General features: G+C 51.8%; 1 protein-coding gene across 1 annotated transcript; it reads right to left on the reverse strand.

Moving 5' to 3' along the window:
* Window positions 1-1,737: 1,737 nt before the first annotated feature.
* On the reverse strand, window positions 1,738-51,316 carry REEP1 (receptor accessory protein 1). Its single transcript, XM_054391546.1, is given in 10 exon segments — window positions 1,738-1,957; window positions 4,965-5,104; window positions 15,411-15,446; window positions 21,949-22,123; window positions 31,078-31,128; window positions 36,932-37,045; window positions 39,198-39,318; window positions 41,584-41,660; window positions 46,275-46,347; window positions 51,285-51,316. Coding segments are annotated over 10 exon segments (891 nt in total). The 3' UTR covers window positions 1,738-1,885.
* Between the last annotated feature and the right edge of the window lie 19,889 nt (window positions 51,317-71,205).

A 71,205-nucleotide genomic window follows, 5' to 3' on the forward strand; every position in this document is an offset into this window, starting at 1 on the left:
GTAAGGCAGCTCCCTTGTCAGCAGCTCCAGCTCAGATGCTGAGAGTCAAGGCTGCAGCAGAGCAGCCCCAGTTAAAGGCTGCAGTGAGCCCCCGCTGTTGGCACAGTGTGGCTGAGAAGAGGCTAGCAGCAGGCACAGCTGTGTGCTGCTGGGGGGGTTGCTTCACTGAGTGCAAAATTGTCAGGTTTTTCGTTTGGGGCAGACACTGCAAAGCAGGGCAGCACAGCTTGCAGCAGGGTTTGCTGCTAACACTGCAGGTAGGGTTTTTATCTCTTGTTAATGTTTACCAAAAGAAATCTGATGAACTAAAGCTGCTTAAAACCAAACCTCACATGCTCAGCTCCTCAGAGCCCCTGCTGAGTGTGTCCTGAGGACTGACTCTTTGCTCAGCTACAACTGCTCAGCTTTGTTGCTTTGCCCAAGTTACTTTTTCCTTTCTCCCCTTTGCCAAACATGACTGAATGAGCACATGGAAAGGAAAGAAAATCCCCAGGTAAGGAGGCAGTCCCTGTGGCAGACGCTTGCTTTGCCCCTCCCTAGCCAGGTCAGACAAACACCACACTGGTTTCTCTTCTCCCCACACACATAGGAAGCTGAGGGGGACAGCTCAGAGATCCCCCCCTTGGGAACAGACATGATGTGGATGCACACCTGGCAGAAGAAAGGTTTCCAAGGCCACTTCAGCACTCTCAGCCTGGGCTGCTGCAGCTATGCCAGGTGCCCAGCTGGGCACTGCCCTGCTGGTGGTGCCACATCCTACCTAACGCTTAGTGGCTTCTAGTCTATGTGACAGCTCCAAGAGCAAACACAAAGGGCACATCGTTAACTGGTGTGAATTTCACATGCTCAACACATACAAGAGACAGGGAGGTGAAGCACAAATACACAAACCCTACCACATCTCCTTCTTCTGGTACACTTCTCAAGCACAAGGGACACGAACACAGCACTCCATGTGGGTCTGGCTCTAACCAAACTCCTGCTACAGCTGAAACTCCAGTCTGCAAAGGGCAGCTGGGGCCCAGGGCCCTGCTCCCCCTGCAAACAAAGCAGTGGAAGCCCAGCAGGAACGCAGCAGGGTGCTGGGGCTGGCAGGGCTGCAGGCAGGGGAGCAAGGTGCAAGTTCCCCTGCAGCATGGCAGTAAAGCAGGGCTGACTTCTGTCACTGCAGCTGCTGCAGCCTAGCTGGATCACACCCTGCAGCTGCTGGCAGGACACTTGCCAGGAGCATTCCCCACACAGCACTGTCCTGTCCCAGGCTGATCAAAATGCAGACTCCCCTTTCACGGCACTGTTAAATCCATTTATTCCCTCACGTGCCTCCTCCTCGTCCTCTGTGAGTGGGGCTGGGTCTACGGTTTAGCACAAGGAGCTGATGACTTGCAGAAAGAGGAGCAGCTGCAGCTCAGCTTCACTAATGACTGGTGGACACTTTGCACACTCAAGGTATATGACATTTTTTAGATCATTCCCAGTCTGGAGAGCAGGGAGGGCAGAGCAATCCGTGGCAAATCCACCACAGTGAGGACAAAGCCATCAATAAATACACTGCCAGCATCTCATCAGCAGGAACTGCCCCTGGCGGCTGCTGCTGCCCTGCATTCACAGAGCCAGAGCTATACAGACACGAATGGCAGCAGTAAATGCACAGCCTGGTAGGCTGAGGGGATGGGGGGGGGGGGGGGTGTGTGCCAGGCTGCCCTGCCCACCTCAGCCCCAAAGGCAGCAGGCAGGAGACTGAAGGTAGAGAGAGAGAGAAGAGGCCATGTCTGCAGTGCTGTACATTAAAGCACATCACCCACGGCTGCTTCCTACATGGTTAAAAAGTTGCTCTTTAAGGCAGAGGAGACATTCTGTGGCTCTGGGTGCTGCTGGCTGGTGGCACTCACATGGTTTCAGTGGCAGAGGACGAGGTACATTTCTTCCTGAAGCGAGGTCTAAGGGTCCTAGGCGGTGCCTGCAGAAAAGCAAGACACAACCTCAGTGGCATCATAGGGAATGTTTTTTTCTTGCCTTAAACCTCACCTGTCCTTGTGGCACCTCTGTGGCAATGACCCATTCCAGGCATGAAGTAATGGAGAAGCAGATCTATGCCCTGAGGGTCATTAATGAATGACCAGCTGAGGACTGACCGTTTTAAGAAACCCGGTGCTAGTCCTTCACCCAGGTTACTACACCACCACCTTCCCCCCAGCACTTGGTCAGAGGCGTGGCTGGAGACCAGCAGCAGCAAAGGAGCCAGGGCACACTGGTGCTGTTTACAGCAGCTGATGGATCAAGAGAGCACACTGGTGGCAGAGGACTAGCTCTGCTGAGTCTCCTAACCCAACCACAACCTACCTGAGGGTGCAGCTCAGTGGGGTCTTCAGCATGGAACACACCAGGTCTGTAATTCTATTTTAAAGCTGAAGCTCAGGCTCTTTCCTGGCAGACAGGCAGCCAATCTTTACATCATTTTAGAAGCCAACTATTGCAGTTCCCCCTTGCACATGGAAAGAGCTTTAGAAAGGAGCCCTGAACACCCAGGAGCAGCCAGATCAGCTCCATGAAGCTGCTTTCCTGTGATTAACCTTTCTTCAGACCAGTGCAGGAATTAGGACTAGCAAACAACCACCACCCTGCTCTGCAGCGCACACCTCAGAAGAGCTCTGGCATGGTGCTGTGTCCTGAGAGCAAGGGTTAGCAGATGTGCAAGAGCACAAACACTGTGTGGAGCTTGCTGAGCTCTTCTGCTCCACTTACCCAAGCAGCTAAAGCCTTGCTCTGTAACAGCAGCAAGCTCTTCCCCTGCCGGGCTCTGGCAGGACCCCACAATTCCCAGGTGAGGACTCTGTCATTTCTGTCTCACAGGACTTTCAAACCCATGCTGTGTTTCCATTTTCCCATGGTGTAACTGTTGACAAAGCCAAGGAACTGCAGCACGGTGAGGCTTTGTTTAGGCTCCATCTAAATCTCTATCCCTTCCAGCTTGCCCATAAACCAAGGCAGTTTCTCACAAAGTTGGGATTAATCCACCACCACACCCCTGAAATCTTCCCCACTGCTGGATCTTCAAAAGCAGAACAGCCCTGGATGGGATAGCTGCAGCCAGAAAGACACAGCTGGAGAAGAGCTAAGGGAGAAAGCTGCTGTGCATGGCAGTCTGGGATCCCACACCACACCAGACTCCATAGCTGCTGGCTCTAAGAGCCCTGGGACACAGCTGAGTGGAGCCAGTACCTCCTGCAGCTTGGGAGCAGGCTGCTCTCTGGGAAGCCAGATGGCTCTGAAAGCAAAGCAGCCACTAACTTCATGGTAGAGACCTCTGAATCAGTAGTTCATAGCTCTGCCTCCTTTGGCAGGCCGCTAGGCAGCCCCCAGAGTAGCTGTAGAGGCTGCACCTTTCCATGGTAAGAACAGAGCAGCCTGGCCTTTGGTGGGAAGCCCCAGAGGTAGGACAACCCACCAGGACATGCAGCTGCTAACCAAGCCACACTGCTCCCACTCAGCCAAAGGTAGCATGGACAAACCCCAGCTCCTCAAGCAGAGCTTGCGCAGCTCAGACCTGATTGCTGCTGGCTGTGGCTTCATCCCCTCTGCCCAGATCTGGAAGGAGTCTTTGCCTATAGCATCTCTTATGGAGGTTCTATTTGCTCCACAACAAAAGGCTGCTAAGATTGCTTCTGACAAACCCCAGGGGGAGATCTGCACCTCCTTCAGTACTTTTGTGGCCATGAAGCAACTAAAAGCAAGCCCGACCCAAAAACCTGCTGAAGCCATAGAACCCCAGAGTGCTGGGGCTGGAAGGGACCTCTGGGCATCACCTAGATCAGTTTGCCCAGGATCCAAGTGTCCAGGTGGGTTTGGAATCTCTCCAGAGGAGACTCCACAACCTCTCTGGGCAGCCTGCTACAGGCCTCCAGGCCTCCAGCACCCTCACACCAAAGTTTCTCCTCATGTCCAGGTGGAACCTCCTGGGTTGCAGTTTGTGCCCCTTGCCCCTTGTCCTGTCCCTGAGCACCACTGAGCAGAGTCTGGCCCCAGCCTCTTGTCCTCTTCCCTTTAGCTCTTGCTGAGCATTGATCAGATCACCTCTGGGGCTGCTCTTCTCTTCTCCAGGCTCTCAGTCCCAGGGCTCTCAGCCTTTCAGAGCTGCTCCAGGCCCCTCAGCAGCTTTGTGACCTCTGCTAGACTCTCTCCAGTAGTTCCCTGACCCTCTTGAACTGGGGAGCCCAGAACTGGACCCAGTACTCCTCTTTCCCAGGGCAGAGTAGAGAGGGGAGAAAATCTCCCTCAACCTGCTGCTGGCCACACTCTTCTTAACACACCCCAGGCCTCCTTGGCCACAGCTGCTGGCTCCTGGTGAACCTGCTGTGCACCAGCACTACCAGACTCTTCTTCACGGAGCTGCTTCCCAGCAGGTCAGACACTCACCTGTACTGCTCAGGGGCTTACCCCTCCCAGGAGCAGCACTCTACACTTATCCTGTTCCTCTCCATCAGACTCTGCAGCCTCAGCCAGGGAGGAGGAACCTGGGCTGGTTTCAGTGAGCTTTGGCTAGGCATGAGCTCAAGTGAGGAACAGCTCTCAGCTGGAAGCTGGGGCTGCCAGCTGCTCTCACAACAGCCCTGCCCTGGGGGTGGGGATGCTTTCCTCTACAGGTATGAAAAATCAGCTAGTGGTTGATACCCAGATTTGCTCACTCAAACATCTCCACCTTAGCACAGGGTTTAGAGCTCCATCCCATCTTTGCAGATCAGCCCCAACTCTGAAGCACCAGAGCTCCATGCTCCCAAGCTCCAGGAGGTACTGCTCCAGAGGCATCAATGCAGACTTCTCTCAGGCAAGCCCCACCTGCAGAGAGGTGAGAGAAGCCACAGCCACACCACCCCTGAAGGAGCAGACAGGGAGGGCCTGGACTCAGTGCTGCAGACCCAAAAGGTCTGAAGGTCCCTGAGGCAGGAGCCTTGGCAAGCTGGAAGTACCTCAAGGGGGGGATCCCTCCTTTTTGGCCTTTTGTTCAGGGAAGCAGGATCCAATGAATTGTTCTCTTCATCATCTGAGAACACAGAGCCTTCCACCTCACAGCTGGCCTCAGCTGGCTGTTGATACTTACTGTCCACACCTATGCATTTGTGCAGCCTGAATGTGAAGGCAGAGGATGAGGCCGTCAGTGCTGATGCACACCAAGCACCACCTCAGGGCAAAGCCATGCAGCTCCCAGGCATTAATGAGCTCACACAACACTGCAGGACAGCAGCTGGGGGTTAGAAATCAAAAGGCTCTTGTTTGGGAAGCCACCAGAAGCCCAGTTTGGGTTATTTTACATAGAATTGAGACTAAAATCCACAGCCTCTGATGCTCTGCAGGTTGACTCTACAAAAGGAGGGGTGGTGGTTATTTGACTCAGGGATAAATCAAATAGCTGATTTCCAGAAGGAAGCTCCTCTAGAGACTCCCAATGAGTGCTGAAGCCCTCTGCACAGTATGGAGAGAGCTGCCTGGGATGCAGATACATGGAGCACAGCAGCACCAATGGACTTGAGCCTGAGAGTACTCAAGCTCAGCACCCACTCTGAGATCCACTGAACTTCACCAAAAGCTTCCCCAGGCACTGAAAGGAGGAGCCCCAGCAGGTGGCTGTGCTGCTGCTAACCAAGGTGGGGAGAAGGCTCTCCTGGCACCGGAGTGAAGCTGATGGAGCACTCAGCTCTCCTGATGGGTCTGGAGGCAGAGTGTGGTCTCCTGACTACAGAGCAGCCTTGGTGGCTCTTATCCTTGCAGCTGATGGCACAGTCCTTGTGGCACTGCTCACAGGGCACAGTCTTTGTGGCATTACTCAGGTGGCACAGTGCTTGCAGCAGTGCTCTGGTGGCACAGCACAATCCACTTGCTGCCTTCAAGCCAGACATGAGATGGGACTTTTAGTGGACAGTGCAAAGCAAGAGGTAGAGCAGAGCCCACCCGGAGGCACCACCCAGAAGATCCTCCAAGCAAGATGTAGAGCAGAGGCACCTCCACAAGAGGTTTCTGCTCATCAAGGCTGGAGCTGTCTCTGTTTAGCTGAGCTCAGCTCTTTTCATTCTGAATGGTGCCAGCAGTGCAGTGTTTACTGCTCATGGGGCACAGCTCTGCACTGCCTGCTGCTCCTCAGCCCCACTGCCAGGCTCTGCTGGACCACAGCCTGCAGCCAGAGGCAGGCTGCACCCCTAGTGTTCACTGATGCATCAGGATGCTCACAGTGCACAACAGAATGAACTTGCAGTGGCTCTCAGCTGGGTAACAAAGAGCAAGTGACTTGGCTACAGCAATGCCACAAGTCACAGGCAGGTCCCCAGGGCTCTCCCCAGTGCCAAATTCAAGTCCCTGGGTCCAGCCCATAGGATGCAGCACACTGGCACCGACCCCATGTGTTCACCCCTCTGCCACCACCCCCACAGGCAGGCTGCAGGCACCAGTACCAGTCTCCAGGAGGAGATAGAGGGGAACTTTTTCCCAGCTAAACTGAAAATGCTGAGTGCCACTGCAGACTGGCCCAGGAGAGCTGAGCTGGGCCGGCTCTCTGTGCCAGCAGCTGAGGCTGTGGGCAGGATGAAATCTTCTCTGGGCCACATGGCAAAGCACCACAGCAACAGCTCACTGGCATCACTGATCTACTCTTCCACTCATGAAGTGAAGCTGCCCAGGAGCAGCCTATCTCAGGCCAGCCTGGGTTTGGCAGCTGGCTCTTGGTGCCTCACTAAAGCCAGCAACAAATGGAGCCAAGTCTATTTTCAGTGCTGTTTGTCCAGCAAAGCCTGAACTGAGCATGGCTAAATCTGCAACCTGGAGACCAAGCACTGCCCCCAGCACCTACTCCTATGACTGTTCCCAGCTCCCCTCTTCCCCAGATGTCCCTCAGCTGTGGGCTGCAGGATGGAGCTCAGGCAGTTTGTTTCCAGAGAGCAGGAACAGGCCACAACTCTTGCAAGTATCTGACTGAGAGCTGCAGTGGTCCAACAATACAGCAGCAGCCACGTGCCACTGCCAGGGCACAAGGACACCCCAGGGAGAAGAAGGCTTCAGCTGGGGCAGGTTGGAAGGGTGCTGGAGAAGCAGCATCAGAGTGGTCAGTGAGCAGCTGCTGCAGCTGAGAGCACAGAGAATCAGACATGTGTCCTGCTGCCCTGCAGTCAGCACTGCAAAGGGAACCATAGGAACTGGCAGACTCCAGCCACTCCTTGCATCCCAGGGGTTTCCAGCACACACTGCTTTCTCCATTCTTCTTCTCTTGAACTGGGTGGTGACAAAGAGATCCAGGCAGTTCTGCCACCTGGCTCCATGGCAGGCACAGCAGAGACACAGCCTCCTTCAGGCTCCCCTCTGCTCTCCCCATCTGCCTTGAGCATCACATCCGTGTCCTGGAGCTGCTTCCAAGAAGAGCAAGAGGAGAGCTCAGTTCCAAGGTGGCACAAGCTGCTTTGACTCCCACAGCAGAGAGGGCTCCAAAGGCCTCTAGAAGCTGGAGGACTCCTCTTGCCCCCTGCTCCTTCCCACTCTGAAGGAGGCACAGAAAGCAGCCAAATGGGAACCAGCTCTGCTTCAGCCTCACAGAACAGGAAAAGGGAAGAAGTGTCCCAGGCCTTGCTGCCACATTTCTGACCATGGGTGAGAGCAGATCTTGAACCCTGTGCACACAGGTCCTTTTCTTTAGGACCTGCAGGAAGAAGATTCTCTGCCCACCTTCCCGAGGAGAGGACATCTGCACTATGGGCAATGCCAACCTCCTACTGCTCAGAGGTGCCAGACTCTGTGCCATGGCTGTGGGAGCCTTATGCTGTTGTGGGGCTAGAGGCAGCTCCTCTCCAGAGAGTGCCAGCTCTGGACTGGGGGTCTGTGAGCAGGGTGATGAAGGGATAAAAACCCAACCTTCCAACACCAAGAGAAAAGGTAAGGCAGGGGATTGACCAGAACAATAAACACCTGTGAGCAAGGAGACAGAGGCTGGGGTCTGGGACACCAAGGTTTGCTTCTGGAGAAGGTACAGACCGAGGAGCAAAGCATTTTTCAGGGCTGAGAGATGCTTCTTCAAGACAGCACTTGGCCTTGAATGACCTCCTGAGTGTTTCTAAGAGCAATCTTTAGGATATGAGGCCACTATCAGATGTGCCCAGAGCAGCAGAGCCAGCAGTCTGTGCTGCTCCAAGGAGGCAGTTGACATGCCCAAGGACTGCACAGAAGCAGAGGCCATCCACCAGCCCTCTGCTCTGTGTTTGAGAGGCACTCAGTCTCCATCTCAGCACAGGCTGTGTTTCAGATGTCCCTCCTCCTTGTGTGGAGGGACAAAACTGCTGCAGAAATGGGGAAGTCCCTGCTGCGGCAGGGTGGGAGCTGTGCCACCTCCTGCCCGTGTCTCTGGAGTATCCCGAGTAGATAACACTGCTCCCTTCACTGAGGAGAAGCAGAAGCTAGCTGCAAACACTCTAAGGAAACTCCTCAGAAAGTCTAAATCCAGCCCCTATCATCCTGTGCTCATTCCTTCATAGGGAGATGAGCAGTGTCCAGAATCACAGACCCAGAGATTCACTGGGCTGGAAGGGACCCTCTAAGGGCATCTTGTCCAACCCCCTGCACTCAGCAGGGACACCTCCAGCTACAGCAGGCTGCCCAGGGACACATCCAAGCTGAGCTTGAATGTCTGCAGGAACAGAGCTTCAACCACCTCCCTGGGCAGCCTGTTCCAGTGTTTCACCAACCTCACTATGCACAGCTTCTTCCTGATGTCCAAACTAACTCAGCCCTGCTCCACTTTCACACCACTGCCCCTTGTCCTATCCCCACAGCCCCTTCTGAACAGTCACTCCCCAGCCTGCCTGAAGCTGCCCTGCAGATATTGAAATACAGCCCTGAGGTCATAGAATAGAATCATAGAATCAGTCAGGGTTGGAAGGGACCACAAAGATCATCTAGTTCCAACCCCCCTGCCATGGGCAGGGACACCTCACACTAGAGCAGGCTGGACAGAGCCTCATCCAGCCTGGCTGCAAACACCTCCAGGGATGGGGCCGAAACCACCTCCCTGGACAACCCATTCCAGGCTCTCACCACTCTCATGTTGAAGAACTTCTTCCCCACTTCCAGCTTTATTCCATTCCCCCCAGTCCTGTCACTCCCCTGACAGCCTAAAAAGTCCCTCCCCAGCTTTCTTGTAGCCCCCTTCAGATACTGGAAGGCCACAAGAAGGCCACCTTGGAGCCTTCTTTTCTCCAGACTGAGCAGCCCCAACAGTTTCAGTCTCTCCTCATAGGAGAGGTGCTCCAGCCCTCTGATCATCCTGGTGGCCTGTGATGGTTTGAAACTTTTTAATTTTTCTTCTCAAAGTTCAAGCAGAGAAAACGAAATAATGTAAGTAAGTCACTATTGGGTGTAAGAAAGCAAAACAATGATTGTTCTAAACACTTCCATTGGATAGATAGAAATGTTTAAGAACCACTACTCAAAACAAAGTGGGCAGTCTGCAGTGGGAGTGGGGAGTTCGCTTGCTTGCTGGGCTGTCTGGCTGCTGTTTCTTCTCTTCTGGCTGAAGATAACACACTGACCTTGCCGAGCTAAGTTAACAGCATTTTTGCTTTTAACTAACTCTGCTTTCTGCCAGGAGGGTCTGGGGGAGGAGGCCCCTTGGGAGGTCCCCTTTGGGGGGAAGCAAAGGGAGCTTGGTTGTGCTTTTCTGTCGATTGTATATATTTGTAAATGTTGTGAATTGTGTATATTTGTACATATTCATTGCAATTCATCATAGATTGTAGATTTGCTTGTAAATACAGCTTGCATTCACTTTCAGACTGAGCTAGCCTGGTTATTGTTACAGTTATACAATATAACTGTATTGGTTATTGTGGGGGGAATTTCAGCTCACACTGACACTTGGCCCTTCTCTGGACACCTTCCAGCATGTCCAGATCCCTCTTGTAATAGAGGCTCCAGAACTGGACGCAGTACTCCAGGTGGGGTCTCAGCAGAGCTGAGCAGAGGGGGAGAATCACCTCCCTTGACCTGCTGGCCACACTTCTCCTGATGCAGCCCAGGCTCTGGTTGGCTTTCTGGGCTGCAAGTGCACACTGACAGCTCCTGTTGAGCTTATACACCAGCACCCCCAAGTCCCTCTCCTCAAGGCTGCTTTCTAGCCAGTCCCTGCCCAGCCTGGATTTGTTCTTGGAATTTCCTCGACCCAGCTGCAGGACCTTGCACTTGGTCTTGTTGAACCTCATGAGGTTGGCTTGTGCTCAGCTCTGCAGCCTGTCCAGGTCCCTCTGGATGGATCCCTTCCCTCCAGCTGTCTGCTGCACCACAGAGCCTGGTGTCATCAGCAAACTTGCTGAGGGTGCACTCAATGCTCTAGGTCTCCCTAGAGTCTTCTCTCCTCCAGGCTGAACAGCCCCAGCTCTCTCAGCCTGTCCTCATAGCAGAGGTTTTCCACCCCTCTGATCATCTTGGTGGCCTCCTCTGGACCCACTCCAACAGTTTCATCTCTCTCTTGTGTTGGGGTCCCAGAGCTGGACACAGCACTGCAGGTGAGGTCTCAGCAGAGCAGGGCAGAGGGGCAGGATCCCCTCTCTCCACCTCTGGCCATGCTACTTTGGATGCAGCCCTGAACTCCCTCCCAGGGGAAGTGTTCCCAGGGGATAATTCCCAGCAAGAGGTTTGCACAGCACTCAGTAAGAGCAAGGGAACAGGCATTTATCACTTGATGGCCATCAGCTTCTGCTCCCTGCAACAGAGACACATTTGCCATCACCTCCAACAGGCACTTATCCAGCCATATGCTTCCCCCCACAGCTTTCATTGCCAAACCAAGTTAGGAGCAGCGGACTCCACCAGCACACTACCCGAGAGCCACAAAACAGAGGCAGCCCCCCCTTCCAAAGCTGGAGCCCAGTGCAACCAAAGCAAGTCAGTGTAACCACACCACCAGTCATCTGTTAATGAAAACACAGCCCAGAAAGGATGCTGCTGGTAAGTGCTATGGATTCCAAACACCTCACGACACTCTCATGCAGTCTGTAACACTTACATCAGAGGCCCACAGTATTCACATGGAGAAAAGGAAAGAACAAACTGTTAGGACAAAGGGGTGTGGAGGGGGAAGAAACATTTTGTCAGAGCACAGACATCTTCCTCTCTGCTTTCAGCGTTTCTGCGCTTCACCTGCAGGTCACTAAACAATGAATGCAGTCACTTGCTGCTGCTACAGTGCAATGGGTTTCTATCAACACTTTGCCTTCCTTGAAATAACCAAAACCAACATCAAAGTATTTTGTAACACCCAGAGGAGCTCCTGCATTGCCATCCAGAGGTGCCAGTACAGAATGATGCAGATCATCCCTGTGCAAACTCGAGTCAGTGTTTAGCAAAGAGGAGGTGTAAGGAACAAAATGTCCTGGAACAGTGGGAAGCTCTTGGTTGCTCTTTAAATAACTGAGAGAAAGGTTAAAAAAAAAATCCCCAAAAGAGCTGGAAGCAAAACTGGTTAAAAATAAAGATGGAAACACCTACACCATGTGATTGAATTAATTCAGAGACAGCTGAGCAGCTGTGCAAAGACAATTATTATGTTTTTAAGAGTACTTCCCAAGGTAATGCTCTCACCTGCAGCAGAGCACAGAGTAGGGAATGGCTACTCCTGACCCAGCAGGGAGGTGATGTGTTTAACCCACAGTCAAGTGAACATCCCTTCAGAGTCCTGTACTGCTGATTGTGTGGGATCTGTCCCCTTGTCTCCAGGGTGACAATCCCAGGCAGGGAGAGTGCCAATATTGTGATTGGATTATTCTGCTGGAACAGCTCCAAGGGTTCGGTCTGCAGCACCTCATGCACGGCTGACTGAAGGTGTGGGGTGGGCACTGCTGAGCTGTAGGTTTTCAGGTGATTGTATTGCCCTCAGATACATGCAGCCACCACAGTTCTCCTGATGCACAGCTACTAGATACATTTATTCTCTGGAAAGGTTAAAACTGTTGCTCCTTCTCAGCCATGCCACAGGTCTTTGCCACAGCACCTAATGGATGTTAAGGGAACAGCACCAAAAATAGCATTTGTTACCTCTCCAGCATCAGTGCCAAGCAAGCTTGTTTAACACTGACCAGCTTGTAAAGCACTGCCAGAGGACAGTCACTGCTGGAGATTGTCATCCAGTCCTTCCTGAGGGGAAAGCACCTCCTATGTAAGTGTCCCGGTGCTCCTTAATGGGGCAGCCTGACTTTGCACAGGCTGTGAACACAGACAAGGTGAATCGGCAGCTGATATGAAGAGCAGGAAGGAGTTTGGCCAGCAAAGGCCTGCAGCAGGAGCTGCTGGCACCGAGGGTGCACACACTGGAGTAGATGCAGGGGAACAGCACTTCCAGATGCAGCCCAGAGCAGAGGATGAATGTCCTGCATGGGTTCTGTCACATGCAGACCATCAGGCCAGCTGGGCCAAGCTCACCAGGCTGGGAAGAGCTCTTCTATAAAGCAAACACCTTCAGTGGCAGGACAAGCCACCCCCCGTGCCAGCACTGGAGCTGCCCCCACGCAGGCTGCGCTTTCACCACAGCCAGGCTGCTCTTTGGCCCTTCATTTCATGGCACCTCATGAAGCCACCATCCCAAGGCCCAGGCTATTCTCATCTTGTTGACTGCTTCTTTCAGGATACCACCAAGGCAGCAGGATGGGCAGACTTTTGCTCCTACCAGCCTGTGCTCTCCCCAAGAGCTGTGAGGGCCTCTGTGAGACAGGCAGCAAGAGAATCACAGAATCATAGAATTGTCAGGGCTGGAAGGGACCTCAAGGCTCAGCCAGTTCCAATCCCCCTGCCATGGGCAGGGACACCTCACACTACAGCAGGTTGCTCACAGCCACATCCAGCCTAGCTGCAAAAACCTCCAGGGATGAAGCTTCCACCACCTCCCTGGGCAACCTCTGCCAGTGTCTCACCACCCTCATGGGGAACAACTTCTTCCTAACATCCAATCTGAATCTCCTCACTTCTAGTTTAGTTCCATTCCCCCCAGTCCTATCACTTCCTGACACCCTAAAAAGTCCCTCCCCAGCTTTACTTGTAGCCCCCTTCAGATACTGGAAGGCCACAAGAAGGTCTCCTGGGAGCTTTCTCCTCTCCAGACTGAACAGCCCCAACTCTCTCAGTCCATCCTCACAGCAGAGCAGCTCCAGCCCTCTGCTCCTCCTCGTGGCCCTTCTCTGGATACCTTCCAGCACCTCCAGATCCTTCTTGTAATAGAGGCTCCAAAACTGGACACAGAGCTCCAGGTAGGGTCTCAGCAGAGTGGAGCAGAGGGGGAGAATCCCCTCCCTGGCCCTGCTGGCCACACTTCTCTTGCTGCAGACCAGGACATGACAGTTGAGCTTCACCCACAAGAGCACTGAGACAACTGCTCCTGCCACACAGGCTGCATCCTGGCCCTACACCAGCCCTTCACACTTCTGCTGGAGCTGTGGCTGGACTAGCTGCCCATTGGATCCAGAAGGCTCTGGAAAGAGGACTGCCAGCAGCTGTGCTCTGAATGGCTGCACCAAAGTTCACACTGAGGAAAGCTGAGAGCCAGCAGCTCAGGACAGCTTCGTCCCCGGCTGAACAAACACAACTTCTTCCTTCCCCCTGCTTTCTGTGGAGCTGGAAGAGGTGTAGTGACATCACAGAACCAGGTCTCTAAGCTCCCAAAGCTGCACTTCCAAAGGAGCATTTTGAATGGCAGGCTGCTGTCTGCGAGTGCATTAATACAGCTACTGCCCTGGAGACAGAGAGAGGGCAACCTGTGACCACATAAGGAACCCTCTCGAGACACGGCCTCAGCACAGCCCTGCTGATGTGGTCTAGGGGCTGGACTGTGTCCCTAGTGCACAAAGACAGCAATGCAAGCCAGTCTGAAAGCCAGGGCACACCATTTGCACCAGAGCAACATGACTTTGGGTCCCATCTGTGAGCACATTGGGCTGACTGCTGCTTTGGCACCATCGACTGAGTGACTTCAGTCTACCTGGGGAGCATTAAGCATTATGGATTCAGTGACTCTTTTATAAGCAACACTTTGCAGTTCAATCCCTAAAAATGAGAAGGGTGCTAACAAAATGCACTGTGACTGCAAAGGCTTCATGATGCCTTAAACTGACTGCACCTTACATAGGCTTCGTTCTGCACAGGGGTACACTGTCCCCAGGTGTTCTGGGGCAAAGAGCCAGACAAGGACAACAGGAAGGTGACAAACCAGGTAAGGAAGTTTGTTTGCCACCTGCACAGTCTGCAAGGAGCCTGGGTCAGGCTGGCACTAGTGCCTCCAAGCAGCAGTGCTGCTCAGGGCAGCATGGCACTTGATGCCAGGCAGCAGGAAAGCACACCACAGGGCCAGGAGCCAGCAGTGATGACTGTGGCACGGTGGTACACGGTGGCACCTGATCCTTCAGTCCCTCTGCTGTCTTCCCAGGCAGATTGCAGTGTGCACAACCAACAAACACATGAGGTGAGCAGTAAAGGGATCATGAAGGTCTTCTGCTTCCACCAGCACTAGGCACTGCCATCTGGATTTCTTCTTTCTTCCTAGACAGGCTGCTTGGCAGCCCCTTCCTCTGGCATGCCCACATCAGAGGACTCCTCCCCCTTTCACCTGGCTCTGGAACAAAATGCAGAAGTGATACAGCTCAGTTCTTACCAACCATGGTAATTGGTGCAGCACTGGGAAGATCACCAGCAGCTAAACTCTTCACTACACTCCTAGGATTGTAGGCACCACCCAGGCTGGGGACAGGAGGGACACTGCCCCAGAGCATCTCAGGCACAGACTGCCCAGTCCCTTCTGTCACAACAGGAGCTGCTGCTGGCCTTTGCTAGACATCCAAACACCTCTCCACCAACACACAGACAGGTGTCAGTCCCTAGGGAACAGAGTCAAGCACGGCTGGCACTGGGGCAGGGCTGCCTTGCTGCATTGCCAGTGGCTGCACAGTGGTGCTGGGTACATGGGGCACTCAGAGCATTGCTGGGGCACCCCAGGCACTCGGAGCGGTGCTGGGGCACCCCGGGCACTTGGAGTGGTGCTGGGGCACCCTGGCACTCACAGCGGTGATGGGGCACCCCAGGCACTTGAAGTGGTGCTGGGGCACCCTGGCACTCACTGTGGTGCAGGGGCACCCCAGGCACTTATAGTGGTCCTGGGGCACCCCGGGCACTTGGAGTGGTGCTGGGGCACCCTGGGCACTCACAGCGGTGCTCACTCTCCAGAGCAGGAAGGACTGAGGCTCTTCTCCAGAGAGCAGTGCCCAGGCTAGGCTGGCAGGGGTGAGCAGCAGGGCAGTGCTGGCCATCAGCACACACACAGCTCACAGCAGCCCAGCCCCGGCACTGGCATGCAGCTGTGGAGCGGCAGGAGCCATGCCCGAGGGGCGCGGGGGAGCAGCACTCACCTGTGAGGAGCCGGCACATGGAGCAGCAGGAGCACACTGCAAGAGGAGCCAGGCGTTAGGGATTCACCAGGCTCAGCTGCACCTCTCTCGGCACACCTGGCACTGCTCTGATGTGGCTTCATGGCCCCACTGTGCCACAGCCAGGCCGAGGGTGAAGGTTAGGACCATGCCCAGCTACCTGGCTCTGTTCTCAGGTCACTGAACAGAAGTAACTCCTGACTAGGAGCGGCAGGGAGAGTGACAAGCAAGGAGAGACAGTGCCGAGATCTATGCTAAGAAACACAGGGGGCAAGACTGGCACTTGTCCTGCTGCACGCTCTGGGGGGCTTCAGTAGCTTCAGACTACTATAAGCACTGCTGCAGCCACTCATGCAGCTTCTGAAGGAAAGCTGTCCCTGGATCCCTCATCCTCCCAGATCAGGAACATGCTGAGGAGCTCTGCAGGAATTGCAGCCAGGGGACTGCATTGCACCCTTCAGTACAGATCTTCACACAGGTCTCATCACAGCTTCATCTTGTGCTCCAGGAAGCAGCCTAGAGACCTTTCCCGGGTTGAGCCTTCCAATTTATCCCTCACAATGGTATCAGTGACTCCAGATTTTAAAAAAAGCTTTTGAAGAGAAAGTAAATATTCGAGCTCTGTGCAACTCCTTTGGTCGTGATTATCCTGCACTGTACCAGTTTCACAGTCATTTTACACCAGCACACATCAGTGCTGCTGCCGGAAGCAGACATCCCTTGCCCCTCACATTCCAACCTTCACCTTCCCTGTCCCCTGGCTAATGTCTGGGTTGCTGTTCTCTGCTAGCCTGAGGATGCGACCCAGGTCAAGAGCAGTCTGGAAGCAAGCAATAGCATTTAACCTGAACCAGCTCCCTGACTGGGGTCAGCACTGAAACATCTCCAAGGCAGAGGATGGTGTGGGGCAGGAGCAAGCAGCTGGCTCACAGCTTTTCCATGAGTGCTGCTCACATCAGCTGGATGCTGCCATGAAACTATGGCCTGCACATTAAAGAGATGAGGCTCAACCAACCTCAGGAGATTTGCTCTGGGATTAGGTTCTGATTTTACACAGAAGGTAGCTATCAAAGGTGCAGGATAGCTTCTTCTTCGAGAGCTCCTGCAACAGACACACACACTGGTTGTTCTGCCACAGCTCTCTGAAGTTCTTCTGGTGGATGAGGACACATCTTGAATGCTGATACCCTCTCACCTTTGTTCTGTCCTGCAGTGCTTAGGTGCAAACCCAAGAAGCACAGAGGAGCAGTGAGTGTCAGAGAACACACTGCACATTTCTGCTCTGAGCTCATTCCAGCAGGGAATGATCTGTGCCTGGGGTAAGCTTAAGCACAAAGGGCACAGAGTCTAGGCAGCAGAGAGGGTGTCTCTGCCAGCTCTGGACGCTGCCCCATGGGGCAATGAGCTCTGTCCCATTGACTCACCCAAAAGCACAGCCCACACTGGAGGCTTCCACTGGCACCACTGACCAGGAGATGTGTTTGCATCAGCTATGAGACTGAGCTGTGTGGCACGGGAGCCAGCAGCCCACTCCAGCTCTCAGCACAAGGCAGTAAGTTTTATCTGCACTCTCCAGGATGCTTCTGAGGCAATCCCACAAGGTTAAGAAGGGCAGAAGCCCCCACTGGTAATAGAGACATGGCCCTGCATGGAGTGGTGACTTCTGCCACAACAACTTCTGCCAGGATCATCTCAAGTATTTGGTAATGTGCTTCTGGAGCTGCCAGCCTCCCATGAGGATGAGCAGCCACACAACATTCACAGGTCCTAAAGGCAGTGGTGGCTCTGCCCATGGAAGCAGCACAGGATGGAGCCTGTGTGGAAGCTAAACTATGGCAATATGGTTTTGGGGTGAACTTTGTAGAGTTGGACCTGGTGATCCTGAGGCTCTTTTCCAACCTGAACGTTTCTGTGATTCTGTCATATCACAGGCTGCTCACCAGGGTGCCAGGACACTGAACCAAGCAAAGCAAAAGGGCAGCTGGAGAGAGCAGGGGGTAGCCTGCCAAGTGCTCCCTTGGTGTGTTGTCAAAGGAAGGTGGCACAGATGTGGCAATGCCTCGCAGTGTGCTGTGTGAGGGCAGCAGCCACACACAAACGACGGCAAAAGCAGCCTCTGCCCCTTCCTGTGTGGCTTTTGGTGGTTGTGAGGAGGAGGAGGAAGAGGACAACGAGGCTCTTTCCATGGGATGGGTGTGGATCCATCCTGAGCACCTGGAGCAAAGGCTGCACACACGAGCAGGGCTGCTGAGTGCACAGCAGGCACCACCAAAAGGCAGCCAAATGAAAACAAAACAGCAGCAAAAAGCAGAGGAGAGCAGGAGGCATTTCCCTGGCCTCCTGAGATACTCCTCAGCAGGCAGAAAGAAACCTGTGCTGCGTCTGCATGTGGCTATCACTAACCAAATGCTAAGCTCTTCACACACTGCTTTGTGTGAAGAGGGCACTCAGGTTCAGAAATCCACCTCATCAGCACCAGGCATGGCCCAAACACAACAACACTGAATTGAAACAAGCTGAGCAGTTATTTAATGCAGCCTGAGTGTGGTCCTGCAGCCAGCTCTTGGCCACAGCCAAGCTCCACCAGCGTCAGGAGACTCTTTTCCCAGTTTTCAGTGGGTTTGGAAACATATCTGAGAGATGTGAAACCAGACCCTGAACCACCCCTGATGCTCACAGGGGAAGTTGAGTGGTTTTATCCTGTCAAAACTGAGTCTCAGCAGTCTGATCTATGCAGGGAGGACAACAGACCCCTGTCCACCCCCACCCATTTTTCCTGTCACTTCCAGATAACACATCTGCTCTTAAACAGTTACCCAGCAGGGCTGGAACCAGCAACACAAACCTGCACACCAAGTCTGTCTGCCTTTCCATTGCTCAGGCAATGGGACCCATCTAGAGTCCTCTCACCTCAGCCTAAAGAGCCATCTCTTGGCTTGGCCTGGCTGCCGTGAGTGTGCTGCCAGGCACCACTCATCCAGCAACAAAGCTGGCTGGGGAGCTCCCAGCTCCTGGTCCTCTGATCTCATAACAAGTCTTCCCAAAGGTCTCCCAGAACAGGTATCTTGGAGGCTTCCAGAAGGCAGATCAGCACATCAGTCTGAGTTAAAGCTAATTCCTCAACAATAGTGAAAAAATCATTTTTTACCTAGATCAAAGATCAGGATTTCTTCCCAAGTCTACAGCTCTGCACTACTGACAGCTTGACTGCCCTCAGCTGCGCTGTGCCATCACCTGAGGCCAGCACTTGACATCTCCTTACCATAAGGCTGCTCTTTTTCCCTTGTGCTGTCCTAGATCCAAAACTCATCCTTCAGCCCCTTCAGATCCCTGCAGCCACCTGAGAGCAGCAACAGGAGGTGGAAAGCACTCTCCAGGCACTGCTGTGTGCTTCTGCCTTGCCATCAAAGGCCTGATCCTGAGGGCCAAGCAATGGTCCCAGGCTCCCAGGCATGGGGACACCAGTCCTGAAGCACAAAGGGTTAAAACAGCTCTAGCACTGCTCAGCTTGCCCACTGGTGAGGCTGGCTGAGGCCCAGTAATGCCCCTGCTTAGGCAGACCCCACTGCAGCAGCACCTCAACCAAACAGGCTTCTGTTTCCTGCCCCTGCAGGGGGCTGCAGCAGTTTGGTAGGGACAGAGGGTGTAGGGAAATGGGTGAGCATGGCAGCATCTGAAGGAATTAATGGATTCTTGCTGTAAGATCAGCAGGAGTCTCACACATGTGCAGTTCCCCAGATGCCTGCACTGGGAAACAAAGGACAGAATAAAAGAAGGGAAAACACAAATGAAAAGGAAACTTCCCAGGGGTAGTGGCAAGATAGAGCTCTGCTACTGCAACCAGAGAAAGCCTCTGGCAGAACTGGGGCAATCCAGAGACTGGACTTTTCCACAGGAATTTTACATGTTATAATCACTGAGCTTACTGCAGGAAAGCCACCCAAGAAGTCTTGTAGCGTGCTGCCCTTAACACACACAAGCACCTTCTACCACATACAGCTCTCAGGCATGGGAAGCACAACTTGTTCTGTCTGGCAAACACCAAGGCATGCTCCAGGCCATGCCAGCACTTTGCAATACAGCAAGGTGTGAATTCCTGCCTTATTTCCTAACCACCATCCTGCTTCTTTTGCAGACCAGGGCCCATTCCTTCAAGCCTTCCCTAAAAGTCTCCATTCCGACCATAGGCACAACATTTGATGTTCTGGAAGCTGGTTTGTGTCTCCCAGCTACTGCTGTCAGGCTTTCTAACACCTTATGGCTTCCAGGATGTTTTACAAGGAAAGAGCCAGGTCACCCTCATGTCAGTCCAAGGTATTTTTGCTGGCTCCTCCTGACATCAGCCTAAGTCATATTATCTCTCTGTCAGGAACATGAAGAGCAATCTCATGTTTCTGTGTGGCAGTTGGGGCTGCTGAGGGCTTGGGGCAGGAACAGCACCTGTGTGCCATCTGTTCTGCAGTCCTTGCTCACAACCTGCTCAGTGTATCTGTGTTACACATACAGAGAGCACAGTGACAGGCAGCAGCAGACCCTGGGTGCAACACCCTAAAGAAATGGGGCAGGTGGAGCAAAGGGACCATGTCTGGACTTGCTGTGTCTAGCATGGTGCTGGATTCCTCTGAACACAGCCCCAAGATGTGGTGCAGGCTGGCTGATGGACCACACTCATACACACATCATAGTCCTGACTCTGGTCACTGGGCTCTTGGACATTCTGACTGCAGACATCATTGTGTCAGAGAATAAGTGAATGGTTTGGGTTGGAAAAGCCCTCTAAGATCATCCAGTCCAGCCACCAACCCAACACCACCATGGCCATTAAACCATGGCCCCAAGTGCCATGGCCACAGTTTTTTTTAACACCTCCAGGACTCCACCACCTCCCTGGGCAGCCTGTTCCAATCCCTGACCACTCCTGCAGAAAAGAAAATTTTCCTGACCTCCAACCTAACCCTCCTCTGGCACAGTTTCAGGTCATTTCTTCTCCTTCTATCACCTGAGACTAGGGAGCAGAGCCCAACCCCCACCTCACTGCAGCCTCCTCTCAGGGGCTGTCAAGAACAATGAGGTCTCCCCTCAGCCTCCTCTTCTCCACACTAAACACCCCCAGCTCCCTCAGCTGCTCCTCCCCAATCCTCTTCTCCACATCCTTCCCCAGCTTTGTTGCTCTTCTCTGGACCTGCTCCAGCCCCTCAATATTCTTCTTGGAGTGAGGAGCCCAAAACTGAATGCAGTATTCAAGGTGTGGCCTGACCAGTGTCAAGTCCACCCAAAGCAGCACAAAGACTAGAGAGACCAGGACCACACCTTCCACTTATCTTACTGAAAGCAAGAATGAAACAGTGGCTGTGGTCTTCCAAGTGGCACAATGCCATCACCTCTGAGTGAAGTCACCCTCTGGGGTTGCTTCTCCAGACCGTCTGTGGGTGGGGAAGCAGCCTGCAAGCAGGCTCCTAGATTAGGGACCTGACTGAAGCCACTCAGTGAGCTGGGACAGCCAGAGGTGGTGCATCCCAACACGGCCTTACATAAATACCAGAGCAAACCCACTGGGCACCTCCAGCAACTCCTGCAGCTGGTCTGGAAAGAGAATTTACTCAAGAGATGATGTTAAACCAAACAGACACCGTGAGCTATGAGAACTCTCAGCACCTGCACAGAGCTGCTGGGAGGATGCTCTTCAGGAAGACATTTCTAACACACTCCAAAACTGGAGCAGACTTGGAGGGGTACTGGTTTCTGTAGGCTTGAACCCAGTGGGTGTCTGCACAGACCTCAGCACAAGCCCAAGCTACTAGCTTAAGCCCCAAGTGCACCATACCTGCAGCTTCCTGTGGCTTCCCATCCCAGCAGTCCAGCTCCATGATCTTTGGTGGTGCTGAGGAACCCCAGAAGCCACCCAGAACCCCCTACATGGGACAACCTCCCATGTCTCAGGTTTTGAGATCTCCAAAGCTATCTTCAGTGAAATGGTTTGCATCTGGTTTTGTGCTTATGCTGACCTCCTTCATCACAGCACACACAGCTGTCAGATATGGGGTTCTGCTCGTAGCAGTGCTTCAGGTGGGTTTTGTTTCTCAACAGGCGTCACCAGTGACAAGCTCTGGAACTCCAGCTGTCAAGTGTTGTAACAGCTATTGCATAGTTTGAAAGACCTGCAGGTGTGCCCAGCTGAAACAGACACCCTGGGAGCTCACACCTGTGTTTAGGGGACGTGAGAGAGAGGCTGTACCACCCTATAGAGGCCCTTGCCCACTGCTCTGCATCCTTCTCCCCTCTTTTTACATTTTCCTTCTCACTGAAACCCCACTGTGACCTGCAGCCCCCACTTCAGAGCCTAACTCCTCATCTGGAGCTGCAAGGACTCATGCCCTTGTGCTCCAGTGCCATCCTTGGTGCCAGGTGCAGCTTTCTGAAGCGCCAAGAGACCCAGCAGCACGCTCAGCCTGTGTGCTGCACGTTCTGCTGCGCTCCTATCCGGCTGCACTCTCTGGGCTGTGCCCTTCCCCTCACTCACCTGAGCCGCCGCTGCCCTGGGCGGCGCTGCGGGACGCCTTGGGCTGGCTCTGCTTGCTGCCGGCTCGCACGGTGACTGAGGCAGGAGCACTGCTGCTGCTGCTGCTGTCCCCGCGGATGGTTGACAGATCCTGCATGCTAAAGCTCCTGAGCCGCTCAGACAGGGCCCCCTGTCCCTAGTCAAACAAGTAGGCAAACAACAGAAAAGGGAGTTAGGTTCCACAGTGTATTTTGAGCCTTCTTACCTCTTGCTCAGTGAGATCAGACAAGAAGAAGAGAGAAAACTGCCTGGGCCAGTAACCTAGTGAGGTCAAAAATGAGCTGTTAAAAGCAGCATTTGCCTCCCTTTGCTCTGCATTTTGGAGTGGTTCTATGCACAAAGTCGTTCAGACTTGTGGTGGTGATCATCTCTGTTCAGCAATTTGCTCTCAGAGTAACCCTGGCCACATCCAAAGGAGCAGGAAATTGTTGCATCTTTCCAGTAGGTTCTTTTTTTTTTTTTTTTCTCTAGGACCTGAATCCAATCGGGGCTTGGATTCAGAAACACAATGAAATGGTCTGCAAAATAAATCCCTTTAGAAGTTACTCATTTATGATGATATTCACCATTCTCAGTCACACAATGTCCAGAGCACAGAAAAATTGAAACTTCAAAGTAATAAAAACTTTACAGAATCCCAGAACACCCCCAGGGATGGGGACTGCAGCACTGCCCTGGGCAGCCTCTGCCAATGTCTGAGAACCCTTCCAGTGCAGAAAGATTTCCTGAGAGCCAGCCTGAGCCTCCCCTGATGCAGCTTGGAACCATCTCCTCTGCTCCTGTCCCTTGCCACCAAGGAGCAGAGGCTGTCCCCTCCTCACTCCAACCTCCCCTCAGGGAGCTGCAGAGAGCAGTGAGGTCTCCCTCAGCTTCCTCTTCTCCAGCCTGCACACCCCCAGCTCCCTCAGCCCCTCCTCTAGCCTAGGGGCTCCAGCCCTTCTCTGGACAGGCTCCAGCCCCTCAATGTCCTTCCTGCAGTGAGGGCCCAGAGCTGAACACAGCACTCGAGGTGTGGCCTCCCCAGTGCTGAGCACAGGGGGATGGTCACCTCCTGTCCCTGCTGCCCACCCTGCTTCTGATGCCAGCCAGGAGGCCTTTGGCTTTCTTGGCCCCCTGGGCACTGCTGGCTCATGGGCAGTGAGTGCCAACCAGCACCCCCAGGTCCCTCTCTGAGTTGCAGCTTTCCAGCCACATATCCCCAACTCTGTAGCTCCCCATGGGGTTGTTGTGACCCAGGTGCAGAACGTGACACTTGGCTTTGTTGAACCTCATCAAATGAGCCTTGGCCCATGGCTCTGACCTGTCCAGATCCCCCTCTAAAGCTTCCCTACCCTCTAGCAGGTGTCATCTGCTTGGTGTCATCTGCAGGCTTACTGAGGGTGCGTCAAGCCCTCACACAGGTCATTAATAAAGACATTAAAGAAATGCAGAGAAATATTCTGCTGTTGCTGCTGCTTGGTTTTTTATGTTGTTGTTTGGCTGGGTGTTTTGGTGTTTTTTTAATTGCAGCTTAAGAAAGAAAGAAACTAACAAAAAATTGTTCTTTCATTTCAGACTAGCTCTCAATCAGACAACAAATATTCCCTGGTGAATGTAGCTGCTGCATGTGCAGGATGGGCTGGTTAACAGACACCTTTCAGTTCAAACCACAGCCCATCAGAAAGCTGCACACCCATCAAAGAGCTGCTTGCAAGCCAACTCCTGAATTCTCTAACCCTTGCCCTACCCCAGAGCCATGCAGTGAAAATGCCAGCAAACAGGACCTGTGCAGGACTTCTCCATCCTCTGGTTGATACATTAAGGGACATTCAGAATGTAGAAAGCACAACTGATATAAAGAACATTTAGATCTTAGCATTTTGTTGAGGGGAGGAGGGTCTGAAAGATACTTCACAACATACAGCCTTGAAAAAGTACCGAGACAAACACCCAGAGCCTGGTTCTGAAACCATCTCTGCTACTGGCAGTCAGGCAACACTCAGTGGATGATGTGACTGAGATGAAATCAGCAAGGCAGCCAACTACAGAAAATACTGATTAACCCTGCTGAGCCCAAGTGGCCACCACAGGCAGCAAGTCACACAGGGCTCTCATTTAGATTCCTGTTTGCCCAAGCAGTGCACAGGTGGCAGTACAGCCTGAGTGCTGCCAGAGGGCTCTAGAGTGGGGCTGGACCAGCACACAGCACTGCTCCATTCCAGGCTGCAGAGCTGGGTACCCTGCCCTCAAAACCAGGCTGCAGGTGAGGGGCCAGTGGGGAGTGCATGCTGGTACTGGCGTGGCACGGAGAAGGGACTCATCCTGACCACCTATGATCAAGGGCAAGAGAGGGCTCCCTCCTTGCTCAAACAGTTAGGCAGCACTACCTGTTCCCTAGGGCACTGGCATGGGGAAGGCAAAGTGTTCACTGCCCTGGGGGTGCTGGTGTAGCAGTGCTGCTTAAGGGATCTCATGTACAGTTCACAGAATGGGTTGGGTTGGAAGGGACCTTAAGGATCATCATCCAACCCTCTGCCATGGGCAGGGATACCTCCCATCAGCCAAGCTTGCTCAAGGCCTCATCCAGCCTGGTCTTGAACATCTCCAGGCAGGGGACAGCAACCTCCCTGGGCAACCTGTTCCAGTCTCTCCCCACCCTCACTCTCAACAATTTCTTCCTCATCTCCACTCTCAATCTCCCCTCCTCAAGCTCAAAGCCATTGCCCCTTGTCCTGCCACTCCCAGCCCTTGTCAGAAGTCCCTCCCCAACTCTCCTGGAGCCCCTTCAGGTACTGGAAGGCTGCTCTAAGGTCTCCCTGCAGCCTTCTCTTCTCCAGCCTGAACAGCCCTAACTCTCCCAGCCTGTCCCCCCCATAGTGGATGTTCTCCAGCCTCTTCATGGCCTCCTCTGGACCCTCTCCAGCAGCTCCAGGTCCTTCTCATGGTGAGGGCACTTGGCACCGTACTTTAGGCACTGTGAATGGAGAAGGCATCAGGTGCCTGTAACGACTCACCCTGTGACAGGCTGCACTGTCACCCCTCAAAACACCTGCTGGGTCAGTCATCTCCCCACTTCTCAGCCTGAAGCTTTTTGTACAAGCAAGCTGGACTGAACACCTCCTGCCCAGCCCCACAGCATGGCACTTCAGCCACGGGCAGGCCATGCAGCACTGCTCTGCACTGCCAAAAAGCAAACAGCAGATGACCAAAACTTCTCCAGCACTGTCCCAAGGCATCCCCAGCAGAACTATGAATCATCTGAGGAAAATGGAAGTGTCCCTTCTAGGGCAGAGTCACCTGGTGGACCTAGCCAGGGAGCTACACATGGATTTTCCTCTTCATTGTACGGAATATTTGGTTAAGATCTCTCTGCATTCTGTGTTTGAAGTCTCCACACAACCACTGTGCTGTTTCAGCCTGGGGAAGAGAGGGCTCCATTCAGGCATACCTAAAAGTGACTTTCCACTACCTGAAGAGGCTACAAGGATGGAGAGAGACTGTTTGCAAAGGCCTGCAGGGAAAGGACCAGGGACAATGGCTTCAAACTAGAGCAGAGCAGATTGAGATTGGATGTGAGGAACAAGTTCTGCCCCCAAACAGAGGGAATTGTCTGTCCCATGAAGGGACCTAATAAGGTTGGTAGATGCTGGGAGAAGAGGCAAAGAAGCCTGAAGGAGTCCACTTTCAGCTTGTGCTGTACCTTCATCCAGAAGGTGAACTTCCGTAGGGGCCACAAGATGAGATGCATTTGGGAGCAGGTACACTGCAGTGAGCAGGGAACAGAGACCCACACATTGCCACCAAAACCTCATCTCCAACAGAATCACTCTCTGCTGGGTCACACTTGCCATGCTTACAGGAACAGTCTGTGTCCTAGGGAGAAGGTGGATGAGCTACAAGTTGAGTCTAGGCAGGCAGGCTTCTGCCCAGAGAGAGTAAGGCTCAGCCTGGAAAAGAGAAGGCTGGAACAGGTTGCCCAGGGAGGTGGTTAAGGCCCCATCCCTGGAGATAGTCAAGGTGAGGCTGGACAGGGCTCTGGGCAAGCTGATCTAGTGGAGGATGTCCCTGCTGAGTGCAGAGGGGTTGGACTGGATGAGTTTGGAGGTTCCTTCCAACCCAGACCATTCTGTGAGCTTTTTGGCTTCTACACCAAGACATTATATTGTGCTGATTTTGTGTGCTTGGCAGCGGAGTCCTGAGAGCCCACCTCTGCCATCTCACTCTCCAACCTGCAACAAGAGTTGATCAGCCACTGCTGGGATGTGTTCTCACTCCAAGAGGCAGTTCAGGTTATTCTCAGAATGACGGGGCTTGGAAGTGACCTCTGTAAATCACCCTGCTAAGGCTGGTTTGCCCAGGATGGCATCTAGGCAGGTTTTGAGCATCTGCAGACTCCACAAGTTCTCTGTGCAGCCTGTTCCAGCAGTCTGTCCTGTTCAGAGTACAGCAGTTCTTCCTCTCAGGCCAGAGAGGGTACATTTACTGTGCAGTGCCCCTGGGCTGCTATACTGCAGGTGCCCTGCCTGGCTGCTCAGCTGGGTTGAGCTCAGCTGCCCACAGCTCATGCAGGCTGCTCTGGTTGGGTTCTGCAGTCTGCACAGCCAGCCTAATCTTAGTAGCTCATTTAAAGATACCAGAAGCCATCCCACCCTGCAGTCTGCATCCAACAGACAGAGCCCTGGCTGAGTAAGCCCAAGGCAGTCAGACTGTTTTGCTGCTGCAGAATGACTGGAGCAGGAAAGCTGGAGGTTAGCAGCTGATGTAACCTGAGCGCAGGATTCCTCCTGCACTGCCAGCTCAAGTGTCAGCAGGGCTCCAGGATTTACCCTCCTCCAGCCACCTAGCTCAGCTCAGCTAACCCAAATGCCATCTCATTCCAGGGAGTCATTTATGTGTGTGGACATGAGTCAGAGCAGAAGCACGTGTGTCAGCCCAGCCTGGCAGGGAAGATGACACTTCAGGCACCTTTTGCACTGCAAGGAAGAAGAAATGTTAATATCCTTGCCTTGCAACTTGGGATAGAGCAGCAGGTAATGATCAAAGGCACCAAAGAGAGATCTGAAACAAGGACCTGATCTGTGTCTGTCACCTGAGCAGCTGCTGCATTGGCAGGTCACACACAGCCACAGCCTTCACCATACAGTCAAGGCAGCTCTGCTAAACTGTGACTTGACCCAGGAAAAAAAATAAATTGAAATTGTCTTTCTTTGATCTTTTCCATTTTACTTGAGCTTCTAAAAGCCAAGCTCAAGGTTTCACAGCACACAGATAATAGCAAAACATTACTGCTCCCACCAGCCCATCAAATAGTTTGTCCAAATCATAAACTCCAGGGACAGCAAAGGCTGAGGCTGGGGGAGGCCAATGCAGAACCAGCAACACCTGCTGGCTTCCCTCCCCACTTTTGCGCCTTTGGTCTCTGCAGGGACACACTTGGTTGCTCAAAGGGCACAAAATAACACAACTCTCTGTCACATTTCTACATGATCACAAACAGAAACACGACAGAAGTGATGATTACCCCAGACCCAGCTGCTACCAGCCTCAATTTCCCTGTCAGAGCAGCAGCTGCTGAGGAGAAGTCACAGACATTTGAAATCGCAGCACTGTCAGGGTGTGCACTGCTGCAGCTACAAGTTTTAGCAGCACAGACTTTATCCAGCCCTAACACTCCACAATCAGACTTACCGTTTCTTAACAAAAGAAAAAACAAGTTTGTAGCTTTCTCTCACAACACATTTTGCACTGCACACATCTGGGACCAGGTTTGGGGAAAGCAATCATAGGGCAGATGAAGAGCAGTTGTTTGGGGGATTTTTGTTCACTGTCTTGGCCATGACCATGCAGATGCTCTTCCAACTGCTACAGATAGGGGACATGTCCCAAGAACTTCAGCACACTGCACATGCAAGAAGATCCAGGTGCTGGAGCTATGTCTGTGCTGCAGGTCAGAGCTATGTGTGCAGCATGTACACGCTCCTCTGGGGCAACTTCATCCTAGAGCAAGACAGCAGCCACCACGTGACAGCAGCTGTGGTCACAGCAACCCAGCAGGATGGTATCATAGAGCCTTTGGAAGAGGTAATGGAAGGGCTGTGGGGCACTGGGTGACACCACTCCCCCCTCACTGAACACAGACTGCTCTGTCAGGATGTCTGAGGCTGCCAGCATGGGACCTGCATTCTGGTGACTTCATTCCCTAGGACACAAGCCTAAAGTGCTGCTGGAATCATAGAATAGTCTGGGTTGGAAGGAACCTCCAAATTCAGCCAGTCCAACACTTCTGCACTCAGCAGGGACATCCTCCACTAGATCAGGTTGCCCAGAGCCCTGTCCAGCCTCACCTTGAATATCTCCAGGGACGGGGCCTCAACCACCTCCCTGGGCAACCTGTTCCAGTGTTCCACCACCCTCCTGGTGCAGAACTTGTTCCTCACATCCAATCTCAATCTGCTCTTCTCTTGTCCTGTTACTGCAGACCTTTGCAAACAGTCTCTCTGCAGCCTTCTTGTAGCCCCACTCAGGGACTAGAAGGTTGCTATTAGGTCTCCCTGAAGCCTTCTCTTTTCCAGGCTGAGCCTTACTCTCTCTGGGCAGAAGCCTGCCTGCCTAGACTCAACTTGTAGCTCATCCACCTTCTCCCTAGGACACAGACTGTTCCTGTAAGCATGGCAAGTGTGACCCAGCAGAGAGTGATTCTGTTGGAGATGAGGTTTTGGTGGCAATGTGTGGGTCTCTGTTCCCTGCTCACTGCAGTGTACCTGCTCCCAAATGCATCTCATCTTGTGGCCCCTACGGAAGTTCACCTTCTGGATGAAGGTACAGCACAAGCTGAAAGTGGACTCCTTCAGGCTTCTTTGCCTCTTCTCCCAGCATCTACCAACCTTATTAGGTCCCTTCATGGGACAGACAATTCCCTCTGTTTGGGGGCAGAGAAGGATCAGGCTGGGGGCAGGGCTCAGTGCCACTCAATAGCACAAAAGACAAACACCACAGAGGACCTGTGGATGCCTCCAGCAACTGCCACCACTTGATGACACCCCTGCTTAGATTCATGGCACTACCAACAGCACTAGGGCAGAGCCCATCAAGCCTTGGGCATTTAGGCTGCAGAAGCTGATCTGTGATCCTAAGGGAAGTCCCAGCTCACATCTATGTGGCATAATCATCAATCCTCAACTAATTTGGGAACATCTGCCTGCTTGGGTCAAACCTGCAGCTGTGGTGCAGGCAGATCTTACTCACCCACATCTAGCACATTCTCTACTTGCTTTGGCTGTAAAGAACAGGACAAACTCAGAGCACTGAGCTTTCAGAGCCAGCTAACCTGCAGGCTACCTTCCTCCAAGTGCTGCAGACATCTCCATCTGCACAAACAGACATTAACCTCTGTGGTCCCAGAGCACACACACTGGTGCAAACAGTATTGGCTTAGAAGGAACAGAAATCCTGGTGCTTCCCAAGGCCTGAGATCAGCATAGTGACAGGCACTGCAAAAGGCATCAGGAACAGCTGCAGTTCTCTTCATTACTTCACCTCTCTGTAACTTCTCTTTGCATTCACATTTGAAGTGCAGCTTTTTAAAGGGAGATGGATTCACCAGCCTGGAAAACCGTCATGAAGGATACTTGTCATGGTTTGGGGCTGGATGCTTTTAAAAAAACATAGAGAAATCTTACAGGAGGTCTAGAGAGAGGTCTGGGGGTGGATGGAAAGTTATTTCAGTTATTTCATTCCCAGAATGAAATCTGGGAATCTAGCCTTTTTAAGGGACAGCACAAGCTGCCTCTCCCCCTTCTCCTCTCCCTGCTCTCTCATCTCCTGTTTGGTATGGGGGAGGGTTTCAGCCTCCAGCAGCCTGGGCAAGGCTGATTTCTATCTGCATCACTCTGGGTTTAGCTATGGGGGGAGTAGAGAGGCATGGGAGGTGGGGGGGAGGGGCATTTGAGGTCTGGATTTTTGGCCTGGTTGGGTGGAGGCTGGGCAAACTTTGGCTTAATGGGCTTCTGTGTTAAGCCCAGACTATGGATTTCTTTGTACTTTGTATGGTTTGCACTGCAGAATTTCCAATTACACTTCCCAGTTTCTATCCAGTCCCTGTGTGGAGTGTTCTCTGTGACTCTTTGGAGAAGAGCTAGAGAGCTCTGTCTTGCTCCTTAAACCAAGACAACACTCCATGTACAAAGGCTGCAGCTAAACACAACTAGGCACAGTGTTTAAAACTCTGCACTTTATAAAACAGTCCCATGTGAGCTAATAGAAACAAAAAGACTGCATCCTACTGGCAGTCTGACAACCTGAAAGAATGCTGCAGAGTTTACTCAGGCTTCTATACATCTTTAATGCCTCCAAACCCCATTCTGCAGCTGTACAACCTGCAGCACAGCATGGTGAAGAGACACAAACCAGGAACTACAAAACATCAAGTCATGGAAAAGCAGCTTTCAGTATGGTTCAGCAGTACTGCAGGATGGCACCTGCTGGCCTCCTGCAGCTTAGGAGCAGCAGTTAATGGACAGGCAAGGGAGCACTAAGTCACACTCACCACACTTCCAGCACAAGACTAAACCTGTTAATGTTCCTCTTGCTGTCCCTTTGGTTAGCAGTTCTGCTCCATGCTAGCAGATGTGGCTGCATGCATCTCACAGCCTGCATCCTGCAGATGTGCACTGCAAAGTGCTGTGGATGTTCCTAGAGTGTCAGCAGGACTTTCCCAACCACACCTATCAGGAAATGCTTGCTGTGTCCCAGCCTCAGCAGCTTTACTGCAACCCCAATCATCCCATAATGGGATCACAGCAGTGGGAGAGAGGCTCCCTTGATCCTTTAGCAAGAGAAGAGCTGCAAACACAGCAGCTTGGCCAATGCAGTAGCAAGGAGACAAGTTAGATGGGTTTTCCAAGTCCAAAGCTCCCTGCCTGGCTGCTGGAGCCACTCTGGTTGCCAGCAGAGTACCTGGAAGGCATTGTGCTGATGAAGTGAAAGGCTTTTAAAGCTCAGTACACACTGGAAGCACAGCAGCCTCTGGCCTCAGACCAATCTCAGCTGAAAACAGTTCCAATGTGGAGGCAGAAATTAGCTAAGGGTTAGTAGAAGCACTCAGCAGATTACCTGCCCTTTTTTCTGGTCCAAATACAAGTGTAAATGAAGCAGCTGAGAGACCTAGCAAGGAAAAAGAGAGCCATTGTGGCAACACACAAGAAAGCTCTGAGAACAAGGACTGCTTGAAGCAGAAACTCTCAAGGTGAGACAGGAGCATGAGAGTGGGCACCATGTGCAGGGACTCATACAGAAAAAGCAGGACTTGAGCATAGGTTCCCCCTTCCTCAGCTCTCCCAGAGAGATGGAGAAAGCACTGCGTAACCCCAGCTGACAGTGTGTTACCCTGCACATGTGCTTAAAGAGGAAAGCAAATCAGACCCAGCCCCTTGACTGCCACTCTGCTCCTCACACTTGGTGATGCCTTCCACTGCAGACACCCCCCAGTGCCTGCTCAGCCCTGGAATGCAGGCCTGAGACCTTGACAACAGAGGGGTTTATGACTGATGGAGGCAGAGGAGAGAGGGCACTCATCTCAGCCATGGTGACTGGCAGAACTTCTGAGCAGTAGGGTAAGGCTGGGCAATCCCTCAGGCCTGGAGCAGCAGTTTGCATGGAGCAGGGTTACCAAGCCTGGCTGCAGGCAAACCTCGCTAACAGCCAAGCCATCAGCTGTATGCCCTGGGCACAGGCCTGAGAGAAGGAGGAAACTGCTTCTGCCACCTGGTTGCCCAGGGAGGTGGCCAAGGACCCATCCCTGGAGATATTCAAGGTGAGGCTGGACAGGGCTCTGGGCAACCTGATCTAGTGGAGAATGTCCCTGCTGACTGCAGAGGGTTGGACTGGATGAGCTTTGGAGCTCCCTTCCAGCCCAGACCATTCTGTGATTCTATGAACACCAGCATCCTACCAGCCACATCCTCATGGCCAGCTGGGGTCTGCATGCCATGCCTAGCCTGGAACAGCTCTCAGCTTTGGTGGTGTCAGGCAGCAGCAAAGACTGGAAGGGAAGCCAGCTGACATTAATGCTGATGGTGGATACTTAAGTCTATCCACCCTTCTTGTTTGTGCAGCTCATTTCCTCTCCTGGGAACTGTTTGTTATTGTCTCTCCCAGTCTGGTCCCTCTGTACGAATTTGTTTGCTTCTGCTGTCCTGTGCATCCCCTGGCTATTGTCTGCCTCTTGGAGACACCAACGAAAGAGCCAGCATGGAAAAGAAACTGCAGCCAGCCCCCAGGGGCTGTGGCTCAGACAGCGCTGGGCTTTTGTTGATTTGGGGAAAAGATTCTCCAAGGCTTGAGAATGAAAGATATGTGACAACATGACAGGAACAGCTCACAACATACCATGGCCAGTGGCAGGCTAATGAAAGCCATTTGCTGCTTCACTTTTTGGTGTGATACAGCTCAGCCACAAGAGCTTTGATTCTAGATCTGAAATGGAGATTCTTTAAAGGCAGCTCCTTCCAAAAGCAGCAAACTCAGCCCTCCTGAGGACACTAACAGGGCCCCAAAGGTTTCTCAAACTGTGGCTTCTGCAGTTCTTGGCCATGGCCCAGTATGGCCACTACAGATCTGGCATGAAGCAGAGCAGCCAGCAGTGTCCCCTGGTAGGTTTGGTAAGTGAAGAAACTCCCTGTCCCTGAGCAGCACAATCCGCTCACTGCACAGAGGCTCCCAACAGGACACTCCCCACCTTTGCTTCCCTCTTTCCTGGGTCAAATGGAAGTGCAGTTCTCCACTGCCATGCCACAAAAGGCAGCATCTCTCTCCTGCAGAGAGCTCAGAGACCCTGGCTGAAGCAGGGAACTGACTGCAAACACAGGAAGAGCAGCAGGATTTGCTTCCCAGTCACTTAATCCTGCTCCTGGGGACTGAGCCACTTGAAGTCACAGCCTGTGACAGAATGACCAAGCAATGAGGACAGGATTAGAGAGCCCCAAATGAGATTATGCTCTTTGGTGGGGATGTAAACTGCCAAGGGCAGGGAAAAGATCTGCAGAGCACTAACAGGGGTAACAAGAGCAGATATCCAATGCTGCATCTGCTCAGCCAGCATCAAAAATAGACTCTCCAGAGAGAGAGAAAACACCCAGGCGAGCCAGCAGGGCAGAGCCAGGGCACTTGGGACACTGACTGCTCCTCTGCCCGTGAAATGAACTGGCACAGGGCTGTGCCAACTGTGGCTTCAAAACAAAACAGGGTAGGGGAGGGCGGCAGGAGGCAGGGAGACAAGCCTGTATTTGGTCAGCTAAAGCTGCAGGCTGTCTAAGATAGGAGGGGGAAAGGGCCAGGGGCTCAGAGATAAGGGGGTGGCTGTGCACAGCTTGCAGCCTGTGGTAAGGAGCCAAGCAGCGACCTGTCAGACACAAAGGGCACTCTGAGTGCCAGCTGCTTCATGCTGCACCTTGGATAGAAAGAATGGAGAGATGGACCTTGCCCAAAGATCTGATCACCAAAGACAAAAGATCCTGAGAGATGGTGGGGGAGCACAAGATCAGTTACCACAGCTCAGAGAGAGGAGGCCAGGGCTATGCAGAGTGGGAGATGGCTCCTAGCACAGGATCCTTGGGATGTGAGCTCATTCCCTGGAGACAGGTCTGTGCTGAGCACACTTTCAGCCCAGTGCATTTGCCACCAGAAGATGCTCACTTGCAAAGTCTGATGGTCCATTTCTTAATACAAAAGCATCTTTTCTTTGCCCACTAATGCAAGTGAGGCAGGGAACAAGACAGATCCTCATGTTCACTTGGTGGAGAAAGCTTCTTTCCATGGCAGCTGCAGGAGCTCAGTGCTCACCTCTAGAGGATCCGATCTGAACACAATCCGCTAAAGACTGAAACTCAGAGAACCTGTTCAGAGCTCAGCTTCCCATCTGCACTCAACACTTACCACAGACTAGCTGGGTGCCCTTAAACCTTGGCATCAGGAAAGCCAGAATAAACTTTAGAAACAGTATTCTCTTTCCCTAAGGACAGCACTGTAGCCTTGTCTGGCACCTGCCAGCTCCAGGTGTTTCCCAGATAATTAGTCATTTTAACTTCTCTCAGGAAGGATAACCCAGCTCTGCTGCACCTCCTCCTCAAGTGTGGGTTTTGACACACACTTCACAGCAGCTGAAAACCAGGGCAGCAGCAACTGCTACCACCCCTACCTGCTCCTCTCTTGGGAACAGCTCCCTTCACAGCAGCTAAAGGCAGACACAGCCACACTCATCCCATCACAGTTCATATCCTCAGCTCCTGAGGAACCCCAGCTCAGCACTCCTGCACTGCAGCACATCAGGCTGTAAATCACAGCCACTCAGCCCTTTCTGCCTGAAAGGCAACAAACTCACTTTGAGAAGGGCAAGGGACAGAGGCTACTTTAGCCACTCCTGACTATTACATCATTACACCAGGGTGTAAATGTATTAAGGGTATGGTTCCATGAGCAGCAGAGCTAACCTGGCTGCTTCCCACAGCCAGCAAGGGGAGATCAGAGCTAACCTGGCTGCTTCCCACAGCCAGCAAGGGGAGATAGAGCTATCCTGGCTGCTTCCCACAGCCAGCAAGGGGAGATCAGAGCTAACCTGGCTGCTTCCCACAGCCAGCAAGGGGAAATCAGAACTAACCTGGCTGCTTCCCACAGCCAGCAAGGGGAGATCTTGCTTTCCATTCCTCACAATTCCTCTCAGCTGATTCCCATTCCTCACAGTTTCACTCCTCACAATGCAGTTGTGTCCTTTTCCCCTTGTCCTGACTCATGATACACAGTGGTGGGCTTGGAGAAACAGCATTTCATTTTTTTCTGGATTGGCTTTCTGATAGATTTGAGATAAACCAGTGATGTCCAAAGAGCTGGTGCACTGGGAGCAGGAGCACCACTCCATTTTGGAGGAGGAGTGATGTCTTGGACTGGCACCCTGGGGCACACAGATGCAAGCAACTAGCTGGAGGCCCCATGCTGAGGGAAGCCAAGGGTCCTGTTTTTCCTTACATTTTAATGTCAAGACTGAAGCAAAGACATGAACAGCTCTCTGCTGTAAAAAAAAAAAAAAAAAAAAAAAAATCAATCAGTCCAATAACAACCTCTCAATCTCATCAAATCTCATCAACAGATCATTTTCCCCTGCCAAAGCAGCATGCAGGAAAGATTCTTCAGGTCCACTTACAGGCTGCAGTCTCTTGCCTGTTTTCTCTCAAGCTGGGCTGGCAGATGTGCCACATAACAATGCCACACGAGTCACAGAGCTGCTTTCTTCCAGCACTGAATGGGGGAGCTTCATTAACTCATGTAAATCAACAGCTTCCTTGTACCCTGAAGACTCTTCTCCCTCCTGCCCAACTCCCCACTGCAGCCACTTTCCAAGGCTGTGAGATTCCCAATAAAACACCAGAAAAGGAGAGTGGTGCTGACTGCTCACTCAGCATGAAGAGCTGCTGCAGTTCTGCAATGAACAGATTGGCACTGGAGTCTGGGCTACTGTTGAGCTTCCAACATTCAGGATCTACCAAAGAGGAGCCAGAATTCCTTCAGGATTCAATTTCTCACTCTGTCCTAAAACCAGCTCTAGCTCAGAGTCTTCAGCAGCTTGGAGGATGGGGCTCAGAGCACAGGCAGTTCTCAGAGCCTGTTTCTGTCTGTGGTGTGACTTTTTCAGGCTTACCCAGCAGCAGCAAGTGTTAAGTGCCATGGAGGCACCGCACAAATGTTGTTTTGTCCAGGTATGTAACACACAGCTGTGCTTAGCTCCACATTATCCCAGGTCTCAGCCCAGGTCTGGATTAACCAGCAGCCCCTGGTTTAGCAGAGCCTCCCCCTGAAGAGAACAGTTTAGGAGAACTGAGGCCAGCCTGGGAGCCAAGACTGCAGCGTGCTTGGCAAGGAAAAGGAAAGCAGTTTGTGGCTTTTCTTCGGAGCAGGATACAGCTTTTGCATATCCTGCAGTCCTGCATGTGCCTGGCATATCCCAGGGTCCCCCTGCTTCTGCAACACCCTTCATTCAACATGCTCTATAGGCTTTATCTTTTGGCCTCCTAGGGACGTATGATTCATTTTCATAGAGGGTAAGCTCAAGGCATGCTGAAGTGATGTGCCTGAGGTCATATGAGAAGCATTTGACAGAGGAAAATCGTTTCCTTCAACTCCCATTCACAGGTTCCTACTATCCCTTTGCAAGAGGCCTTGTCTCTGGCTGTGTGAAAGCCACACCTCACACACAAGGCTTGCCCCTAACACAAGGATTTGTGCACATCTACCCTGCAGCTTCTATGCAAGCAAAGAAACAGAACCAGAATCTCTTTCCTGGTACTGGTTCTAAGCCAGAAAGAGCACACAGGCTCCAGCTCCCCACTCAGCCTCCAAAAATCAGCCAATGCCACTTCCCACCCACTCTCACAGCACCATGTGAGCAGACAATCAGACACCACCATGCCATGTGTAAGCCTTGCAGACGACCTTTTGGCCTTCATCTGCTTTCTATTGGTACTCACATGCTGCAGGCTTCCCAAGAGCTGACCCACAGGGCTGCAGGAGGCATTGCCCTTCAGTACAGGAAGCGCTGCCCAGAACATCAGCTCCCTTGGCAGGGTGCCAGCTGTACTCACCTACCACTGCCATGACAGCATGTCCTGTGCTGGCATTGAGAGCCAGGAGCACAGGCTGCGATGAACAGAACTGCTAACTGTCACCTGAGTACTGATGGAAACACGAAAGCCAGGGGCCCGAGGCAGAGCCTGCTCTTAGATGCTCATTTGCAGCCTGCTCTGGGCTCCTAGGCACCACCTTTGCTGCCTGCATTCCAAGAGGCTCCTGTGCGGCTGGCGAACGGCAGAGCGGGAGGCACGACCCGAACCAGGGAGTGAATCCCTGCCCTGCCCTGCCCACTGCAGCTGCAGGGGCTGGCCGCAGGTGAGACGCCAGTGCCCCCTGCCCCACAGCTTACCTTGGAGGCTGCCATGACGGCGGCCGTGGCGGCAACGTTCAGCCCCCGCTTGCCGAAGTGCACCAGGGCGTCGTAGCTGCGGTCCTTGGCCTGCACCAGGCAGTCGTCGATCTCCTGGCACGGCAGGCAGCACCCACACAAACGAGAGAGAAGGACAGCTTCAGAGGGCTCCTGCTGCTCCCAGAGCCCTGGCAGGCCAGGGCACCGCCTATGGAGGCAGGAGTCCTGCACGGCCCCCACCCCGGCTGCGGAGAAGGTCACAGGCAGAGTCTGCGAGAGGAAAGCTCTGCAGGGGGGCAGCAATCCCCACTGCAGTACGTGGGACCTCTTCATGCTGCAGATGGGAGACTGGGACCCAGAGCTGGGGGATACTCACACAGTGCAACCACCAACAGGAGCTGGTTACATCCCCCTGGGCAGAACTGAGCAGGGGGTGTCAGAAGCCATTCAGGAACTCTGAAGACAAAGTGAATTGCCCAAGAGTCACAGAATATGAGGGGTTGGAAGGGACCTTGAAAAATCATCCAGTCCAACCCCCTATCAGAGCAGGGGCACCCAGGGCAGGGCACACAGAACACATCCAGGAGGGGTTGGAAAGTCTCCAGAGAAGGAGACTCCACAACCTCTCTGGGCAGACTGCTCCAGGCCTCCAGCACCCTCACAGGGACAAAGTTTTCCCTCCTGTTCCCAGGGCACCTCCTCTGCTCCAGCTTGCCCCCAGTGCCCCTTCTGCTGTCCTTGGCCATCCCTGAGCAGAGCCTGGCTCCAGCCCTGCACATCTTTATCCCCAGCAATGAGGGCAGCCCTCAGGCTCCTCTGCTCCAAGCTCCATGCTCCAGCTCCCTCAGCCTGGCCTCACAGGGAGATGTTCCACTGCCTGCAGCAGCTCTGTGGCTCTGGGATGGACTCTGTCAAACAGTTCCCTGAGGTCCTTCTTGACCTGAGGGTCCCAGAACTGGACACAATATTCCAGATGTGGCCTCAGCAGGGCAGAGCAGAGGAACAGGAGAACCTCTCCGGACCACAACCTTACTAATCCACCCTGGGGTGGCCTTGGCCTTCTTGGGCACAAGGGCACCTTGCTGGTCTAGTTAACAAGAATCATGACACTGGGCTGCTGCAGCTGCCCTGAATCCAGGACTGGTGTCCCAATCATATCTGAGATATCTCTGCACATCACTGCAGTGTTCAGCTTCAAGAAGCCCACAGAATCCGTATGTTCAGAGCTTCGGGACTCCAACACTCTTCAATATGCAGTCAAATTCCTGCCCTTAACCTCCCTCAGAACACAGAGGTCTGGGTGATAATGCCTGACAATAATTTCTGGTACTCAGCTTCTGAAGTGCTGGGTTAGGAGGGACTGGAGGCTGCAAGAAGCTGCTTACTCTGTACTGCTCTCCCCCCTGTTCCCAGCAGACAAGAGGTGGCAACCCAAAATGTATGAGCAGGACTTGTGAGGGGCATGGGCAGAAGGTCCCAGGAAGCAGAGAGCTGGGTACTGATCCCCACAGTCTTTTTTGGAGAGGACTGAGATACAGCTTCATGCCCTGCCTGTGGCTAAGCAGAGATCTTTGATAGCTGCCAGTGTCAGCAGCAGACACCCCTCAGCAGCCTGCATGCTGGCATGTGGCTGCTGAGCTATTCCTGGGCTGGGTGTCCACATCAGCCAAATGGAGCTGCCTGGCTGTGTCCCATTCAGCCACAGGCATCTCCCAGGCAGGCTGTGCTGTACGTCTCCCCCAAAATTAGCACTCTGAGTTGGAGCAAGACATTTCTCAGCCCAGGACCTCAACACCCCCATGCCCTACTATAGCATGCTCTGCATGCCCCAGCCAGGCAGCTGTTGCCAAGCCCTTACCAGACAGCCTTGGCTCTTTGTGTCATTGCTGAACCTTGTTTCAGGCAGAGCTGGGAACAAAGTCCTGCCCTGGCTGCCAGACCCTGCTTCTCTAATCGTCCTTCCCAGCCACAACATAGCTCCAGCTACACTCAGCAAAGCAGCTCAGGAGGTATTTTTATCCCCCTCCCTCCCAACTACAAGTGCACAAAGATCAGTTAAAATGTGTGAGTGCCCTGAACAGATGCCAGTGTGTAAAAATAAAACCACCACAAAGAACAAAAACACCAACCAGAAAGGGAGAATCAAACAGTAAAGGAGGAGAATCAGCAGCTCCCAGGCCTTCAAGGAAAATGAGTGCCAGGAACGCTGGAGCAAGCACACTGCGGATCTACTTCACCCAGAGGGGACCCAGGAACCTCTGATTACCTTCTCTTTTGAAGACAATGTTGGATGAACAAATTTTCTGTACAGGAGGCTGGAGCCTTTTGTGTATGGAGACAGCAACCACGCTACAAAAGCTATTTTGAGTTCATAGTAGAATGGAAACCTAGAAGAGAAAGAGCTGTTAATGTCCACTCCCACAGGGAACAACTGCCCTCCAGTAATCTGAGATGCTCAGCCCAAGAAGGGCCTGGACAGCCCAGTTTTGGAATGCCTTTGCTGGCCAAAGAATCCAAAGGGCTGAACACATTCTCTCACCTTTGTACACACCTCAACAGGGCAGGTGGCTAAGTCTTTACTCAGGTATTGAGGCCATTATTAATGGTCTGGAAGAGAATCTGCTGTACAAGAAGAGTTTTCTACATGCAAAGAGCACAGATGCTGCCTTCAGATCATCCTGAGTCATTGTGAGGGAGCAAAGAGCAAACCAGCACATCAGTATTTCACTGACATCAGAACTTCACCTCTCTGCCCTTCTGCCTCTAAGGTGACACTTGTCTGACTGACACCGCAACAGAGGAACCTCTGTTCAAGCAACACACAACACAAAGATGCAGATCCACACTTTAGCTTTCAGGCAGCACTACAAAATATGCAGGACACTAACAATAGGACATGCTGCAACAAGCAGCCAGGGACTCCTTGAGATCAGACCACCCAGACTCTCCTGGAGGACAAAGCCCAGAGCTCAGGCAGCAGGCTTGAGGAACACAGCAGCAGCACCAGGAACCAGCAGTGCCCTTTGTAGGCAGGGACAAGTGAGAGCAGCACAGAGCCCCTGTGATGGCTGTGCACTAGCCCTGCTGCACCCAGACAGGCTCCTGCTGTGCTCCCACAGCACTGGCACCAAGCTAGCTGGGCCACAAAGCTGCCAGGTCTGACCCTGTGGGGACCTCTGCCATGCTTCTGTGAGCCTGGGTTTGCCAGGCTTTTCTCCCAGCTCACTGAGGATCCCTACAGCACACTTGATTGCTCAGGCTGAACAAGCTCTCTAGAGACACCCACACAATGCATCCTTCAAGGAAAGAGAGCTCCAGATGAACACAGTGGAGGTAGATCTGCATGCAAATTAGACAGACACAACAGCATCCTTCATCTCCCTTTCAGCAGGCCTGACATGCTGCCAAGCACCCCCATTCCCACAGCCTGCAGGACTCACTAGAGGCATGCAGCCCCAGACAGGGACAAGCTACAGTCACATTTTCACCTGAAGTTGACTGGTTTCACTGGTTGCCACTGGAAAAACCTTGCTTACAAAGGACAACCAAGTAACAAACATCCAACCCTGAGTAGCCAAACTCAAGGAACTGAATCTGATGGCTGGGCAGTTATGTGCCCCTGTCCCCTACAGAATCACTTTAACCAGCTTGGAAAGGACCTCTGAGATCACCAAGTCCAACCTATCACCCAGCACCAGCTAATCAACTAACCCATGGCACTACGTTCCTCATCCAGTCGCCATTTAAACACCTTCAGGGATGGGGATTCCACCACCTCCCTAGGCAGCATATCCCAATGGCCAATTTCTCTTTCTGAGAAGAATTTCTTCCTCACATCCAGCCTAGACCTTCTCTGGCACAGCTTGAGACTGTGTCCTCTCCTTCTGTCACTGTTGCCTGGGAGAAGAGCCCAACCCCTACCTGGCTACAACCTCCCTTCAGGTAGTTGTAGAGAGCAATGAGGTCTGCCCTGAGCCTCCTCTTCTCCAGGCTAAACACCCCCAGCTCCCTCAGCCTCTCCTCACAGGGCTCTGCTCCAGACCCCTCCCCAGTCTTGTTGCCCTTCTCTGGACACCTTCCAGCATCTCAACATCTTTCTTGAATTGAGGAGCCCAGAACTGGACACAGGAGTCATGGTGTGGCCTGACCAGTGCTGACAAAGAGAGGCCACCAGGAATCCTTCCACTGGCACCACAGAGATCACATCAGTGTGGACTGTCAGTGTGCTCCATTACACCACAAACCCAGAGCAACCAGGCAAGGGCCTGGCAGAACATGCCAGGATGACAGGGACAGCCCTGTGCTGCAGGACTGCTTCTGCCCACTCCCTGCAGCTGTGCATTCACTGCAGAGCACAGCCAGAGCTGCTGCTGTCTGCTCGACCTCTGCGAGCATCCAACCTGGCAATCAGCTGCCCAGGCAGGGCACTGAGACTCCTGTGATGACTTCTCACAAAGGAGAGCACTCAGCAGCCCCAACCCCTTCCTTGCTTTCCTGTGACAGCCCTGAGGAAGGAAACAAGGCTCCTCCAGACAGAACTCCATGCAGCTGAAGCTCTTACCCCCACATTCAGGAGGCAGTGCACCTCTGTGCCTCCTTTTTCACCTTGCCAACATTTCCAATTTCTTTCCCCTCCCCCACCTGGTGCTCACCAGCAAAGAAAGATATCAGTGAAGGTCTCTGCTGTGGTGAAAAGAGCAAAGATGATCCAGTACATCATCCACTTGACCTGGAGACACAAACAGAACCTGGGTCATTTTTCACAGAAGCACAGAAACATTCAGGTTGGAGAAGACCCCCAGGATCACCAAGTACAACCACTGACCCTACTCTACAAGTTCACCCCCAAACCATATCCCCAAGCACCACACCCAAATGACCTTTAAACACCTCCAGGGCTGATAACTGCACCACCTCCCTGGGCAGCCTGTGCAGTGCCTGACCACTCTGTGAAAACATTTTCCCTAATGTCCATTCTAAACCTGCCCTGCTCAAGGGCCTCCAACTGTCTCACACAGGCACAAGTGCACAGAGTAACCCCTACAGAAAAAAATGTTCTTCCTCCCCCGCCACGCAATTACTTCTGAATTGGTGCCAGAGCTCAGCACACAGCACTCCTCACATTTCTTGCCTGTGAGGGTAGGGAGACACTGGCACAGGTTGCCCAGGGAGGCTGTGGCTGCCTCCTCCCTGGGGGTGTTCAAGGCCAGGCTCAAGGCCAGGATGAGGCCCTGAGCAACCTGGCCTGGTGGCAGAGGTCCCTGCCCATGGCAGGGGGTTGGAACTGGATGAGCTTTAAGGTCCCCTCCAGCCCAACCCATTCTGTGACTTTCCACCTAAACCCTTGAGAAGGCATTTGGTGATCTTTAGGACTGGTCTCATGAAACTAAGAGCAGCCTGAGTCTGCTCCTCCCGAGGAAGCTCCACTGGCCAGAGAGGATCATAACCCCACTGAGCTCATCTTAACAGCAAAGGTTAATTCTATAGTACTGGCCAAAGTGCAATTAAGTCAAAATGTAATTGCTTAAGGAATATCTGCATGCAGAGGAAGAGGTAACTGCCCACCCATGACCCAGGGCTCCCGGGCACCATCAGCCCCCCACAGCTGCCTCAGATGAGAGCTGCTGCCTGCCCACAGCACAGGCTGAGCCCATGGCAGGGACAAGGGCAAGCCCAGCAGCTTCACTCCCTTATGTAGCCTTTAGTTAGGGGCATTTTACCCCACACTGGCACCCAAAGCCTGAGCTGTGCTGTCACAGACTTGGAGATGTGTGGTTGGAAAGCTGCAACTCGGAGAGGGACCTGGGGGTGCTGGTTGGCAGTCACTGCCCATGAGCCAGCAGTGCCCAGGGGGCCAAGAAAGCCAAAGGCCTCCTGGCTGGCATCAGAAGCAGGGTGGGCAGCAGGGACAGGAGGTGACCATCCCCCTGTGCTCAGCACTGGGGAGGCCACACCTCGAGTGCTGTGTTCAGCTCTGGGCCTTCACTGCAGGAAGGACATTGAGGGGCTGGAGCCTGTCCAGAGAAGGGCAACAAGGCTGGAGAAGGGTCTGGAGCCCCTGGGCTAGAGGAGGGGCTGAGGGAGCTGGGAGTGTGCAGGCTGGAGAAGAGGAGGCTGAGGGAGACCTCATTGCTCTCTGCAGCTCCCTGAGGGGAGGTTGGAGTGAGGAGGGGACAGCCTCTGCTCCTTGGTGGCAAGGGACAGGAGCAGAGGAGATGGTTCCAAGCTGCAGCAGGGGAGGTTCAGGCTGGCTCTCAGGAAGTCTTTCTGCACTGGAAGGGTTCTCAGACATTGGCAGAGGCTGTCCAGGGCAGTGCTGCAGTCCCCATCCCTGGGGGTGTTCCAGCAGCCTGTGGAGCTGGTGCTGAGGGACATGGTTTGGTGCTGAGCCTGCAGTGCTGGGTGGAGGGATGGGCTGGATGAGCTTTTGGAGGTCTCTTCCAACTGGATATGTTCTGGGATTCTGGATCACTGTGCCCAGCTACAGTGCCCTCCTCCCAGGGGCAGACTGCGTGGTGGGAGGTTTATGGACAGTCTCCACTGCAGGGAAGGTGACAGACACAGAAAGAGAGCCCTTGACTGTGTCAGGGAAGCTGTAGTAATTTAGAAATCAGGGGCTCATTTTGAGTCAGGGGCTTGTTGCCACTGTACTAAATGGCATTCAGGGGCACAGCTACATTGTTCTGATGTCACCCAGTGTTGGTAAACACCAACATTTGCCACCTGCTCTCAGCACTGTCAGTGATTTTTCCCAAGTGATGTAGTGCTCCTCTTCTGTGGCACTGTCACCACAGAGATGATGTAAGGAGTAACTTCAAAGTCCTGGAGATAAGACAAAAACTTTTCATTCCCCCTCAAGATTTTTTTTTTCCATTGTTCAAACAGATTTAAGAAATTCTCTCTCCAAGGGAAAAGTGGTGGTGAGACAAAAGTTGTTCATTTAACTGAGCATTTTGGTCTAATTAGCTCTATTTGAAAATGCAGATCCCTAAGCAGCTTTGCTGGAATGCTGGAAAGCTTAGGGAGGTAAAATCCATGAAAACCTATGAGCTAAAGAATTGGACCCTGGTATGTAAAGCTGGGATGACTGCAACAGAGTAAGGGAAGGCTGGAGCGAAGGATACAAGAGGGATACCTACATCAGGTGCTGCTCTGCAGAAGGGAGGATGGAGGGGGCAATAAACTGGGATCTCCCTGGCTCTGACATGGCTCTGACATGGCTGGCTCCATCTGCATCCATCCTGAATGCAGTGGGGACAGCACCTGCAGTGGCTCTTTGTCTCCCTGCAAGTACTGGAATTACTCACTAAGCACCTGGAACCCAGCAGATGCTCCCCTGGAATGCATCTTTGTCATTATAAATGCAAATATAAATGTAAGTATAAATACAAAAATCAATAAAAATATAAGTAGTTATATTTATAATATCAAAGCAGTAGGTGCCTGGGCAGCTTCCCTCAAACTCTCTGGCACCACAGTTGTGTCAGTTAAGGCACTACTGCAGGCAGAACAACCATGGCCTGGTGCAGATGGGCTTGGATCAGCCTAAAACACCCAGCAAAAATAAAAACAGGTTGCCCAGGGAGGCTCTGGCTGTCCCCTGCCTGGAGGTGTTCAGGGCCAGGTTGGATGAGGCCTTGAGCAACCTGGGCTGGTGGGAGGTGTCCCTGCCCATGGCAGAAGGTTGGAACTGGATGATGTCTGAGGCCCCTTCCAAGCCAGGCCATTCTAGGATCCTGCAGTGCTATCAGTACCTGAAGGGTTTGTCCTGTGTCAGCTTGAAGAGTCAGACCCCAGCAGGAGGATTGGCACAGCTGAAAACCATGGCTCCCACCTTTGACTCTGATGCCAGTTCCCCTTCTGTGATTGGATTTCCAACAGGAGCTGGACCCTTCAACTAAGTCTTTTCCAGAAAAGGACTACGGATGTGTTAAGCCTTAGCAGCAGACACTGCCTGGGGATTCCCACACTCGTCTCCAGCCTTGCCAACAAAGGGTGCACAAAGCTGTGCAAGGGCTGCAGGGACACTCTGCCTGCAGTCTGCTGTGTTCTGTGACACTTAAGATTCTCAAAATATCCAAGAGGGCACTGACAGAAAGTCAAAATCTCAGATGCCACAGTCTGTCTTTCACTAAGGACTTGACAGGATAGGCAGCCAGAGGAGAACTTGGGTTTGTTATCCCTGGGACCTCGGGAGGATTGAAGAGGCAAGATCTGGAAGCTGTATCAGGTTCACTGAAGGTTGTGAGGGCACTACAAATCCTACAGGACCCAAACAGCATCCAAGTGATCTTGATTCTCCCACATGTCACTTGCCCTGTGGCTCCTCTAGAAACTGGAGCCCAGGGCAGATCCTTCAGCACACCCAGTGCCAGACCTGCTGTAAGTAGGTCACTCCACAAGGATGGATGTTTCTATCTGAGGATTCAGTCCTGTGTTCTTCCAGTTGCTTCCTCTGATCCTTGTTCTGAATGAGCAGCTCAAGCTTCGAGGCTTTTTGAAAAGGCTTTGATTTGTGCTGCTCTTCAGCAACAAAGGGAAAGAGGCAAAGCTCTGGGTGCCAACCACCTTCCCAGTCAGCCATATATAGCTCAGAGCACCGGAGACACAGCATGCACCTGTCAGACAGCACAGCAGCTCTGCACAGCAGCCAGAAGCACAAACTCAGGTCTCCTTATTTTAGACTTGTGCTTAGCAATCAGCCAGTCACAGCATGCTAGGGGTTGGAAGGGACCTCTGGAGATCTTCCAGTCCAAGCCCCTGCCAGAGCAGGACCAGAGAATCCAGCACAGGTCACACAGGAACACATCCAGACAGGACTGGAAAGGCTCCAGAGAAGGAGACTCCACAACCTCTCTGGGAAGCCTGCTCCAGGGCTCTGGGACCCTCACACTCAAGAAGTTCCTCCTCATGTTGAGGTGGAACCTCCTGGGCTGCAGTTTCCATCCATTGCCCCTTGGCCTATCACAGGGCACAACTGAGCAGAGCCTGTCCCTGTCCCCTCCCTCCTGACCCCCAGCCCTGAGATATTGATAGACATTGATCAGATCCCTCTCAGCCTTCTCCTCTCCAGACTAAACAGCCCCAGGGCTCTCAGCCCCTCCTCACCAGGCAGTGCTTCAGGCCCTTCAGCATCCTTGGACTCTCTCCAGCAGATTCCTGTCCCTCCTGAACTGGAGAGCCCAGAGCTGGATGCAATGCAGCCCCCCTTCAGGCCAGCCTTCCCCTTGGACTGAGGAGGTTTTGTAGCTTTCCCAGAGCCCAGGCAACTCCTTCACAGTATGGTGAAGCAGCAGCCTCAGAAAGCAACCCCAGCAGCACAGCTGCAAAGCTCAGTACTCACATATTCTTTGATGTCCTTTGATTTCACGGCTTTGTAAGAATAATAGGCAGGGTAAAGAGTGCCAAATATAAGCCTGGAAAAGAAAAACAACAGACAAACAACAAATGGATTAAATTGATTTCCTGTCACAGGGAAAGATCTTTTCCCCCATCTGTTAAATGTGTTCCTTGCACTAGCAAAAGGTGTTAGGATTTGATTTAAGCAAAGTACAGTCCAGGAGTGATTTTGCATCACTGAATTCAGAGAAAGTATTGCCAGAGACAGGAACAAAAAGCAGGGTTGGGGCTGGCTTGCCTCTTGCAAAGGCTTCCACAGCTGAGCCTTGGGACTTACAAGCAAAAGAAACAAACAAAGCCAAACCAAAACTCCCAAGGCCACCACATTTTTTAAAAGGAAATTGAAAACCTGGTTTCAAAAGAACCTAGTGAGACAGCAGCAAAGGGCAGCACTGCCTTCAGAGGCAGGACAAAAGCAGAATCATTTGTCTGCAATCCCTTCACCTCCATTCAGTACCCTGGAAAGCTGGCAGACAAGCAGCATCCTACAGGCTCAAGGGTTTGAATGCTGGGGCCTCGTCCTGCATTAAATCTGCCAAAGGGAAGGGTCCTGCACACCAGGAATGTCCATTTGAGCTCAGCAGACAAGTAATTTTCCCACCAAGATATACCAGCAGGATCAGGCCTAAATATGCCAGCCCTGCTGTTCTTCCTGGCAGGTTCCTTTCCTCTTCAAGCCTGGAAGGGACACTGCCAGCTTCAAGATTTCATGTAAGAAAGAAATAAGGATCCACAAGTAAAAATAGCAGTAGTGAGAAGAAACCACTGAGAGTGTCTGATGCTAACTCCTCTCTGCATCACTGCCTAGCTGCTTGTTCACTTTGATGATCCTGAACATAAGCACAGGCTTGTCAGCCCCACTTGGCCCTGCCCAGCTGTCAGGCACTGATTCAGTGCAGCAGGATGGTGCTGTGTGAGAGCTGAAATCCCCGTCCCACACCGACAATAACCAGGCTAGCTCAGTCTGGAAAGCAAATGCAAGCTGTATTTACAAGCAAAAATACAATCTATGATGGAATGCAATGAATCTGTACAAATAGACACTATTCACAACAGTTACAAATATGTACAATCAACAGACAAGCACAACCAAGCTCCTTTTGCTTCCCCCAAGGGGCCTCCCCCCTGGACCAGAAGGACTCCCCCCAGACTCCCCTGTCAGAAGGCAGAGAGTCAAGAAGCAGAGAGGCTGTTAGACTTAGCTTGTCAAGGTCAGTGTGTTATCTTCAGCCAGAAGAGAAGCAGGCAGACAGCCTAGCAAGCAAGCTGAGAATTCAGATGCAGACTGCCCCAACTGTTTTGAGTAGAGATTCTTAAACATTTCTCTCTCTCCAATGGAAGTGTTTAGAATAATCATGATTTTGCTTTCCTATACCCAATAGTGATTTATTTACATTCTTTCCCTTTCTCTGCCCAAACTTTGTGAAAAAAAAAAAAAAGACAGTTTTAAAACCATCACATGCTGCAAAGCCTGAATTTAACAGATTGCTGGGGAACTCAGAGTGGCTTGCAAGCACCCCCCTGCCACTGCAGCTTTTGCCTGAAATTCACACAGCTGTTTCTGCTGCTCTTGGCAAGGGGAATGCTCAGCGTTCCAGTCCCTCATTGTGGAGCCACAAGGACCTGCAGTGGTGTTTTCCTACCTGTCAGCAGTGATTGTGTGCTGCGGGACTCAGGATCACATCTGAGTGCATTACCTGCATAAAGACATCCACAATTAACTCCCTGGGAGGTGCTGCCCCATCCTGCTGCTGGAGCTCAAGAAGGCATTTGTGAAAGAATGGGGCAAGCCAGCACACATCTTGATTTCCAAAGTAGTGACCCAAGACAGTTTGCCTGCTATTCATCATGTAGCAGAGCTGAGCAAACCTGCAGCACCAGGCAGACTTCAGGAAAGCAGCTACTGAGAGTCAATATTTTAGTGGCTTCACACTGGCTTCAATAAGCTTTGCTGGAAACTGCCAACTCTAAACCTGTTCCTCCTGCAGGGGCTGTGAGGATGCAAGGATTAGGTATAAATGATCAGAAGGAGTATGAGAAACCACATTTTTACCCCTTGCAGTATCTTAACAACAGCAATGTGCCCTGGTGGCCAAGAAGGCCAAGGCCATCCCGGGGTGGATTACAAGGGCTAAGTGAGTAGGTCAGAGAGGTTCTCCTGCCCCTCTACTCTGCCCTGCTGAGGCCACATCTGGAATATTGTGCCCAGTTCTGGGACCCTCAGGTCAAGAAGGACCTCAGGGAACTGTTTGACAGAGTCCATCCCAGAGCCACAGAGCTGCTGCAGGCAGTGGAACATCTCCTGTGAGGCCAGGAGGAGGGAGCTGGGGCATGGAGCTGGAAGCAAAGGAGCCTGAGGGCTGCCCTCATTGCTGGGGATAAAAATGTGCAGGGATGGAGCCAGGCTCTGCTCAGGGATGGCCAAGGACAGCACAAGGGGCACTGGGGGCAAGCTGGAGCAGAGGAGGTGCCATGGAAACAGGAGGGAAAACTTTGTCCCTGTGAGGGTGCTGGAGCCTGGAGCAGTCTGCCCAGAGAGGTTGTGGAGTCTCCTTCTCTGGAGACTTTCCAACCCCTCCTGGATGTGTTCTGTGTGCCCTGCCCTGGGTGCCCTGCTCTGGCAGGGGGTTGGACTGGATGAGCTCTGGAGGTCCCTTCCAACCCCTCATGTTCTGTGATTCTGTGAAGCAGCCATATCAGTTAAGGCAGGGAAGAGCATGCAGACAACAGCTTGGTCCTGTTCTCACCTAAGATAATAATAAATATTCTCTCTGAGTTTAGCAGGAGCTAATCCAAAGAAGCTTGAGCTCATGAAAGGAAGAAAGCTGCACAATGGTGAGAAAGCAGCAGCCAAGCACACAAATAACGTTTTTTGGCTGTGGTTGTAAGAAGTGCTGCCTTTCTGTCCTCTTGTCCTTCCTTCACAGCCCCTGCTGCTTGCTGTCTCACGCCTGCATTTCCTGCAGGCAATGCCTGATAGCCATTTCCTCAGTTTGTGCTGCCCACAGAAAGAAACTGAACCCTGAAGCAGCAGTTTCCAGGATCCCTTGCAGACAATAAACACACGACCAAATCTGCTGCGAGGGAAGGAAACTGCAACAGTTTTGCATATGCAGAGCAGTAGACAGGAGGGCAAAGTGCTCTCCTAAATTGGAGATGCAGAGTTCCCTGGGTCTGCCTCGCACTGTGCTCTGTGCATATATGGACCTCTGGTACTGCTGTGGCTTGCCCAACCCCAAACTGCTGAGGAATGCTGGATTGCAGCCTGGGCACTGCTGCAGCTCGCTGTGTGCCTGCAGTACACCCTACAGATGAAGGCAAAAGCCATTCAGGAATTTCTCTAAGGCATGTTCAGGGTACTGGAGACAATAAACAGGGGCTGACCCCAGCCTCCACTGGGCTTTGGGATGGGGCTTGAATACAGCTGAGTTAATTCAAACATCCCTGGCTGTCCTCTGGCTCCTCCATCAGCTCCCATCCCCTGGCTGAACACATCCTCCTCACCCAAGCTTCTGTGTAATTAAAATTATCCTTGATTCCTGCCTGCCTCTGCTCGGCTCTTCCCACCCTTCTGTTGGATGTGTTCCTGTGTGGCCTGCCCTGGGTGACCCTGCTCTGGCAGGGGGTTGGACTGGATGAGCTCTGGAGATCCCTTCCAGCCCCTAACATTCTGTGATCCTGTGGCCTCTCTTATCTTCCTCTGCAATGCTCCAGTTCTTGCTCATGTTCTCTGAACCACACCACAGAACCTTCAGCACTCCTGACAAACCCCCAAATCACAGCACAGACCCTCAGCTCCCTCCCAGCACTGCCAGCTGACCCAGGACCCACACGTGACATGATTCCTTCCATGGTACATGCACTGTGTGCTACCTGCCAGCCAAATGGACTTAACACTGCTACTTCCACTGCTGGCAGGCACTGCTGGCAGATCATCTCCTATCCAGCAGCTAATTCTTATGGATAATGAGGGGACTTCATATTTGAGACCTCTCTGACACATCTTTTTTTGGCCACAATCACTTTGCAGATCCAAAAGCTAGCAGCAGTGGAAAATCAGACTGCTCAAGCCTCATTTCCTTAGGAAACCAGACTACAGTCAACCCACTCCCCACCCATTTCCATCTCTCAGAGCTCCTTTGGGTGTGCTGTGTGCCCTGGAAAACCTTGGCTCCTCTGCCCTTTGTGCTAAAGCAGAGATCCTGATCAGCAAAGCAGAGACTCCCTGAGCTTGATGCAGTAGTGGTGACATCCAAAGCTACAGAGGTGCTCCTACAGCCTGAGCTGAAGCAAACACATAACCCTCGGGGTCTGGGGAGAGACATCCATCAGTGATGTGCTCCAAGCAGCACTAAGCAAATCAGCACCATAGGCTGGCAGTTCCTCCACTGCTCTGTGTGGAGGTCTGCATCACTGACAGGGGTTCAGAGAAGAATAAATCAGCAGCTGCAAAGCAGTCACTGAAAAGTCAACTAATTGTGCAACAGGAAGCAAAAAGCTAAGTAAAAGGTTACTCTGCCTAAAGAATAGGATAAGGATTCATGCTGAAAATTTTTCAGTCCTACTAGGCACAGCAGCAGCAGCAATGCCCAGTCTGGACCACTCTGTGTGCTTCTGGTCACTCTTTGTCAAAAGGGACACAGTGGAGGCAGGAAGGGAAAGGAGAAGGGTCACAGAAGTGTGCTGAAGTGCAGTGGGGAACACCCAGATGAGCAACTGGGAATGCTGTGGTGATTTCCTGGCAGCAGAGACAAATAACCAAGGCTATTTGCATAACGTCCTGGTGCAGGGTAAGGGGATGTGCAGCTGAGGCAAGAGAACAAGGACAGGAGGAGAGGAAGCCTCACTGTCACCAGCAGCTATCTGGGGAGCTGAGGAACTGTGTTCACCCACAGAACCACATCACACAGGGATTGAGGTGTGCTTACAGTCTGCCATTATTCAAGCTTACCACTAAACCAGGCAGGAAAGGATAAAGCTTCCCATGCTGGGGGGTTTCCTGGTTATCTTGGGAACACTAAAACAACTGAGCTGTTGGCTCCTCTCCAGCAATCTCTGTCACATTGCAGAGGAGCAGCTGAACCATCACCAAACCTCCTTCTGTCTCTACTCACCAGCAGAGCCACAGCCAGCCCTGCCTGGTAGATCACAGAATGGGCTGGAAGAGATCTCAGAGATCATCCAGTTCCATGCCCCTGCCATGGGCAGGGTCACCTCCCACTAATCAGATTGCTCAAGGCCTCATCAAACCTGCCCCTGAACACTTCCAGGGAGGGGGCATCCACAGCTCCTCCTGTTCCTTCTCCGGATCTGCTGGCACAGATCTGACCACCACAGAGCAGAAGCTCACCCAGATGTGACAACATTCCTCATGGCATCTGGGTTATAAACTGGGCATGAGTATCAGAGCTGGTGTAGGACCATGAGATCTTGAGTTCTGATCAGCTGGTGATGCCATTTTCCTCACGAGGAGCCTGTGGAATGAACTCTCACCTTTACTCTCATACAGCACCCGCTTTAAAAAAAAAAAAAAAGGAAAAAAAAGAAAGTGGAAAGACTCTCAAGGACTCTCAGGACTGCTGGCCAGGACTCAGGGTACCTCCAGTCACACCTGCATATCCATTCCCTTGAGTATCTTTGACCACACAGGTATTTTCTGGATGGTGACTTACTGCCACAAACACACCAGCATGGTGCCATCCACATCCAAGCCTCCCAAGCTTTGCTCTTCCAATGCCCAGGCCACCAGCTGTTGTTTGTGCTGCCCAAACACTCAGAGCCCTGTACTGCTACCACAAACACAGCAGCCCTTGCACTGCCCATAACTAACTCATGCTTCCATCATGGCAAACTCCTGCTCCAACCCAGGGATGGACACATGCAGGAACCACTGAAACATTCCCATCTCCTCAACACGTTCCCTGGCTAACGTGGGCTTCTATGCATGGAGCAGCACCTCAGCTGTCAGCATTCCTCACTGCAATCCTCCAGAGGGGTGCCAGTAGGTTTGTATTCCTTATTAAGTCCTAATTAACTTTCACATAGTGCCACAGACTGGAAAGCCAGCACCGTTCCTGGACCAAAGGTTCCTAGTTTCAATCTGATAGCTGCAGAAGACAGCAGTGCAGAGGGGCAGGGAACAGGTCACCCCCATCCCCTGGACAGGCCAAATACCGGACAGCAAAGAAGGGACTGGGCTGAAGGAAGCACCAGCTGCAGAACAGACTCCAGGCTGGTATTTCCCTGAGAGATGGCTCCTGCAGGTTCTTTATGGTCATTTTGCAGCAGAATGAGCCCTGCACAGTGACTCCAGGGCAGTCTGGGACTTTGCTGTCCATCCTCAGGGTGACAGCTGATGCCATGCCCACCCTGGGCTCCAGGAGGTGTGGGTACACACACCAGCAGGCTCTGAGAACACTAAAGGTGCCCCAGTGCAAAAACATCCCCCAAGGGAAGTGCTGGGCCCTGAGGCAGAGCAGGCCCAGTGCTGCCAGGGCCACCCCTGCACTTGTACCCATCTCACTCTGCCAGCCACAGGTAGCAGCAAGGTGTAAAGCTGCACCTGAGCTTCACCCAGCTCGGGCCCCTGCTTTAACAAACATTCCTCCCCCCCACAGTGGGTGATCTGCTTAGCTCCCCCAGGCTGCAGAGACCTCCTCCTCACCAGCAATTCTGAAGGACCATGGCCTCCGCAGCACCAACAAAACAGAGGGCAGGCCCAAGAGTATTCAGTGTCCAACACAAGGATGTTCGGCTTTCCTTACAGATCCACCCCTGGCTTCTCAGCAAGGCTAGCAGAGAAGCAAACCATTTACCTCCTCCTGGTTAACATCATGTAACAGAGGTGAAATCGAATCACTCCCCTGGGAGGAACTGCAGGGCAAAGAGCCTCCTGATTGTCCTTCCAGCAGAAATAGCAGGAGCTAGCTTCTAATTTAAGCAGTCTTGATCCTCCCAAAGCAGCACATACTCCTCTCTTCTTGACACCACAGGTTTTTTTTAACTCAGTTAGGTCACTCCTCTCAGGGGAGTTGGAAGGTAGCCAGGCACAAACAGGTATAGAGACACAGCCAGCAGGATGGGTGAGAAGGTGGCCTGGGCCAGCCTGGAGATATTACAGAACGATTATGTTACTCATGTTGAGATCTTACGTCCAGTCTTGGCTAAAGAAGGTGACTATGACTGACTTTTCCCCACTCCTTGTTGTAGGCAGAGGGCAGAAATGCTGAAGTAACAACACCACTGACGGAGAGACCCCTGGACAAACTGAGATGGTTATGGTAATGCACCTGATGATTGCTGAAACATTGCTACCACAGCTAGCAGCAGTGAAGGGTATGAGTAGCACACTGAAAGACAATCAAGGCTAAGGTACTTCAGCCCCCAGGGCTCCTCTTCCAGGCTCTTTCCCATCAGTCTGTGCACAAGCTCAGGCTCTGGAGCTCTCCTCACAGTCCCTCAGAACACAAGCAGCCTGTGTAGCTGCTACACAAACACTAAACAGCCCTGCTGTTACTTTAGGAAGAGAAATTATTGCAGGTAGCTGCCTTACAAAGCTGCTCTGGCCTACCTCACCCTGCCTTCAGTGAACTGCTGGGCAGCAGAGATCACAGAATCACAGCATTGTCAGGGTTGGAAGGGACCTCAAGGATCATCCAGTTCCAACCCCCCTGCCACGGGCAGGGACACCTCACACTACAGCAGGTTGCTCACAGCCACATCCAGCCTGGCTGCAAAAACCTCCAGGGATGAGGCTTCTACCACCTCCCTGGGCAACCTGTGCCAGTGTCTCACCACCCTCATGGGGAACAACTTCTTCCTAACATCCAATCTGAATCTTCCCATTTCTAGTTTTGCTCCATTCCCCCCAGTCCTATCACTCCCTGACACCCTAAGAGATGTAGAGATGTGCTGCTGCTGGGCAGGGGCCATTGGGCTGCCCCAGAGGACCCTTTCTAAGGGCCCAGCCTGCATGGAGAGCATGAGGAGCTGCTGTGGGCTGTGACCAGGGGCAGAAGCTGTGGGTGATAGGAAGGCTGTGCCTGGGTCTGGAGCAGCTGCCTGCAGGACATAGTGTTTCATGGGCCTCCTGGCAGGTGTCTGCCCTCTTGCTGCTCCTGCCTTCCCTGCCTTGGCTCAGCAGCAGAAAGCAGCCTGCTGCAGGGAGCCTTCTTCCAGTGCTGGCACAGCACAGCACAGCACAGCACAGCCCACCCCAGCCCACCCCTTCACTCAGACCCTTTGGAGGAGAAGAAATCATTCGGCTGTGATACTGAGGGGAATAAAATCTGTGCCTTTTAGAGGAGAAAACATTCTCTGCTCCATAACCTGGTCAGAGCTCCCCTCAGCTTTGCAGCTCCAGAAAGGCAGGGCCTGGCATGCGTGTCCCTGATGGCCTCTCTGTCCAGGACTGACCAGGGTCCTGCTTTGAGAGCCTCCTTTTGTTCCAAGGCAAGGGATCAGCACTTTGAGAGCTCATGGAAGGGTTTAGATGAGCAGGGCTGCTTTCCAGCCTCAGCAGAGGGATGTTTGTGTGGAAATGGTTATTTCAGAAGCACTGACTTGATATTCCAGACATGGCAGATGGTCCAAAATCTGTATTGAGTTAGCTACAGATTTATGGTAGGCTCAGGATACTGAAAGGAATAGAGAGACAGAATCTAACCAAACTCATTTCTCGGCTGAAGAAGGTGAAAATAGGGATTGCATGGCAACAAAAAGGTCTGCATTATTTGCAGACAGCTCATGAGGGTGCTGAAAAGAGGCAGAGCCGTGGTGTTGAGGGCCATGGGTTAGCCTTAGCCTTGGTAGGGTTAGAGACTGGTTGGGCAGGATGCTCTGAAAGGGCTTTCCCAACCAAAACCATTCTGTGATTCTATGCTGCAAGTATTATTTTGGAGCTAATTGATGCTCTGTGAATCAACTTTCAGAAATGTAAACACTTACAGAACTCCTGAGCATCATCTTAAACTCTGAGTTTAAGCCAGAAAGTCAGTTAAGGGTATGAAGCAATCTCACCAGCAAACCCTGAGCGTTCCCACTGAGTGAGGAGGTGCTGAGGAACACAACAGCTCCTGCTTGTCAATTCCTTACTGAAAGGCAGCTTTAGGCTTCCAGTGCTGTACTTACAGGAGTGGAAATGGGAACAGAAAATTAAATGAAATGCATCCCAAACAATGTCAATGGGATGTTCTTGGAGTAACATCGCTTCAGCTTCCCAGGGACAGGATAATGCTAGAAAGGCTCAGCTAAGTGCAAGAATCTTCTAGCTCTCTGATGTAATTTAAAAATCAAACCAAAAGACCTCTTTGGCCCTCACATTCAGCTGAAGCCATGAGAAATATTCCCACGGGCTGCCAGTGGTTCAACCCACTGAAACGAACTGAGCACTCTCAAGGCTGCGCTGAGGAGCAGCAGATCTCAGCGATCTCCACAAGCTCTTGGACGTGGATGGGAACCTCAGTTAGATCTCTCACTAGCTGTGGAGATCAGTTTGATGCAGCAGCAGGTGTCAGGCACAGGCATGGGCAGCGTGGTGCAGAACAGCCTGAGATCTTAGCACTGCCTGCAGAGCTCTATCAAGATGCCAGAAAATTACCAATAAACTGCATCACTCCTCCCATCAGTGACTGCCTTTAGCTTCCCACATCTCTGAGGACTCCAGAAAATTAACCCCAAAAAACATTTGGAGAGACCAGCCACTCTGAAAACACATGGAGGACAGCTCAGTCATAAGCTCTATGTTCCAGAGCTACTGTCTACCTCCTGGTTACATTGAAAAAACAACCCCAAAACCCCACACCAGACACCTTTAAATCATCTCATTTTGCTAAGACATGGCAAAGGACTTCAAAGTGCATTATGAATGTTAGTGACCTGAGTATCCAAGGTGATTGCACCCCCATGGACTGCTGATCACTCCTGCTGCAGTTTCAAAGGCAAGGACAGTGAGAGGCAGGTGAAGTCATGCAGCAGCTCATCCCAGAGACACACAGAGTACTAAAGCAGTTCTAAAGCAAGAGAGTAGAGGAAAGTCAAGGCAGGATGACTCTCCAGGCCATTCCTGAGCATCCAGACCATCCTAATGCTTCCTTAGCAGGGGGATACCAGAACACCAACTACCAAAGACAACAGCTGAGACCCCACAGGGTGTCATGGGCCACGCAAACCACAGTGCTCTGCAGAGCCCAGACTGCTCTTCTGAGCACTACAGCAACAGCTTAGGGAGGGGCTGGGCACCTCCTTTACTAGGACCTGCTTTTTCTTTTTTTTTTTTTTACCATATAAAAAGGCAAATGAGACACTCTGATAGAGCCAGACTCCTGGGTTCCTTACTTATATGTATTTGACAGGATTTCTAGTGTGAATTTAAAAGAATTCTGTCCCCCAGGGTCTCTTCTCACTTGGTTCATCCTTTTTAATCCCTCCATTGCAAATGGTTAATAACAGCATCTGCAGGAAATGCATGGCACAAGTGAGATAAACAAGGAGGAAGAGATCCCCAGCTGGAGCTGAACTGATACAGACCAGCCTGAAGTGTAACCTAAACATAACAGAGAGGAAATCAGGAGCAAACCAGCTTCTGTCCCCAAGCCATGGATCATCACTCAGAGCTGCTGGCTACACCTCTGAGCTCAGCTTCAGCTATCACCACAATTATTCATCTCTAATTAAAGTAAATTAGAAGAAAAAATGGGACAGGATAAGTGATAAAAAGCAGCAGGTAGGGGAGCCTGACCCAGCACCTCTTAGGGCTGCCCCAAGACAGCACCCACGAGGGTGACACTCACCATGAAGACTTAATGGACAGTCCTCAGAGAGTGGTTAGCCCCTGCAGGGGTGTGAGATCCATGCATGGATGCCTGGGCAGGAGTGCTCACAAGAGGTGAGAAGCACACCAGCATGGCACAGCTCAGGGGCACCCTGCTCAGCCTGCTTTCACATCTTGCCCCTTCACTTGCCAGTCCCCAAGGTCACCTACTGCATCTCCTGGAGTTCTCAAGGACAGCCAGTGTTTTGCCTTCTGTCCTGCCAGAGCTTCAGCAGCAATGCTCATGGAGAGGAGGAGAACTCCCAGGGCTGACTCTGGGGGAACCAGACTCACCCAGCACATAAGCAGCAGCTCTTTTTTCCTATCAGCAAACTGCAGCTTGGGCATGAACAAAGTACAGCAACACTAAACCAAACCATTGTAAGCACCTTCCTCCTCCACACCGTCCCATCTGAGAAGAGAAAGAGCAGGAGCCATGGGGCACGTATCACTGAGTGTGCTGCTGGGAACTGCTGGAGTGAAGGAATGGCAGGGGTGAGGTAGGAGACAGAAGGAGGCCTTTGGACTGGAACCACAGAGGAATGGAGGTAGGAAGAGAACTCTGCAAGCCCTTAATCCAAAACAGGACCACCTTCAAGTTCACATCAGGCTGCTCCAGGCCCTACCTGGTCACATTTTGGCTATCTCCATCTTTGGACCCCTACTCCAGTATTTGCTCACTCCCTTTGAAGAACTTTCTTTGTATCTAAACAGAATTTACTTTGTCGCAGCTTGTGCCCACTGCCTCTCACCTGTGTGCCTCCACACAACACCTGCCTCTATCTTCTCTGAAACAAGCCACTATGGTCTTGATGACAGCAAGCAGACCTCTATGCCATCTCTTATTGGGGTTGAACAAAGCCTGCCAGGGTGGTGCAGCTCCCTTCAGCCTGTTCATCTGGGGGTGCCCCATGGTGGTGCAGCTCCCTTCCCCTGGACTCACTGCACTTTTCCAGTGCCCTCCTTACACTGAGGAGACCTCAATGTGTCACACTGCTCCAGCCAGGGGCTCTGTGCCACTTGGCACATAGAGGGGAGCAATGCTGCTGGCTAACTCTTACAGTGAATCAGAGCTGTACTAACATCTGGGAGAGAACAATACTGCACACCCTTCCAGTCACCAGAGGTGCAGAGGAGCCAGGGACACACTCCCTGAATGCTGAGACTTTTCCTTGCTGCTTGGACAACCCTCTGGCTCAGCACACCCTTTCCTTTGCCAGTGGTGCTGTCCCCAGGGAGCTAGGCTGGGCTGATGGTATGGCAGTAGCAGATGGCACACTACAGCAAGGCTCAGAAAACACTCCTCTTAGCCTTTCCAAATGAGCTGTTGCAGGAGTACAAACCTCACTTGGTTACCTGTAAAACTAAACTTGACCACCAAGGCAGAGCAGTGCAGAGGAGAGGGAGCTGGGGGTCCTGGTGCACAGAAGGATGTCCCTGAGCCAGCAATGTGCCCTGGTGGCCAAGAAGGCCAAGAGCATCCTGGGGTGGATTAGAAGGGCTGTGGTGAGTAGGTCAGAGAGGTTCTCCTGCCCCTCTGCTCTGCCCTGATGAGGCCACATCTGGAATATCGTGCCCAGTTCTGGGACCCTCAGGTCAAGAAGGACCTCAGGGAATTGCTTGGCAGAGTCCATTCCAGAGCCACAGAGCTGCTGCAGGCAGTGGAACATCTCCTGTGAGGATAGGAGGAGGGAGCTGGGGCTTGGAGCTGGGGCTTGGAGCTGGGAGCAGAGGAGCCTGAGGGCTGCCCTCATTGCTGGGGTTAAAGATGTGCAGGGATGGAGCCAGGTTCTGCTCAGGGATGGCCAAGGAATGCACTGGGGCAATGCACAAGGGGCACTGGGGGCAAGCTGCAGCAGAGGAGGTGCCCTGGGAACAGGAGGGAAAACTTTGTCCCTGTGAGGATGCTGGAGGCCTGGAGCAGTCTGCCCAGAGAGGTTGTGGAGTCTCCTTCTCTGGAGACCTTCCAAACCCTCCTGGCTGTGTTCCTGTGTGCCCTGCCCTGGGTGTCCCCTGGGAACTCACAGGGACCAGGCTGCAGTTAGCAAGGAGCTTTTAAAGAAGGACTTAAGGAGATGAACTGCATATTGACAAACATCTTTGGCTTTGGTTCCCTTGCTCAGTCCTTCCCTAGGGGCAGCCCAGCTGGAGTGCCCTTATCTGCACACCACAGGCTCAGCGTGGAAGGCTTGGTGTCACTACCAGTGCAGCACTGCAGTGCAACACAATGGTTCATGGCAATGATGGTGCCTGGCACGGCCTCCCAGAAAGCCACCAGCAGGGAAGTCATTAGCATCTTATTTACTTCTGTGCCAAACACCATAACCACTGTGTGTTTGGAGACAAAATGAAACATCCTTTCTTTGGCTGGAGCCAGGAGCCTCCTGGAGAAGGTAAATTACCCAGACACAAGGCTAACAGCCATGCTATGATCATTCTTAAAAGGATCAGAGGCTGCAACATCAGGCAAAGCCCTGACTGAGCTAAACCTTCTTGAAAGGGCTTCCTTAAATGACAAGCTTCACCACAGTCCCCAGAGTCACCCTTCACAAGTTGGAGAATTCCATCTTGAGGTGAAGAGAGGTTAAATGAAACTGATTCTAAGGAGAACTATATTCAGCACCTGCAAAGAGTTCACCTAGGTTAGCACAACAGGACAAACACACAGCCCACGATTCAGGAAGCCTTCATTTTTCCAACCTATTGATTCCAAGATTCTGTCCTGGTTTCCTGGGCCAAAATACCAGGGCAGCCGTGGGATCAAGCAGTTCTGAGTCAGCCAGGAGAGAGCTGACTGGAGCTGGCTCCAGGTGTATCCAGACCTCCAGCATCACACTCCAGATAAAGGGGGAAGTTTGCTGAGGAGAGGGACCCTGCTCCTCTTCCTTCTCCTGCTCTCCAGGCCTGTCTTCCTGTTTGGGGTGACTGCTGCACCTTTGCTGGGCTGGGGACAACTGCATGGCCTTCACACTGACACTGGGGTCAGCTTGGCTGTTCCATCAAACCCATTTGCATTTCTGCCTGTCAGTCTCCTCTCCTTTTCCCAATCCCCTTTCCCTGCTGGGGAGGGCTCTCTGTGTGCCAAACTGCTAGAGTTTAGCCCTACACATGGGCTAAACCCAGGCACTCTTCAGGGCTACAAAAATGCCTACCAGGGCCCTAGGCACAAAAGTATCAGCACCTCTTCAAGTCTGACCACCCCTAATTGCTTCTCTCCAAACCCTTGGGAGTTAGTCACCTTCTTGTCTCCCCAGTTTCCACCTGGGTTCTCTTGGGCCTAGCTGAGCACTGCCCTGGTTGGACATTCACCGGGCAGCACTGCCATGGAAAAGCTGCATCTGCTGTGCCTCTGACATGCTGGCTGGGCAGCACTGCCAGGCTCTGGCTCAGAGCAGAGCAGCACACAGCGTGGGTGTGATGGTTTGAAACTGTCTTTTTAATTTTTCCTTGCAAAGTTCAGAACAGAGAAAGTGAAAGAATGTAAATAAGTCACTATTGGGTGTAAGAAAGCAAAATAATGATTGTTCTAAACTTCCATTGGATAGATAGAAATGTTTAAGAACTATTACCCAAAACAAAGTAGGCACTCTGCACATTCTGCGTTCGGCAGTGGGGGCAGTTGCTGGGCTGTCTGGCTGCTGTTTCTTCTTCTCTTCTGGCTGAAGATAACACACACTGACCTTGGCAGCTAAGTTAACAACTTTCTGCTCTAACTAAACTCTGCTTCTCTGTCCAGGGCGGTCTGGGGGGAAGCTCCTGGGAGAGAGAGAGGCCCCTTTGGGAGGGTCCCCTTGGGGGAAAGCAAAGGGAGATCGGTTGTGCTTTTTCTGTTGATTGTATATATTTGTAAGTGTTGTGAATTTTGTATATTTGTACATATTCATTGCATTTCATTGTAGATTTTAGACTGTGCTTGTAAATACAGCCTTCATTTGCTTCCAGACTGAGCTAGCCTGGTTATTGTTGGTGGGGGGGGAATTTCAGCTCACACCGACACACTTTTTATGTTTGGCGCCCAACGTGGGGCTCGATTGCTTGTATGATTTATTTCTGCTCAGATTAGGAAGCAAAATGAAGCTGTTTTGGATTCTGAGTCATTCTATTTCATCTGTTATTGGTGCAATTGTCTACAGATGGGCCATTTCTTGCATGATAGACAAGATTGTAAGATATGTGGCATATAAGTCGTTTCTTTGGGTTAAGAACAAGTTACTGAATGTTGGTGAATTCTGTTGTGGTCTTATTGGGCTAAGAAGCTATGGTAACTCAACTATGGATCTGCTAGCAGACACATTTGAGTTTGTTACTCCTCTTACAACTACAGAGGGTCTTTGGAAGCAGTGGTACCCTAGATATCTTGTGCTAGCCTTAATCTTAATTTTGTTGCTTCTTGGAATAATCATATGGCTACTGATAGCACTGTGTCAAGAAAGACATAAGGCTACTTGCTCTTCCAACTCTGCTGTGAATGTGAAAACCAAGCCAGTAAATTTGGTGGCCACTGTAAACAGAAAGCGTAAAGGAGCTGCAGGAGGAGATGCAGATGCTGCAGGAGATGGTGCAGATGGAGATGAGGGTCCTTCTACTCAGGGTCCCTCTGTTAAGAAAGATCCTTCTGATGAGGAAGAGAGGGTTAGCCTTAAAACTCTGGTAGACCTCTTGAGACCCCACATGGATGATGGAGATGTAGGTCAGGATGTAGACCCTGGTAGATTAGCAACTGCTGGCAGAGCCTCTGAACTCAAGGAAATTCAACGGAGGATTACAACAGGAATACGGGGACAGCAACCTCAGGATGATGATGATGATGATGATGAGGATGACATACAGTCAGCTAATGCACCCAGACAAGAAATTAGACATGTGAGGAAGGATTACATCAGAGGAGATAATGAGCCAGTCCTGTCTTGGCTAGCCAGGTGTTTTGATATGGGAGCCCCAGCATTGGTGGTAGGTGACAAGTCGGCCTCTCAGTTGGGGATGCTCTCAAAGGATACTGGCAAAGACAGGCACCTAGGCAAGTGCATTGGTAAAGCTTCTCTGTGGGCACGCCTCCTACTGGCAGTCTCCCTGAGGTACCCTAGCAGAGATGATTTACCATGGAACCCTAAGCCTTGGACCACAACAGCTGAGGGAATCAAGCGTCTGAGAGAGTTTGCTGTGAGAGAAGTAATGTATGGAGATCATAAGACTCTGAATCCTGATGAAATTCCTGTTGGAACAGGCCTTGCCTAAAAGCTCATTAAGCTTGCTCCTCCTAATTATGCTACTATTCTGGCAAGCAGGATTGTGGCAAGAAATTATGGTGGAGTGCCTCCTACTGTTGGCCATTTCACTGACCAAATGAGGCAATTGGAGGATAGTCTTGCACGTTCTTCTTTGGTTTCAGCCATTGAAACTTTGTCCGGAAAGATGGAGAATTGCATGAAAGAGCTGAAGGAGGAACTTAAAACCTCCATATCCAACTTGATGAAGGGGGATGATTCTGATTCCTCTTCCTCCAGATGGATACAAGTTTCAGCTGTTAGGAACAGACGTGCTCCAAGGAGGCCATTCCAGAATAGGTCAAACCAAAACAGACAGCAGAAGCAATCGCGTCGTAGTATCTGGATAACTCTGAGTGATCAGTTTGGTGAGAACATGCACAGATGGGATGGTCAACCAACTTCTGATCTTTTCAAGAGGTTATGGGAGCTGCAGAGGGGCAGATCCCGAGGTAGCAATACCAGGAGGGTAGCTGTCGCTTCCTCAATTTCCCAGAACAACTCTGATAGCTCCAACAGTGATCCTAATTCTGGTGCTGGACGTTGTGCCAGCTGTACGTGTGGAGGTAATCCCCACCATTAGGGGTGCCCTGCCTTCCGCCAGGGGGAGGTGAGGGATAATAGAGATAACAGAATCTATTGGGATGTGTACATCCAGTGGCCTGGCACTTCAAAATTTCAGAAGTACAGGGCCTTGGTTGACACAGGAGCTCAGTGCACCATAATACCATCAAATTATCAAGGGGGAGAATCTATAACTATTCAGGGAGTCACTGGTGGATCTCAAGAGTTGTTTAAGATAGAGGTTGACATAAGTTTAACTGGGAAGCAGTGGAAGAAACATACTATTGTAACAGGACCTAATGCACCTTGTATTTTGGGAATTCATTTTCTGAGAGAAGGGCGTTTTAAAGACCCTAAGGGTTACAAATGGGCTTTTGGAATAGCAACTGTAGAAACTGATGGAGGAAAATTGAAGTTGTCCATTAGACCTGAGCTTTCAGATGAATCTGCAGTTGTGGGACAACATGAGATAGAGGATGTAAAGCTGCCGGTTGCTTCTCAAACTGTGCATCACAGACAATACAGAACCAACCATGACTCTTTGGTGCCCATTCAAAACTTGATTTGTCAGCTGGAGAGTCAGAAGGTCATCAGCAAAACTCATTCACCTTTCAACAGTCCAGTCTGGCCTGTGAGAAAGCAGAATGGAGAGTGGCGTCTGACAGTTGATTTCCGTGCCTTGAATGAAGTAACTCCACCCATGAGTGCAGCTGTACCAGACATGATGGAGCTCCAATATGAGCTGGAATCCAAGCAGGCCAAATGGTATGCTACCATAGACATTGCTAATGCTTTCTTCCCTATTCCCATAGCAGAGGAATGCAGGCCTCAGTTTGCTTTCACCTGGAGAGGCATTCAGTACACATTCAATCGTTTGCCCCAGGGGTGGATTCACAGTTCAACCATCTGCCATGCAGTGATCCATGATGCTTTGGAGAAAGGTGGAGCTCCAGAACACATTCAGTTCATCGATGACATCATCGTCTGGGGTGAGACTGCTGAAGAAGTCTTGGAGAAAGGTAACAAAATCATTGACATTCTCTTGCAAGCCGGTTTGGCTATCAGGTGAGACAAGGTGAAAGGACCTGCCAGAGAAATCCAGTTTCTGGGAGTGCAGTGGCAAGATGGTCGCCGTCACATCCCAATGGATGTGATAAACAGAGTCTCCACCATGGCAAATCCCATCAACAAGAAAGAAACTCTGCGTTTCTTAGGCATAGTGGGATTTTGGAGACTGCACATTCCTGGATACAGTCAGATTGTGAAACCTCTCTATGATGTGACTCGAAAGAGAAACCGTTTCCAATGGGGTCCTGAGCAACAAGCAGCCTTTGACCAGATCAAGCGAGAGGTAGTCCAAGCGATGGGTCTGGGACCTGTCCGAGCTGGTCCAGACATTAAGAACATTCTGTACATGGCCACGAGTGACAATGGTCCAACCTGGTGCTTATGGCAAAGAGCTCCAGGAGAGACACGAGGACGTCCTCTTGGTTTCTGGGGTCGTGGCTACAGAGGCTCAGAGGCAAACTACACTCCAACAGAGAAAGAGATTTTAGCTGCTTCTGAAGGAGTGAAAGCTGCTTCTGAAGTGATCGGAACTGAGTCACAACTTCTTCTAGCTCCTAGATTGCCAGTTCTGAATTGGATGTTCAAAGGCAAAGGTTCTTCACCACATCATGCAACAGATGCTACCTGGTCTAAGTGGATGGCTCTGATAACACAGAGAGCTCGAATGGGTAATCTCGAAAGGCCTAGTTTGGTGGAGGTGATCACAAACTGGCCAGAAGGCACAAGCTGTGCAAAACCGCCAGAGGAGAGAGTAACTCGTGCTGAGGAAGCTCCTCCCTACAGTGATCTGTCTGATGATGACAAGAGATATGCTTTGTTCACAGACGGTTCCTGTCATCTGGTTGGGAACAAGCGGAGATGGAAATCTGCAGTGTGGAGTCCAACATGCAGAGTTGCAGAAGCGAGAGATGGAGAAGGAGAATCCAGTCAATTTGCAGAGGTAAAAGCTGTCCAGCTAGCTCTTAACGTAGCTGAACATGAGAGATGGCCAAAGCTTTATCTCTACACCGACTCGTGGATGGTAGCCAATGCCTTGTGGGGTTGGCTGAAAAACTGGAAAAAGAATGGCTGACAGAGAAAAGGAAAGCCAATCTGGGCTGCAGATCTGTGGCAAGACATTGCTGCTCGCATTGAGAGAATCCCAGTGAAAGTGAGACACATCGATGCTCACATTCCTAAGAGCAAAGCTACTGAGGAACAACAACACAACCATCAGGCAGATCTAGCTGCAAGAGTTTCCCAGGTGGACACAAACTCTGATCCTGATCCTGATCTTGACTGGAAACACCGAGGTGAGCTGTTCTTAGCTCGGTGGGCCCATGACTCATCAGGACATCAAGGCAGAGATGCAACCTACCGATGGGCTCGTGACAGATCCATTGACATTTCCATGGATGTTATCACACAAGTCATCCATGACTGTGACATTTGTGCTGCTATTAAGCAGGCTAAGCCAATCAAGCCCTTATGTACATGGTGACCGATGGTCCAAGTACAAGTATGGTGAAGCCTGGCAGATTGACTACATCACTCTACCTCGTTCTCCATCTGGTAAGCAGTATGTGCTGACTATGGTAGAGGCAAGCACTGGATGGTTGGAAACTTATCCAGTTCCTCATGCAACTGCACGTAACACCATTCTTGGTCTGGAAAGACAAATCCTGTGGAGACACGGAACTCCAGAGAGGATTGAGTCGGACAACGGAACTCATTTCAAGAACAATCTTGTAAAAAACTGGGCCAAAGAGCACGGCATGGAGTGGATATTCCACATTCCCTACTATGCACCAGCTGCAGGGAAGATCGAACGCTACAACTCTCAAAGCTATGGGGGGTGGATCTTTGAAAAACTGGGAGAAACATTTAGCACAAGCAACCTGGTTAGTGAACAGTAGAGGTTCAGTGAATCGAGCTGGACCTGCCCAATCAGATTTGTTGCGAAAGGAGGAAGGTGATAGAGTTCCTGTTATCAGAGAAAAGAATCTGTTAGGCAAAACTGTTTGGGTATTTTCTCCTTCAGGAGAGGCCAAACCTGTCCGAGGGGTGGTTTCTGCTGAAGGTCCTGGTCACACCTATTGGGTGATGCAAGAAAATGGTGAAATTCAGTGTATTCCACAAAGAAATCTAACTTTGGCTGAGAGAGGTTAAATTCAGAGTGTTGCGCAGATACAGCATCGCGCCCAAGAGGAGAGTTCATGAGATCTACGGTGCACGAACCCTGAGAGCCCTGAGTCACCTGAGAGTCCCTGTTCCTTCCTTCGCTCCATCTGCGAGGAAACAAGCTGTTTGATGTTTTTCCTGTGATTTGACTCTTTGAATCACCTACATCTGAGATAGCCAGAATGGACTATGATCTTTATTCACCTATTGTTGTAGATATTATTTTAAATTAGATAAATGGTAGTAGCAGCCAATGGAATTGTTTAGAAGGGGTGGACTGTGATGGTTTGAAACTGTCTTTTTAATTTTTCCTTGCAAAGTTCAGAACAGAGAAAGTGAAAGAATGTAAATAAGTCACTATTGGGTGTAAGAAAGCAAAATAACGATTGTTCTAAACACTTCCATTGGATAGATAGAAATGTTTAAGAACTATTACCCAAAACAAAGTAGGCACTCTGCACATTCTGCGTTCGGCAGTGGGGGCAGTTGCTGGGCTGTCTGGCTGCTGTTTCTTCTTCTCTTCTGGCTGAAGATAACACACACTGACCTTGGCAGCTAAGTTAACAACTTTCTGCTCTAACTAAACTCTGCTTCTCTGTCCAGGGCGGTCTGGGGGGGAAGCTCCTGGGAGAGAGAGAGGCCCCTTTGGGAGGGTCCCCTTGGGGGGAAGCAAAGGGAGATCGGTTGTGCTTTTTCTGTTGATTGTATATATTTGTAAGTGTTGTGAATTTTGTATATTTGTACATATTCATTGCATTTCATCGTAGATTTTAGACTGTGCTTGTAAATACAGCCTTCATTTGCTTCCAGACTGAGCTAGCCTGGTTATTGTTGGTGGGGGGGGAATTTCAGCTCACACCGACATAGTGGGTGCACTCCTGTGCTCCCTGGGGAGCAGCTGCAGAGCCTCCGAAGCTCAGGATGCTGCCTTGGGAGCACCTGCCCAGAACCACCGCCCAAGGTGGACATTTCTGGCTTGCTGCTGGCTCGGCAGGTGCCTGTGACAGGTACAGCTCATGCAGGTTGCACAGGGTCTAAACCATCTCTGCTGTTGAAGGAGAACACTCAGCAGGACACAAACACTGCTGTCAGAGTTTCCTCAGCACTCTGGGCTGCTCCTGAGAACTGCAAGGCTTCTATTCCAAACTCTGGAATCTCTTTACCTCTCTTTAACTTTCCCACATCATGATTCACCCCACAATCTTCTGCTGCAAAAGGACAATTCTTTCCCTCCCCCTCTCAAATAAAATTATTTCATTACCTATCTCCAGGTTTTGCATTTCTTCACTAACATCTGATTTATTTGTTTAATTTCTGGCATTTTCCTATCTTATCACAGCTTTTCCCTGATGTTTAGCAAGTTAAACACTCCCTTATTACATCCAGGACTCTGGATTTCAGTCCCTGCAGTTTTTAGTAAGTGAGCTGAAGATAAAACAGAGAAAGATGTTTCTCTTAGCTTCCACTGGCTGTCAGAGCACTGCTGCTACCCATCTGTATGACAGCTTTTAGCAGTGAGCTATTACCTGAAGTGCAGGAGAGACTTAACAGCCAGGCCAGGCATCTGCTGAAGCATCCCACAGTTCAGCTCTGCATACTGAGAGCTTCATGGCAGCTACCAAAAATCTGAGAGATTCCAGGGGTAAAAACCTTTCAGGAAGCCTGAGACAAGAGGCAAATATCTACAGGTTCCATTGCCTGTGCTGGAAGTTAAATGGTTTTCACAACTGGAAATCAGCAGCTTGCTCATAGCCCAGGCAGAGCCAAGGGGAGAGCTGGAAACAGAAGTCACAATCTCCAGGTTATGCCTCAGTGCCAGCCTTCATCACCTTCCTCTCTACACTTCAGTGAGCTCCCTCTGCGAGCACAGCTTAGCATCACAGCATTGCCAATGCTAACATTTGTTCATTTAATCTCATGAGGTGGCTCCCTGGGAGCTATTATAGGAATATGTCCATCCAGAATAAATTCTCAGACTTCATGGTTCCTCAGAAAAGAGCACGAGAGCAAGCCTGCAGCTTCAGAGCCAGATCACACCTCTGCTGCGCAGAAATCTGTCCAGGCACAGGGAGCCATACAGGCACACACTATGGAATAGGGATCTGAAATCAAGCCTCACAGTTTGGTACAGAGGTGAGGGGGTCTGACCTGTTTTTAACACCCCCAGACAGCAGATACTCCATCTTCCCTCTGACAGAAGATGTCACACTCCCATTTGCATTCAATTTTGGTCTCCTCCAGATTTTGTACCTTCCTGAATTTCAGGCTTTGGCTGAGAGCATTAGAGAGTAAAAGGGCTAAGCCCTGCCACTCTCTTCTATCCTGCAGTTGCCCAAGCCCAAATGTGCTCAGATCCAATCCTGTGACACAGACAGCTCCATCCTCACCCTGCCAGGAACACCTCCTTGCTTTGGCCTTGGCTGACGACCACTGCATTGTCTAATTCAGAGCAGTAAAGGCTTTGCTGCTTCTCCTTCCTTGGGCTTAGTGACTCCACCTCTCTTCCCTCCTCACCTCCTCTTACACACACACCCTGCACCTGCAGCTGGCCTCTGCCCAAAATATGGAATGAAATAGAAGCTGTGGCTAAGGAGCCAGATGGAGACTCCACAGGAATAACTTAAGCCAAAGCAAAAGGCCAAAACCCAACACTTCCAAGAGCCTTGCCGGCAGCTCTGAGCAGGCAGCTGCTGCAGAAGGCAGCTTGCACATTGTGGGGACACCCACACTGCCTGCTGCCGTCGGTGTGGCTCCTCCATCACTCCTTGCTCCCTGTCACCCTGCTGGCTCCCATGCCACAGTCCTGTGCTTGCTCTCCTTCCTGAGCAGGTCACTCACACAGCAGGCTGACAGTGCTGCAAGGGCCACTCTGCAGGAACAGAGATGTGCAGACACACCTGGCTGTCAAAAACATGCCTTCAGAACTGGACCTTCACAGACTGCAGCCATTTATGGACTGACTGCCCAGGGTGAGATTTCTTGGCTTCAAGACACCTAAAGCACAATGGTGTTTGAGTAGGGATCTTATTTGTTACAGCCAAGTATCTTCAAACCTCAGCAGAATAACTGAGGCAGAATGCTGAGCTGGCCCAGGGGCTGCCTGGCACATCCCAGTGCCAAAAACTCAGGACACACCACAGCAAGGAGAGCAAAACATCTCATCTACAAGGAAATGCTGGAGAGGAGGGGGAGAGGAGAGACTTTCCATAGGGGGTTAAGTATGACTGTCTGTGACTCAGAGAGCAGAGGAAGGCTCAGCTCCAGTGCCAGCCAAACCTGGCACACTGCTGCTGTACTGAAGATGCACACCCTGCATCTTCCCCCTGCACACCCAGGCTCCTTCCCCCTGGCTGTATGCAGTCCTTGAAGCAGCTTTGCTCACTCTGCAGCGATCTAAGAATACAGGCTGTAGAGATAATCACAAGGGCTGTACCATCAGGTGTGTGTCACAGCCCCTTGGGCCCTGGGGATGGCTGTCAGGGAGACCTCAGGATGCACAGCTCTGGGAGGCCTGCAAAGCTGCACTGAAAGGGATGCCAGGATCAGAGGTAACCTGAGCTGATGGCAGCAGGCTGTGCTCAGCCAGCTGCAATGTGCAGCAGCCTCTGGCACTGAGCTGCAGAAAAGGGCACAGGGATGAAGCATGAGAGATGGCAGAGCCTTTGCCTGTCTGACAGCATCAAGTGGCTCTTAAGCATGCACATGATTGGGTGGCCTGCAGCAAGGCATTAGATGCCTTAGACTGAGCAGAGAAGGTGGTCGTGCTCCTCATCCTCACCTTCCAGTGGGTATTGATGCTTAGAGAGCAGCTCAACAGAGAGCTCCAGAGATATCTTGATTATGGGCTTTGGATGGCCCCTGTGGTGGTGCAGGTAAAGCCATATTTCCATCTAGGGATGAAATTCCCAGCACTTGAATGAAAGAAAGGATGAAAGAACTGTTCTGGCAGCATCCCTTTGGAAGCCCTCCCTTCTCCAGCTGCCACCACTCAAAGGGCAGTTGAGCCTCATACAAAACTGAAGTTCTCTGTTGTCCTCCGCTGGCCAATTTCCAGCCTGTAAGATTCCATCTTCTAGGATCCAGCTGGGACATCCTGTCCTGGGCTACACACACACAAACCTTGGGATTCTGACCCGGGTAGCTTTCCACCCACTGCCTTCAGCAGAGCTGCACCAGTTAACGTAACTTGAAGCCATGGGACTGAGGAATGCGACAATTATGGTTGGTTTGCACTGAGTCAGCATTTTCCAGCTATTGATTCCCTGTCTGCTAAACATCCACCCTTGAGCCCTCAGGTTTACCACAAGTCAAGACTGGGAATTTTTGTGGCAGCTCCTGTTAAAATGTGGCAATGCAGCACTCAGCCTCCTTCTTGTGACAAAACAGAGCAGCTGCAGGGACTCCAGAGAGGAAGAGAATTCTTCCCTTCCTGCACTGTGGGGTTCTGCTAGACAATGTCTCCATTAAGTTCCATTTTTTTCTGAGGCTTCTGTAACTGTGATGAACAACCTGCCAAGCTTTTCTGAGCATATCAAACAATGATACACTTCTTTGATTGCTGGATTAAAGGAGTTGGTGAAATTCCTGACGGATCTAAGAACCTTCCCAAGTGAATGTGTGGTTGGTTGCTCAGTCACCTTTAAGTGTTCAGGTGCTGGAAGGTCACTGCAGATTCCCATCTAACAGCCAGCTGAAATGACACCAAGTTGTGTGCTGCTGCACTCACTGGAGGCCAGTGATGGCATCCAGAAGGATCTTGACAGGCTTGAGAAGTGGCCAGTGCCAGCTGCATGAGGGTCAGCAAATCACAGGGCAAGGTCCTCCAGATGAGACAGGCCAGCACCAGGCACATATCCAGGCTGGGTGCAGAGTGGGGTGAGAGTAGCTCTGAAGAAAGAGCCTTCAGGTGCTGGGCACTGAGCAGCTCCCCAGGAGCCAGCACTGCCCTCCTGCAGCCCAGCAGGCAGCTGTGTGCTGGGCTGCAGCCAGAGGAGTGTGGGCAGCAGGGC

Source organism: Indicator indicator, chromosome 23 (genome assembly GCF_027791375.1).
Source record: "Indicator indicator isolate 239-I01 chromosome 23, UM_Iind_1.1, whole genome shotgun sequence".
Taxonomy (NCBI): domain Eukaryota; kingdom Metazoa; phylum Chordata; class Aves; order Piciformes; family Indicatoridae; genus Indicator; species Indicator indicator.